Source organism: Macaca mulatta, chromosome 5 (genome assembly GCF_049350105.2).
Source record: "Macaca mulatta isolate MMU2019108-1 chromosome 5, T2T-MMU8v2.0, whole genome shotgun sequence".
NCBI classification, from domain to species: Eukaryota; Metazoa; Chordata; class Mammalia; order Primates; family Cercopithecidae; genus Macaca; species Macaca mulatta.
In genome coordinates, this window is record NC_133410.1 from 198332291 (window position 1) to 198404379 (window position 72089).

Genomic DNA, 72089 nt, shown 5'->3' on the forward strand with positions numbered 1-72089 from the left:
ATTTGAGGTGTTAGGTTTAATTCTTTAATTCATTTTAATTTGATTTTTGTATGTGGCAAGAAATAGGGTTCTAGTTTTATTCTTCTGCCTATGGCTTTCCAGTTTTCCCAGCCCCATTTATTACAAAAACTGTCTTATTTTTTGTTGTATGTTCTTGGCACTTTTGTTGAAAATAAGTTTAGTTTAGCTGTATGAGTTTGTTTCTAAGGTCTCTGTTTTGTTCCATTTGTCATTATGTCTGTTTTTATGCTAGTGTCATGCTGTTCTAATTAATATAACTTAGTAGTATAATTTAAAACCAGGTAATGGAATTCCTCCAGTTTTGTTTTATATACTCAGCATAGCTTTGACTATTAGGGTGTTTTGTTCCATATAATTTTTTTTTTCTTTTTCTGTGAGGAATGTCTTTTTTTTTTTTTTTTTTTTTTTTTTTTTTTTTTTTTTTTTTTGATGGAGTCTCACTCTGTCACCTAGAGTGCAGTGATGCAATCTTGGCTCACTGCAACATCCACCTCCTGGGTTCAAGTAATTCTCTGACTCAGCCTCCTGAGTAGCTGGGATTACAGGCACCCGCCACCAAGCCTGGCTAATTTTTTTGTATTTTTAGTAGAGATGGGGTTTCACCAAGTTGGCCAGGCTGGTCTTGAACTCCTGACCTCATGATCCACTGACCTCGGCCTCCTGAAGTGTTGGGATTACAGGTATGAGCCACCACCCCTGGCCTGTTATTTTGATAGAGATGGCATGAAATGTATAGATTGCTTTGGATTGTATGGACATTTAAAAAAATACTGATTCTTCCAATCTGTGAACATAAAAACATCTTTCCAATTTTTGGGTCCTCTTTCATTTCTTTTATCAGTGTTTTGCAGTTTTAATTGTTGAGAACTTTTATTTCTTTGGTAAATTCCCACACATTTTGTTTTATTTGTGGCTATTGCAAATAGTATTACATTTTTAAATTCTTTTTCAATTTGTAGACTGTTGGCATATAGAAATCCTACTGGTATATATATGTTGATTTAGTATTCTGCAAATTTACTCAAGTTATTACTTCTGTAAGTTTTTTGGTGGATATATTAGGCCATCCTCACATTGCTATAAAAATAATTGGTGACTGGTTAATTTATAAAGGAAATAGGTTTAACTGGCTCACGGTTCTACAGGTTGTACAGAAAGCATAGCACTGGCTTCTGCTTCCGGTGAAGCCTGTGACAACTGACAATCAAGGTGAAAAATAAATCCGGCGCTTACACATCCCATGGTAAGTGCAAGGGCAGGGGGGAAGTGCTACACACTTGTAGATAACCAGCTGTCATGAAAACTTACTATTGTGAGAATGGCGCCAAACAAAATGATGCCAAACTGTTCATGGAAATCCTGCCCCCATGATTCAATCACCTCCCCACTAGGCCCAGTTCCAACATTAAAGATTACATTTCAATATAAGATTTTGGTGGGAACACAAACCCAAACCATATCATTTTGCCCCTGGCCATTCCAAATCTCATATCCTTCTCATATTTCAAAATACAATCATGACTTCCCAATAATCCCCAAAGTCTTAACTCATTTCAGCCTTAACTCAGAAGTCAAAAGTCTCATCTAAGACAAAGCTAGTTTCTTCCTCCTATAAGCCTGTAAAATAAAAAACAAGTTAGGTACTTCCAAGATACAAATGGGGCAGAGGCATTGGGTAAATACTCCTATTCTAAAAGGAAGAAATCAGCCAAAAGAAAGGGGCCACAGGACCCATGAAAGTCTGAAACCCAGAAGGGCAGTTATTGAATTGTAAGGCTCCAAAATAATTATTTTTGACTCTGTGTCCCATTTCCAGGGCACACTAATGCCTTGGGAAGTTCAACCTTGTGACTTTGCAGGGTTCAGCCCCCATAGCTGCTCTCATGGGCTGGCATTGTGTGCCTCTGGCTGGTATTGTGTGCCTCTGGCTTTTCCAGGTGCAAGGTGCAAGCTGTAGCTAGATCTACCATTCTGGGCTCTGGAGGACAGTGATCCTCTCCTCACAGATCTGCTAGGCCATACCCCAGTGGGGAGCCTGCATAGGGACTGTCACCCCACATTTCTTTCCTCCATTGTTTTAGTAGAGGTTCTCCATGAGGGCTCCACCCCTGCAGCACACTTCTGCCTGCACACCAAGGCTTTTTCATACATCCTTTGAAATAAAGGTGGAGGCTCCCAAGTCTCAACTCTTGCATTTTGTACTCTCCCAGGCCTAACACCACATGGAAGCTACCAAGGTTTATGGCTTGCACCCTCTGAAGCAGTGACTGGAGTTGTCCTGGGTCAATTTGACCTACACCTGAAGCTGAAGCAGTGGCCAGGATGCAGGGAGCCATGTTCCAAGGCTACCCAAGACAGCAGGTCCTGGGACTGATCCCAGAAACTATTCTCTTCTTTTAGGCCTCAGGGCCTGTGATGGGGGGCCTGCCTTTTAGATTTCTAAAATGCCTTCAATTCCTCTTTCCCATTGTCTTGGCTATCAACACTTGCTTTTTTTAAGGTTATACAAATATCTCTAACAAGTGGATGCTCCACAGCCTGCTTGAGTTCCTCTTTTAAAAAAGCTTTTTATTTTTCAGCCACATGACTAGGCTACAGAGTTTTCAAGCTTCTACACTATGCTTCCCTTGTAAGTATAAGTTACAACTTTTTTTTTTTTTTTTTTTTGGTTAGAACATGTGAGCATAGGTTGTTAGAAGCAGCCAGGCCACATCTCAAATGCTTTGCTGCTTAGACATTTTTCCAACAGAAACCCTAAATCATCAATTTCAAATTCAAACTTTTATATATCCCTAGGGCATGACAGAAATTCAGCCAACCACTTTGCTAAGACAACATGCGTGACCTTTGCTTCAGTCCTAATAAGTTTCTAATTTTCATCTGAGACCTCCTCAGCTCAGCCTTCTCTGTCCAGATCACTATCAGCATTCAACCAGTCTCTAAGAAAATCTCAACTTTCCCTCATTTTTCTGTCTTCTTCTGAGTCCTACAAACTCTTCCAACCTCTGCCTCTTTACCCAATTACAAAGCTGATGCCACATTTTCAGGTATTCTTATAAAAATTTTCCACTCCTTGGTACCAATTTTCTGTATTAAGCTATTTTTGTATCACTAGAAATAACTGAGACTGGGTAATTTATTTTTTAAAAAGGAGGTTTAAGTGGCTCGTGATTCTACAGGCTGTAGAGAAGACATAGCACGGGCATGCACTTCTGGGGAGACCTCTGGAAGTTTACAGTCATGGCAGAAGTTGAAGCAGAATCTTGCACATCACAGGGCAAAAAGCAGGAGCAAAAAACAGAGGGGCAAGTTGTTACACACTTTTAAATAACCAGATCTTATAGGAACTCACTATCATGAGGATAGTACCAAATGGGATGGTGCTAAGCCATTTGTGAGTAATCCACCCCAATAGTTAAATCACCTTTCACCAGGCCCACCTCCAACATTGAGAATTACATTTAAATATGACATTTGGGAGGGGACACACATTTAAACCCTATCAGAGGAGTCTTTATGCTTTTTCAAATGTAAGATTATATATTGGCAAAAAAAGATAATTTTACTTCTTTTCCAATTGAGATGCCTTTTATTGCTTTCTCTTGTCTGATTGCTCCAGACAGGACTTTCAGAATTATTTTGAATAACAGTGGTAAGAGTGGACATTCTTGTCATCTTCCAGATTTTAGAGGAAAGGCTTTTAGTTTTTCCCCACTTAGTCTGATACTACCTGTGGGTCTGTCGTATATGACTTTTATTACATTGAGGTATGTTCCTTCCATACCCAGTTTTCAAAGGGTTTTTTATTATTAAAGATATTAAATTTTATCAAATAATTTTTTAGCATAAGTGAAATGATTATATGGATTTTATCTTTTTTTTTCTTTTTTTCTGGAGATGAAGTCTCCCTCTGTCACCCAGGCTGGAGTGCAATGGCACGATCTCAACTCACTGCAACCTCTGCCTCCCGGGTTCAAGTGATTCTCCTGCTTCAGCCTCCCGAGTAGCTGGGATTACAGGCACCCACCACCATGCTTGGTTAATTTTTGCATTTTTAGTAGAGACAGGTTTCGCCATGTTGGCCAGACTGGTTTTGAACTCCTGATCTCAGGTGATATGCCCACCTCGGCTTCCCAAAGTGCTGGGATTACAGGCATGAGCCACTGTGCCCAGCACCTTCATTCTGTTTATGTGACGTGTCACACTGATGGATTTGTATGTTGAACCATCCTTGCATCCCTGGGATAAATCCCACTTGGTCATTATGAATTACCTATTTATGTATTGTTTAATTAAGTTTGCTAGGTTTTTTGCAAATTTTTGCACCAATATTCTCAGATATGGGCCTGTAGTTTGCTTTTTTAATGTGTCTTTGTCTGGTTTTGATATCAGGGTAATACTAGCCTCAAAGAATGACTTTGGAAATGTACTTTCCTTCTCTATTTTTCAGTCTGGTCCTACAGACTTTTTTATTAAGGCTTTAATTTTGTTAATTGTTATTCGGCTGTTTAAGTTTTAGATTTTTTCCTAGTTCAATTTTGGTAAGTTGTGTGTGTCTAAGAATTAATTTCCTCTAGGTTTTCTAATTTGTTGGCATACAATTGCTGATAGTAGCCACTAATGATCCTTTGATTTTCTGAAGCGTTACTTGTAATGTCTCCTTTTTCACCTCTGATTTTACTAATTTGTATCATCTCTGTTTTTCAATTAGCCTGTTTAAATATTTGTCAGTTGTTGTACTTTTCAAAAAAATCAACTTTTTGTTTCATTAATCTTTTGCATTGTTGTCTTCATTTTAACTTTATTTACTTCCGCTCTAATCTTCATTATTCCTTTTCTTCTAATTCTGGGTTTCGTTTGGCCTTTTTATTCTAATTAATTAAGATGTATTGTTAGGTTATTTATTTGAAGCTTTTCTGTTTTTTATGTAGGCACTTACAGTTATAAATTTTCCTTTTATAATAGTACCTCTTTTACTATATTCTATAGGTTTTGCTATGCTATGTTTCCATTGTCATTTGTTTCAAGAAATTTTTCTATTTTCTTTTTAACTTTTTTATCAACCTACTAATCATTCAGGAGCATATTGTTTAATGTCCATGTGTTTGTATAGTTTCTGAAATTCCTTTTTTAATTGATTTCTAGTTTTATTCCCGGTAGTCAGAGAAAATGCTTGATATTACTTCAATTTTTTGGAATGTTTTTAAACTTGTTACTTAACATTTGGTCTATCCTTGAGAATAACCTGTGTGCTGAGGAGAAGAATGTGTATTCTGCAGCGGTTGCATGAAATTTTCTGTAAATATCTATTAGGTTCATTTGTTCTATAGTACAGATTAAGTCTGATGTTTCTTTGTTGATTTTCTGTCTGGAAGGTCTATCCAATGACTAAAGTAGGGTGTTGAAGTGTCCAGTCATTATTGTATTGAGGTCTCTTTCTTTAACTCTTATAATATTTGCTTCATTTATCTAGGTGCTTTAGTATTGGGTGCATATATATTTTTAATTATTATATCCTGTTGATGAATGGATCTCTTTATTATTATATAATGACCTTTTTAATCTCTTCCTACAGTCTTTTGTTGAAATCTATTTTTGTCTGGTATAAGTATAGCTATTTCTGCTCTTTTTTTGGTATCTATTGGCATGGAATAACTTTTTGTATCCTTTTATTTTCAGTCTAAATGTATCTTTATAGGTAAAGTATGTTTTTTGTAGGTCACAGATTATTGTCCTGCTTCTCTATCCATTCATCCACTGTTTTTCTTTTGACTGGAGTGTTTAGTTCATTTACATTCAAAGTTATTATTGATAAGCTCTTACTCCCGCCATTTTGTTGTTTTCTGATTGATTTTTGACCTCTCTTCCTTCTTTCCTTTCTTCCTATCTTCCTTTTAGTGAATGTGATTTCTCTTGTATTATAATCTAATTTCTTGCTTTTTACTTTTTGTACATCTGTGGTACACTTTTTGATTTGAAATTACCATGAGGCTTGAAAATAATTTAATATATGATTTTAGACTGTGGACAATTTAACACTGATTGCATAAACAAAGAAACAAGCAAAACAACTAATAAAAACTCTATACTTTATTGCCATTCTTTTAAACTTTTTGTCGTTTCTCTTCATTCTCTATTTTACTGTCTATGTCTTGGAAATATGTTGTAGTTATTATTTTTTATTGGTTTATTGTTTACTCTTTCTATTTGAGATTTTTGCACCCCATAATTACCATGTTATAATATTCTGTGTTTTTCCATGTGCTATTGCTAGTGAGTTCTGTACCTTCGAATGGTTTCTTATTGCTCACTTTTTTTGTTTTAGGTTAAGAAATCCCTTTAGCATTTCTTGTAGGACAGGTCTGGTGTTAATGAAATCCCTCAGTTTTTGTTTGTCAGGAAAAGTTCTTATTTCTCCGTCAAGTTTAAAGGATGTTTTTGCCAGATACATTATTCTAAAGTAAAAGTCTTTTTTTTTTTCCTTCAGCTTTTTTAGGATGTCATGCCACTCTCTCAGCCTGTAAATTTTCCCCTGAAAAGTCTGCTGTCAGATGTATTGGAATTCCATTGAATGTTATTTGTGTCTCTTCTCTCGCTGCTTTTAGGATCATTTGTTTATCCTTAACCTTTGGGAGTTCAGTTAAGTGCCTTGAGGTGGTCTTCTTTGGGTTAAATCTGCTTGATGTTCTGTAACTTTCTTTTACTTGAATGTTGATATCAAATGTTGAGGAATTGTTTAATATTATTTAATATTATTTATTTAAATAAATGTTCAACTCTTATCTCTTTATCTACCTTCTCTTTAAGGCCAATAACTCTTAGATTTGCTATTTTAAGGCTATTTTTTAGATTTCATAGGCATGCTTTATTTTTTATTCTTTTTTGTCTCCTCTGACTTTGTATTTTTAAATAGGCTGGCTTCAAGTTCACTAAATCTATCTTCTCCTTGATCAATTCTTTTAAGTAATTCTGATCCATTCTTCACTACGACAATAGCATTTTAACTTCAGAATTTCGGCTTTTTTTTTTGTTTTTTCAATCTCATTGTTAAATTCATCTGATAGAATTTTGAATTCCTTCTCTGTGTTATATTGCATTTCTTTGACTTACCTCAACCAGCTATTTTGGATTTCCTGTATGAAAGGTCACATATCTCTGTTTTTCCAGGATTGGTCCCTGGTACCTTATTCAGCTTGTTTGGTGAGGTCATGTTTTCCTGGATGGTCTTGATGCTTGTAGATGTTCATGTATATCTAGGCATAGAAGAGTTCAGTCTTTATTGTGGTCTTCACAGTCTGGGCTTGTTTGTGCCCATTATTTTTGGGACACTTTCCAGGTATTCAAAGAGACTTGGGTCCCAAGCCCAATAACACAGTACCTTATGCAAACACATAGGGGTACTGCCTTGGTGGCCTTGGATTAGCATCAAGAAAAATTCTCTTGGCCAGGTGTGGTGGCTCACGCCTGTAATCCCAACACTTTGGGAGGTCAAGGCAGACATATCACCTGAGGTTGGGAGTTCAAGACCAGCCTGACCAACATGGAGAAACCCTGTCTCTACTAAAAATGCAAAATTTGTTGGGTGTGGTGGCGCATGCCTGTAATCCCAGCTACTAGGGAGGCTGAGGCAGGAGAATTGCTTGAACCTGGGAGGCGGAGGTTGTGGTGAGCCGAGATCACGCCATTGCACTCTAGCCTGGGCAACAAGAGTGAAACTCCATCTCAAAAAAAAGAAAAGAAAAAAGAAAACAAGAAAAATTCTCTTGATTCATCAAGTAGAGACTCTTGTTGTCTTCCCTTACTTTCTCTCAAACCAGCAGAGTCTCTCTTTCTGTGCTGAGGCATGGGGAGCTGGGGTTGGGGTAACACAAGCACCCCTGTGGCCACCACCACTGAGACTGTGCTGGTTCACACCTGAAGTAGGCACAGAACTTGGTCTCACCCAAGGCCCACTGTAACCACTACTTGGCTACCATATCAGTTTACTCAAAGCCCTAGGACTCTGTGATTAATAGATGGCAAAGCCAGCCAGGTTTGTGTCTCTGCCTATAGGGCGGCAAGTTCCCCTAGCCATGAGTGGGTCCGTAGATGCTTTCTGGGAGCCAGAGATTAAAGCATAGAATCTTCACAATTTACCTGCTCTTCTATTTTACTGTAGCTAACCTGGCACTTAAGGCATAAGACAAAGTATTTTCTACTCTTCCTTCCCCTGTCTGCAGGCAGAGGAGCCTCGTCTGTGACTGCCAACACCACCGGCCCATGGTGGGGGTTCTGCCAAATCGTTACCAATTTCTCACTTAAAGCCCAAGGACGCTTTAGTTAGCTTGGGATAAATTCTGCAATGCCTGGGACTCAATCTTTGGCCCAGGGCGAGTGCAGAAGTGCTGACCAAGCCCCTAGGCCTGGACTCAGAGACTCTAAGAATCTGCTTGGTACTCTACCCCACTGTGGCTGAGCTGGTATATCAGGTGCAACACAGAGTTCCCTTTACTTTCCCCGCTGCTTTTCTCAAACAGAAGAAGTCTTTCACTGTAGCTACCACAGCTGGAAACGTGCTGGGTCACACCTGAAGTTGGTGGTTCTCAGAGTCCAGTGCCCATGTGTATTGCCTGGGTATCACTGTTTTTATTCTGGGTTCTGGGGTTCTTTAGTCGGTAGGTGAGGAATTCTGCCAGGTCTTTACTGACATGGCAGCACTGACTTTAATGTTAAGTCCCCCAGTCCCTGTGCTCTCCCTCTCCCGAATTCACAGGTTTCTCTGTGTTGTGTGGCTGCTGCTGGGTGGGGGAGTGGTATTGTGAGCACTCCCTTAGCTGCTCTGGCTGCTGTCTCAGGAGGCCCCATTCTCCCCACCCTCCACATTCCACTGGCTCCAAGCCCAGCTCGGAGTATGACTTGCCTAATAATTGAAGTTCTTGTGGCCTAGACTGCCCCTTCAGTTCTCTTAAGGTCCAATAGGACGTCAACTCATGACGGCAAGGCTTGTAAAGACTCAGGCTCCCAACACTCAGATGGAAGATTTTCCTCCTGCTAGGGCCAATCCAATTTCTCCCTCTATTGGCAGATGTCAGCTGAGTACAGTCTGGTTCTGCTTTTCTCTGTGACAGGGTAGTACTGAGTTTATTGCAAAGCCTCACAACCTGTGCTCTCCCTCTCCCAAACACACAGTCTGTGCACCATGTGGCCACTACTGGTGGTTGAAAAAGAGGTGGCATCCATGCTTCTAGACTGTCTTTTTTTTTTTTTTTTTTTTTTTTTTTTTGTCTTCTCCAATGTCTCTTTCAGTGATGTGAAGTTAATGCCAGGTACTATGATCATTCACCCAATTGGTCCCTTTGACAGTGCTTCTTGAATGTAACGAATTGTGAAAATTTGGTGTTTTTGTGGGGGGATCAGGGTGTAGGCTTCTATTCTGCCCTCTTACTCTGTCTCTATCTTAAATTTTTTAGATTCAGGGAGTACGTTTTCAGGTTTCTTATGTGGATATATTGTGCTATGCTGAGTTATGTGGGATATTGTTGATACCATCACCAAGGTAGTGAGCATATATTGTGGAATATAATTGATCGCATCACCAGGGAAGTGAGCATAGCACCCATGGTTTCTCACCCCCTGCCCTCCTCCTTCCCTCCTTCAACTAGTAGTTCTCAGTGTCTATTGTTGACATCTTTATATTCATGAGGACCCCATGTTCAGATCCCGCTTATGGGCAAGAACATGTGGTATTTGGTTTTCTGTTCCTGTATTAATTTCCTTAGGATAATGGCCTCCAGACGTATCCATGGTGCTGCACAGGACATGATTGTATTATTTTTAATGTGTGCATAGTATCTTATGGTGTATATGTGGCACATATTTCTATCCAGTTTATTGATTCTCACATAAGTTAATTCCATGCCTTCCCTATTGTGAATAGCAATATGATGAATATACAAGTGCCTGTGGGGTTTCTTTTTGTAGAATTTTTAATTTTCTTTTGGATGTATACTCAGTAATGGAATTGCTGGTTGAATGGTACTTCTGTTTTAAATTCTTTGAAAAATCTCCAAACTGCTTTTCACAGTGGGTGAACTAATTTACATTCTCACCAACAGTGTATAAGCACTTCATTTTCTCTGAAGTCTAGTCAGAATTTATTTTTTTACCTTTTAATAGTAGCCATTCTGACTAATATGAGATGGTATCTCACATTGATTTGCATTTCTCTGATGATTAGTGATGTTGAACATTAGGAAAACAACCCCATGAAAACATTGACAAGGGACATAAGCAGACACTTCTCAAAAGAAGACGGGCTGGACGCGGTGGCTCATGCCTGTAATCCCAGGACTTTGGGAAGCCGGGGCGGGCAGATCATGAGGTCAGGAGATCGAGACCATCCTGGCCAACATGGTGAAACCCCATCTCTACTAACAATACAAAGAAAAAAATTAGCCGGGCGTGGTGGCGGGCCCCTGTAGTCCCAGCTACTCGGGAGACTGAGGCAGGAGAATGGTGTGAACCTGGGAGGCGGAGCTTGTAGTGAACCAAGATCATGCCACTGCACTCCAGCCTGGGCAACAGAGCAAGACTCCGTATAAAAAAAAAAAAAAAAAGACATACAAGTGGGATTCTTATTCTATCACAATAAGCTGCCTTTCCTTTGAAAAATACAAAATCAAACCATTTTTCAGATTGGTTTGATTTGAAATTTACAATTCTTTAATTGTAGGGATTGACAGTATGTTTCCCCTCCTCTATCTCCTTTCCTCCTTTGTGTTTTTTTTCTGGTCATTATGAATCCACTCATTTGGATTCATAATCTGTTTGAATTCTTAATCTGTGTGAATAGTGCTGATGAGGTAGTCAGCTCTCTTAAAATCACCAACAAAAGAGTTTTACATTTCCTAGTTAGTAATGTAGTAATACATTTTTAGCGTGCCATAGGATACTCTTAGAGCAATGACTTCTGGTCCAGGCATTATGGATTATGATGATTAGTTCTCTGGATTTCTATAAGCTTTGAAACTAAGAGGTAAAAATCTAAAATAAATTGGACTTCATACTCCTTACATATTTATTGGGTTCGTTAATTATTTCATAGGAAAACAGACACCAGACTTTGTAGAATTCAATTCCGTTTTACCATATTTAGGGTTACAGGAAGGGAATTATATTGATGTAATTGAGAGATTGAATTAACCTGAGTCATCACATGTTATTTTTCTAGAGTTGTTTTAATGGTACTGACATTCTCTTCAATATGTCCATACCTAGCTTGGGTTTCTGGGGGAGACATGAGTAGCTAGTACTACCCATCTAAAACATAATGTCCATTAGCTGGAATAATGGTGTGATAGGATAGTCTTCAAGATGATGCCCTCAATTTCTTTCCTCCCTGCATGCACATGCTGCTCTTTACATTAACAGGTAGAGTCTAGTCTCATATTTCTTGAATCTGTGCTACTCACAATGACTTGCTTTCTCAATAGGACACAGCAAAAGTCATACTCTAGGACCTCCAAGGCTAGGTCATAAGAAGCTTTGTTTTATTTGCCTGTGTGTCTTGGGACCAACTACCCCATCGTGAGGACTCCAGGTGACATGGAGAGGCCAGACAAGCATCACACACAGCAGCCACTGTGCACTGCCAGCCAGGTGAGGAACCATCACACACAGCAGCCAGTGCGCACTGCCAGGCAGGTGAGTAACCTGTCTAGACTCTTTAGCCTAGCTGAGCTTTCAGGGGACTTTAGGTAACATGTAGAGGTCAGACAGGTATCACACACAGCAGCCACTGTGCACTGCCAGCCAGGCGAGTAGCCACCACACACAACAGCCAGTGTGCACTGCCAGCCAGGCGAGTAGCCACCACACACAACAGCCAGTGTGCACTGCCAGCCAGGCGAGTAGCCACCACACACAACAGCCAGTGTGCACTGCCAGCCAGGCGAGTAACCCGTCCAGGCTCTTTAGCCTAGCTGAGCTTTCAGGGGACTTCAGCAGCAGCCAACCAACCGCAGCTGCAAGAAAGACTCCAAAAGAGAACTTTTGTAGCACCTGTCAACCCACAAAACCATGAGAAATAATGTTATTTAAAATTATGAAACAAATAATAACAATAAACAATATTAAATAATAAGTAATTCCTTAAGTTTTGGAATGGCTTACTATTCAGCAAGAGAGAGCTAGAACAAGTACTAAATATTGCACAATACTGAATAAGTGTAAGTTTAGTTGTATAATATACTTCTATATTTTAAAGCCATTGACATTTCTGGACAGAGTGTAAAAGTGAGCAGTGATTAAATGGTTCCCAAGAGAAGTTGTCTGTTGGATCTCAACAACACCATTTACCAATGGCTGTATTTTGTTTTTGGAAAATATACATTCTAATGTTCATTTTTAAAGATATACTAACAATTATTTAGAAAGGTATATGCTATTTTGAAAAAAATTTGAGAGAACCAGAAATGTGTAAACTTTAAGCCTCTAATCACATTTATATGCTATTTAACCCATAAATCCAAAGTCTGATGGCAAATATGTTTACATAACACTGATATCTAGGTAAATAAGTTAAACAAACAGTTTCCTTTTTAAATGATAGGCCTTAACATTGGTATGATGTTGAGAAGGCTGCAGTGGATGGGCTCATCACAATAATAATATTTTCTCTTTAATACTTTTTTAGAACATTGACAACCAGAGAGTGTAAAACCGGGTTACATGGCAGGAATAAAATCAGAGTGACACTTACTTTGCAGCAGCAGGACTGGAATTCTTGCTGTTGGGCTTGGTGGTAGAAAACTCAATTATGGGTGGCTTCTGCTGCATGCTTAGATGGTGTGTTGGAACATTTCCTATTTAGCACTTTCTAACACTTCCTAACTAGAGCTGTTTACAATAGAAACAAACCCCTCCGATTTTGAATTTAGCTAATTTATTATTATAATTTGTTCAAATATTTCTACTTCTTAGAGTGTGGCTTTCATGTAGACAGAAATTGTATCTTATACCTCTTTTTCTTCAGCAGCTTTAGCAACCTAGGTCGTGGTCGTCCCTCCTCGTTTCTCCTGCTGTCTTCTTCAGCTACATCTGTTTCTCTGCATTTCCTCATTTTACAGTGTGGGGGATGCAGTTATCTCTGAACAGTTAGCTCTGAACAACTAGGTGCCTGGCACCTAGTTGAATTGTCAGGTTTGTTGAATAAGTATAGTAAAATTATGCCAGAAGTAAACTGTTAAATTTATCAGTTTTACTCAGAAAACATATAGCTAACTAAGATGTATGAATCACTTCACTCACTTATTCAACAAACATTTATTAAGTGACTACAGTATGCTATGATCTAGGAATATGGCAGTAAACAAATCTCACCTTGTCTCAACGGATCCAGGAGTCTCTAGAAGTTTAATTCTTGCTCAATGAGCAATTCCTTTTCACTGAAGACTTGACAAGAAGGTTTGAGAAGGCAAGAGTGTGTGAACCCACCAGATGTTTGTGATGCACCTACTGTGTGTCAGAAGCCGTAGTGTCACAGGGTCTGCCTGTGTCTCTTAGGAAAGGTGAAAACTAAGGACAATATTTTAAACAACAAATAACGCCAAGTATGCCACGTGATGGAGACGGAAAGTGCTGGGTCCCAAGAGTATAACAGGCACTGAGCCTAGCGTGGGGTCCAGGTGTCTCTGGCATGGTGCCCTCCTAGGTCATGGTTATCCCTCCTAGTTTCTCCTGCTGTCTTCTTCAGCTACATCTGTTTCTCTGCATTTCCTCATTTTATAGTGTGTGGGATGCAGTTGTCTCTGAACAGGACTAGGCAACCGTACTCCCGTTGCGCTGTGCTTGTGTGTGGGATGCAGTTGTCTCTGAACAGGACTAGGCAACTGTACTCCTGTTACGCTGTGCTTGACGCTATGCATTGATGTACACTGGGCCCAGGTTTCCCTGGTGGACTGCTTGGACCGTTCTTGTCATCTGGCTCTGAAGACTTTGTTCACAGAGGTGCACTTGCCCGATGGGGAAGCCAGAGATCTGGGGTCCTCTGCTGAGGCCACTCTCACCTGCGTATCTTCCCTGACATACCTAACAGATGAAGCTCAGGTGGGCGATGCACCTCAGGCCACAGTGTGGACCGTGTACAATTCTTCAAGCTCCAGCTTCAACTCTCCTTCTTATTGCTCTCTTAGGACAGTGTATTTAGACGGAAGTAAATGAAAATAATATTATTAGGGGATAAGATTAAAATCAATCCCATCTGTAAAAAAGGAAGTAGATTATTTGCAAACTGTAATACTTTATTTTTAATGAAGAATCACCTTAAAACTTGGAACCCAGATACAAGATAACTACTTCATTCCGCAAATGTTTAGTAGCAAACTCTATGCCAGGACTGTGCTAGGTACTAGGGATACATGGTTGAATACATAGTATAAGATGCCTTGGAGTGTCAGGTAGTTTCATATAAATGGCTCATGCAGTATACAGACGTTGTGGTAAAAAGAGACTTCTGAGATGCACAGAGGACAGACAATAAAGGGTCTTTGAGTGGTGGATAAATGTGTTTGGACGTTTCACTCAGGGCTGCTGAAGTTTTTGAAGGTCAGTGGCCTCAGGGTTTTGGCGTTTTCAGGCCCTGCTAAGTAGTTTGTTTCTAGCTGGTTATCGGTCACCATTACTACTCATCTATTGGCTTTGTCTGATTCAGCAATCCCACCACTGGGTATTTACGCAAAGGAAAAGAAATCGATGTATCAGAAAGATACCTGTACTTGTATGTTTGTTGCAACACTATTCACAGTAGCACAGATATAAACCAAACTAAATCTCCATCAACAGGTGATTGGAGAAAGAAAATGTAGAAAATATACACAATGAAATACTATTCAGGCATAAAAAACAATAAAATCATAACTTTTGCAGACACATGGATGGAACTGGAGGCCATTATTGTAAGTGAAGCAAGCCAGACACAGAGTAAATATCATATTTTATCCCTCATAAGTGGGTGCTAAAAGATGAGTAGGTATTGACGTAGAGAGTGGAATGATAACAGAGACTCAGCAGGGTGAGGGGATGGACGGGGTGAATAGTGAGAGGTTACTTAATGGGTACAATGTGCATTATTCTGGTGATGGATACCGTAAAAGCCCTGACTTCACTATACAATCCATGCTGACAGCAAAATGGCACTTGTAACCCATAAATTTATACACAAAAATCTTAGACCTCTCTCCTCTCTCATAAGCCTCAGAGCTCAGTGAACCCCTTGGATCTCCTCAGCCTGCTGAGTTTTGACTTTCCTACCTAAGGTGATTTGGGGCAGAGACAAGGGGGTGTTTCAGGAAGATGCTCTCAGGCATGCTGCTTCTGAAGAAACATCGGAGGCTCTTCTAGTGGCCTTTATCTAGTCACTGCTTTAAGCAAGGAATAAAACATCTGTGGCTAACATTTTAAAAGCTGTGTTTCCCACCCACCCTTCAGACCTGACAGAAGAGATTTTTAGAGTTTTAAGGGAACAACTTTTTCTGGACCCAAAAGGGCACAGTCGTGCAAAGGCCAGTGTCACGTAAGTACCTCTTCCCCATCTGTAACATAACTCTCAGATACTCTTCCCACAGCTGGAATCTCTACAGGGTTTTGACTGAGGTATTGGAAAAGCCTATGAACTCGTTATCATTTGAACATATGAGTAATGTAAAATTTAGACAGAATTTTGTTTGAAAGGATTATTTATGCAATTTTTAGTTAACTGATTTATACTGTAGTTATTTCAAACAATAAAAATCAGGTTGTTGTGTTATAAGCTAGAAATATTTACAATAACACATGGTCTTGATTATCTCACATGATGAATTGAGGATTAAAGCAAAATAATTAATCTTAGGGAACTTTGTGACAGTTTCTGTTTCACTTTGTCTAATAATGACTTCAAACTGTTGTGCATATACAGAGAACTCCTGACTAAAGAGACTTGTTTCGACTATTGCACTATGTTGTTTATTGTAACTTTTTAAGATCTAGAGGAACATACATTTAGTCTCAGTTGACCAACTAAATGTTATGGAGTCAGCTTCTGTGTTATGTGCTGAGCGCTGAAGGAACAGTGGAGACAAGGCTGCTGCCCTCGCAGAGTCTGGGGGAGAAAACCTGATGGAGTGTGTCAGGGAACATGCTGGGAGCATCCCAGGACGCCAGAAGCACACACAGATGAAACACCTGCCTCAGACCAGGGGAGGGTCAGACAAGGAGAGGATGGAACACCTGCCTCAGAACGGGGGAGGACCAGACAAGGAGAGGTGTCAGGAAAAACTAGGAAAGTGGGAGAAAACCTGATGGAGTGTGGCACGGAGCATGCTGGGAGCATCCCAGGATACCAAAAGCGCACACAGATAGAACACCTACCTTAGACCGGGGCAGGGTCAGACAGGGAGAGGTGTCAGGAAAAACAAGGAAAGTTTGATCTGCAGGAATAGAAACACACTTGAGAAATCCATGGGGAATGAAAAGAGAATGACTGAGCAGCAGCAGATTGTCAAGAAGGAAACCAAGAAGGAGCAGCCAAAGAGGTTGATGGAGAACCAGGAGAAAGAAGGTGTCACTGAAACCAATGGAAGGAAAGTGTTTCAACATTTCTGGAAAAAAAAATGACATGCTCTGTCTTAACCTTGCTGTTTTATGAATCAGATAGCCACATTCCAGGTTCTGAGAAGTCCAGCACTAAAGATGTTTCTTTTAGTTTGCTTAACCCAGCATTTGCCAGAATAATCTGGGCTCAGTGTGAGTGTGTGTGAGTGTGTGTGTGTGTGTCCGCCTGTGTGTTCCACTAATATCTCACTGGGGCTACTGCTCTGTACAACATAATTTTTAAAACACTGGTTTTATCCATCCTATGTTCAGCTGCAGCAATGCTTATGAAGATCAACTTTGATCATGTGTCTAAGTTACTAAAGAAAACAAAACAAACAAATTAATAAAGCTCACCATGCAGTGACTCCTCATACCTGTACGACGGCGCCCACCTGGCTTGGCCTGGGTGCCTGTGCTGACCTGGCCGTGCTGTCTTCTGCCTGCTGCTTTGCCTCCCGTTTCCTCCTGGAGAATGTAGAGGTTCTCTGAGCTTTGGCGTATCTGGAACATGTGTCGTTCTCATAAAGGGGACCATGTTTTCTGAGTCCACTTTAATCTCTTTTAAGGGTATGGAACTTTCCTTAAAGCTTTTGGTCAGGTCTCAGTCTCTATGCAGTCTTCCTGCCACTTCTACAATGTACATACTTTTACCGATACATTAATTATGCTTTACCAGCCCAGGTTTTTTACTTATATGTCATTTTAGATCATCATCTTTTTTTCTTAGAGCTTGGTTCACTTATTTATTCAGTCTTTCCACAATATAATTGTATGTCATATAATTTTATACTTATTTTCATTGGGGTTTATATTATCTTTTCTGTAAACATGGAGGCTTTCTAAATAGATCTTCATTAATGTTGAAAGAACAAGGTTTTACATCTTGGTCTCAGCCAAAAGTAGTTCCTCGTATGCCCAGGAGGGATAAAACAGTTGCATTGTTGCATTAGATATTCTTAGAGAGAAAGAGAACCATGTGAAATGGAAAACTGCTAACTTTGCCTCAGGGATACCAGGTTGATTCACTGAGAAAGTTTGAATTGGTTTAGAAAGCATGGTTCTGAGTTTTCTAGGAGAAGGAAAAAAGTTGGGGTAGGTAGGGCATAAGAAGTAATGCCCACATCAAAAAGTTAGAAAGATCTGAAACTAACAACCTAACATCACAACTGAAAGAATTAGAGAAGCAAGAAGAACTCAACCACAAAGCTTCTAGAAGACAAGAAATAAGTAAAATCAGAGCTTAACTGAAAGAAATTGAGACATGAAAAACTGTTCAAGAAATCACTTAATCAAGATTTTTTGAAAAAAATAAGATAGGGCACTAGCTAGACTCATAAAGAAGAAAAGAGAAAAGATTCAAATAAACAAAATTAGAAATGAAGGGAATGTTACCACTGACCCCAGAGAAACAAAAGTAACCAGCAACTACTATGAACACATCTACACACACAAACTAGAAACCCCAGAAGAGATGGATAAATTTCTGGCCACATACACCCTCTCAAGACTGAACCAGGAAGAAATTGAGTCCCTGAACAGACCAATAACGAGCTCCAAAAAGTGAATCAGTAGTAAATAGCCCACCAAAAAAAAAAAAAAAAAAAAAAAAAAAAGCCAAGGACCTGATAGATTAACAGTCAAATTTTAACAGATGTACAAAGAAGAGCCAGTACCATTCCTACTAAAACTACTTCAAGAAATAGAGAAGGAGAGACTCCTCCCCAACTTATTCTATGAGGCCAGCATCATCCTGATACCAAAGCCTGGCAGTGACACAACAAAAAAAGAAAGCTTCAGGCCAGTGTCCTTGATGACCATCCATTCAATAATCCACAACAAAATCCTGGCAAACTGAATCCAGCAACACAACGAAAGGCTAATTCACCACAGTGAAGTAGGCTTCTTCCCTGGAATGGAAGATTGGTCCCTCATGGGCAAATCAATAAAATGTGATTCATAACATAAATAAAACTAAAGACAAGAACCACGTAATTGTCTCAATAGATGCAGAAAAGGCTTCCAGTAAAATTCAACAACGCTTCATGTTAAAAACTCTCAATAAATGAGGTATTGAAGGAACATACCTCAAAATAATAAAGGACACCTATGACAAACTCACAGCCAACATTATACTAAATGGGCAAAATCTGGAAGCATTCTCCTTGAAACCCACCCAAGACAAGGATGCCCTCTCTCACCACTCCTATTCAAGATAGTATTAGAAGTCCTTTCTGGAACAATCAGATAAGATAAAGAAATAACGAGTATTTAGATAGAAAGAGAAGTCCAACTACCTCTGTTTGCAGACAACATAATTCTCTATCTAAACCCTGTAGTTGTGACCCAAAAGCTCCTTAAGCTGATAAACAACTTCCACAAAGTTTCAGGATACAAAATCAATGTACAAAATTTGCTAGCATTCCTATACACCAAGAAGAGCCAAACTAAGAGCCAAATAAGAGAGGCAATTTCATTCACAATTTCCACACAAAGAATAAAATACGTAGGAATACAGCTAACCAGGGAGGTGAAAAATCTCTACAATGAAAATTACAAAACACTGCTCAAAGAAGTCAGAGAAGACACAAATGAAAAAATCATTCCATGTTAATGGAGAGAAAGAATTAATATCATTTAAATGGTCATACTTTCCAGAGCTATTCCTATTAAACTACCAATGACATACTTCACGGAAGTAGAAAAAGGTATTTGAAAATTCATATAGAACCAAGAAAGAACCTAAGTAGCCAAGGCAATCCTAAGCAAGAAGAACAAAGCTTGAGGCATCACATTACCTGACTTCAAACTATACTACAGCACTACAGTAACCAAAACAGCATGGTGCTGATGATATTTAAACAGACACATACACCAATGGAACAGAACAGAGAGCCCAGAAATAAGTCTACATACCTACAACTATCTAATCTTTGACAAAGCTGGCAAAAACAAGCAATGGGGAAAATATTCTGTATTCAATAAATAGTGCTGGGATAACTGGCTAGCCATATGCAGAAGATTGAAGTTGGACTTCTTCCTTATACCATACACAGAAATCAACTCAAGATGGATTAAATACTTAAATGTAAAACCCAAAACTATAAAAGCCCTGGAAGACAACGTAGGCAATACCATCCTGGATGTAGAAATAGGCAAAGATTTCATGATAAAGACACCAAAAACAATCACAACAAATGGAACTATTGACAAGTAGGATCTAACTAAACTCAAAAGCTTCTGCTCAGCAAAAGAAATTATGGATACAGTGAACAGACAACCTACAGAAGGAGAAAAATTATTTACAAACTACATATCTGACAAAGATCTAATATTCAATATGAGGAACTTAAATTTACAAGAGAAAAACAAACAGTCCTATCAAAAAGTGGCTAAAGAATTGTCTATTCATGTCCTTAGTCTACTTTTTGATAGGATTGTTTTTGTCTTGCTAATTTGTTTGAGCTCATTGTATATTCTGAATATTAGGTCTTTGTGAGATATACAGATTGTGAAGATTTTCTCCCATTCTGTGGATTGTCTGTTTACTCTGTTGACTGTTCCTTTTGCTGTGAAAAAGCTCTTTAGTTTAATTAAATCCCACCTATTTATCTTTGTTTTTCTTGCTGTTGGGTTCTTGATCATGAAATCCTTGCCTAAGCCAATGTCTAGAAGGGTTTCTTTGATGTCGTCATCTAGAATTTTTATAGTTTCAGGTCTTAGATTTAAGTCTTTGATCCATCTTGAGTTGATTTTTGTATAAGGTGAGAGATGAAGATCCAGTTTCATTCTCCTACATGTGACTTGCCAATTAATCCCAGCACCATTTGTTGGGTAGGGTGTTCTTTCCCCACTTCGTTTTTGTTTTCTTTGTCAAAGATGAGTTGGCTGTAAATATTTGGGTTAATTTCTGGGTTCTCCATTATGTTCCATTTGGCTGTGTGCCTGTTTTTATACCAGAACCATGCTGTTTTGGTGACTATGGTCTTATGATATAGTTTGAAATCAGGTAATGTGATGCCTTCTGATTTGTTCTTTTTGTTTAGTGTTGCTTTGGCTATGCGGGCTCTTTTTTGGTTCCATATGAAGTTTAGTATTGTTTTTTTTTTTGTTCTATGAAGAATGATGATGGTATTTTGATGGCAATTGCATTGAATTTGTAGATTGCTTTTGGTAGTATGGTCATAGACAATTCTCAGAAGATACACAAATGGCCAACAAACATATGAAAAAATGCTCAACATCACTAATGATCAGGGGAATGCAAATTACAACCACAATGCAATACCACCTTACTCCTGCAAGAATGGTCATAAAAAAGAATAATAATAGATGTTGGTGTGAATGTGGTGAAAAGGGAGCATTTCTCCAGTGCTGGTGGGAATGTAAACTAGTACAATCACTGTAGACAACAGTGTGGAGATTCCTTAAAGAACTAAAAGTAGAAGTACCATTTGATCCACCAATCCCACTACTGGCTATGTACCCAGAGGAAAAAAAAAAAGTCATTATACAAAAAACATACTTGCACACACATATTTATAGCAGCACAATTTGCAATTGCAAAAATGTAGAACCAATCCAAATGCCCATCAATCAACGAGTGGATGAAGAAACTGTGGTATATATGTACGATGGAATACTACTCAGCCATAAAAAGGAATGAATTAGTGGCAGTTGCAGCAACCTGGATGGGACTGAAGACTATTATTCTAAGTGAAGTAACTCAGAATGGAAAACCAAAGATCATATATTCTTACTTACAATTTGGAGCTAAGCTATAAGGATGCAAAAGCATAATAAGGACACAATGGACTTTGAGGACTCAGGGAGAAAGGGGAGAAGGTGGTGAGGGATAAAAGGCTATAAATTGGGTTCGGTGTATACTGATGAGGTGATGGATGCACCAAAATCTTACAAATCACTAATAAAGAACTTACTAATGTAACCAAATACCACCTGTTGCCCCAAAACCTATGGAAATAAACAAAAAAATTTTAAGTGGGCAAAGGACAGGAATGCTTTTCAAAAGAATACATATGTGTGACCAACAACCATAGAATACAAAGCTCAGTATCACTGACCATTAGAGAAATGCAAATCCAAGGCACAGTGAGACACCATCTCACACCAGTCAGAATGGCTACTATTCAAAAGTCAAAACACAACAGATGCTGGCAAGGTTGTGGAGAAACAGAACATACACTGTTGGTGGGAATGTACATTGGTCCCACTGCTGTGGAAAGCACAACAGTGCTTTCCTCGAAAGAGCTAAAAGCAGAACTATCACTGAACCCAGCAATCTCATTACTGGGTATACACCCAGAGGTATATAAATTGTTCTATTGTAAAGACACAAGCACGTAAGTGTTTATTGCAACACTATTCTCAATAGTAAAGGCATGGAATCAACCTAAATGCCCAGTGATGACAGATTGGATACAGATAATATGGCACATTGTGGAGGAAAAGTTAAATATTAAATTTGACCTCAACTGAACAGGGACACAAACAATGGTCACTAAGTCCTGGAACGAGTTGTGTGAGCCCCTTGAGGCATCCATCCAGTGCTGTTTCGGAGAAATAGTTATTGAAAAACAACAGACAATTGCAAAAACTAGTTGACCTTTTTGTGTTCCTTGAGCCCAGATGCAAAGGGCCCTCATGACTGGGTCTCATGACAAACAATTTGTTACAAAAAGAGCTAGTTTCCCAGACCACACCAAAGCTTCATGGGACCTCTCCTCATCTATGCACGGACTAATGGCCAACTCTGGAGCCCAGGCTCTTGCTTCCCAGCCTGGTGATGAATCCTCCATAGTCTGGTGAGTGTAAATTTATATATATATATACACACACACACACACACACACACACACACACACACACCCCTTTTCCCTTCTCCCCTTCCCATTACAATTTATTATTTATATCATTGGTTTATTAGGTGATTTGCTTATTATATCTATATTGTCATATACTTGGGATAAAGTCTGTTTACCCTTAAAAGTATTGTGTGTTTCTTTTCTTCTTTCCTCACACATTTCCCATACAGAACACACATATGCACCATGGAATACTACACAGCTACATGTTCTCACTTATAAGTGGGAGCTAAATAACGAGAACTTATGAACACAAAGAAGGAAACAACAGACAGCAGACACTGGGGTCTACCTGAGGGGAAGGTGGGAGGCGGGAGAGGAAGAGAAAAGATAACTATGGGGTACTGGGCTTAATACCTGGGTTATGAAATAATCTGTATAATAAGCCCCTGTGATATGAGTTTATGTAACAAACCTTCACATGTACCCCCGAGCCTAAAATAAAAAAATTAAATCCTTTATGAAAGCTATAAGATCTGCTCCTATGTGTTTGTATGTCTATATGTGTTACATGTATGTGATAATATTTTGTAAATAAAGCTCGTTCTTAAGTCAGTAAAATAGAAATGGCTTTACAATTATCATATATAATTAGATACTTGCTTGATTTAACTATGATCTTATGTCTTTTGTTGAGAATTTCTGGATTCAGGGGGTCTTGAAATGTGACCATGATGAAGTATGGAGACATGTTCTCAGTGCCTAGACCAGCAGCTACAAGCCAGAATCAAGGCCAGTCGGCCCCTTCTTTCTGTGCTTTTCCTGTTCTGCCTTCTGGCTATTTTAGGAGGGGTTGGATCCTCCAGTTACAGCCTTCACAGCTCTGTCTTTAGTCCTGATGGACTCAGGCAGGCCCTGATCTTCATAGTTTTCCGGGGTGCCATGTGGCTACTTGGGACCTAGAATTACTGAGGGAAGGCATTAGGGATGCTGCCTGTGTCACATTTCCAAAATTCAGTTCAGTAATTTAAACTCTTACAGTCATGTTAAATTAAGTAATAAATAACCATAAAATATCTGGAGTCAGTTGTAAGCTAAAATAGTGAAATATTAACCTTTAAAAATGAGTTTAGGTCTAGCTACCATGACATGTTACTTGTATATGGCATAGAAAACCTAAATATCTTTAGTTCTGTTAATAAACAGCGATTTGAAGAACTATATTTCTTAAAAGCGATAAAAAGGTTTTTATCTAAAAATACTGATGTTTAAGATAGTTAAAAATCACTTTTTAGGGTTTTCACTGAGAATTGGGGCTCCTAAGACTTGATTACTAGATATGAGAGAAACAATTCTGCATACACAGTATATAAAAAGCAAGATATGCTTTTTTTTTTTTTTCTTTTTTGAGAACGAGTCTTGTTCTGTTGCCCAGGCTGGCATGCAGTGGCATGATCTCAGCTCAGTGCAACCTCTGCCTCCCCAGTTCAAGCGATTCACCTGCCTCAGCCTCCCAAGTAGCTGGGATTACAGGTGCTCACCACCACACCCGGCTAATTTTTGTATTTTTAGTAAAGACGGAGTTTCACCATGTTGGCCAGGATGGTCTTGAACCTCTGACCTCAAATGATGCACCCGCCTTGGCTTCCCAAAATGCTGGGATTACAGGCTTGTGAACATATGCTTTTGATGATAAAACTTATAAAGACATAAAAGTGTGTTTTAATTTTTTTTTTTGGTTTGAAGTTACTTAAAGGTTTCAAATTGAAGAAGTGAAAAAAAAAAAAAACTAGATAAAACCAGATAAATATGGAAAGTTGGGGGAAAATGCAAAGCATAGGTTCACAAAAATCTGGGATTAAAAGATGACAACATTTGATAAATTTATTTTATTTTTTAAATATCTTTTTTTTTTTTTTTTGAGACAGAGTCTAGCTCTGTCGCCCAGGCTGGAGTGCAGTGACCGGATCTCAGCTCACTGCAAGCTCCGCCTCCCAGGTTCACGCCATTCTCCTGCCTCAGCCTCCTGAGTAGCTGGGACTACAGGCGCCCGCCATCTCGCCCAGCTAGTTTTTTTGTATTTTTTTAGTAGAGACGGGGTTTCACAGTGGTAGCCAGGATGGTCTCGATCACCTGACCTCGTGATCCACCCGTCTCGGCCTCCCAAAGTGCTGGGATTACAGGCTTGAGCCACAGCGCCCGGCCTTTTAAAATATCTTAAAATATCTTTTAAATATCTTAAATATCTTTTAAATCTATTTTATTTTAACTTTAGAGGCTGGGCACTATGGCTCATGCCTGAAAATAATCAAATGTTCTTGTCAATTGTGTCTAACTAGAACAACTTAAAGTCATTTCCACTGTAAATTGCTTAATTCTGAGGCAGTTTCTGAAAACTTCACAAGCTTGCAAAATCCTAGAGTATTGTGTCTTTAATGAGGTTCATGAAAGTATGGAGAAGGCCCTGAGAAGCACTCTTGAATACAAGTTTTTGAGAACTTTAGAATTATTTTATTTGAACTGGGTAAGAATTCCCAGAACTTTAATGAAGAGACTGACTGGTTTACAAAACTGTTAACCCAAGCAGAATAAAAATCAATTGAATACCAAGAAAATACTTTGCCAGATTTTCATGCCAAATCAGCCAGTATTCAAATTGTCTGGATAAAGAATTTGAATGAGCTGCAGAGTCCAGGTCAAATGATCTATGATAATCCCTGGTTAGTCCGTGCCATGCACTGAAGTTGAAGAAACAGTCCAATGTTAAGCATGGAGAACCAGGATGTCTTCCTTGTCCTTCCCGAGTTCTGAAAGCTTTTCTTATTAAAAGTTCTGCATTCTGCTTCCTGGGTGTGAGGGGAAAGCAAGCCGGCAGAAAGAAGGCTACACTGCTCGTCCCTCCTGCAAGGACACCAGATGAACAACTATTAATATCCACATAGAAAAGACATTTATAAGAACCAAAAATCAGGTGAGTACTCAAAGTACCTGGTTTTAACCTCATATCACTGAAAGAGACACTGAAGAGAGAGAAAAAACAGTCCTGAATCACGGGTGCCACCATTTCCTCACCCCCAGCAATGATGGCGTGGTGCAGAGATCACTCTGGGTTCTGCCGGAGGGAGACCACAGCAACTGTGAGGCACTGAACTCTGTGCTGTCCTATTAGAGCAGAAAGGAAAACCAGACCAAATGCAGTTAATGTCCATCCACAGAGGGATCATTTAAACCAGTCCTAGCCAGAGGGGAATCAGATTCCAGTGGTTGGAACTTGAGTGTTTGGAAACCTGGCAACTGAGGGCTCCAGGACTCTGTGTATCTAACAAAACTTGAAAGGCAGCCCAGGCCATCAGGACTGCAACTCTTAGGTGAGGCCTAGGGCTGAACTGGGCCCAGGGACAGTGGACTTGGGGTGGGGGGGAGGGCATGCAACATACTGAGACACCAGCTGGGGCAGCCAAAGGAGTTCTGGCATTATTACTCCCCTAACACTAGGCTGCACAGCTCCTGGCTCCAACAGGGACCCCATCCTTCTGCTTGAGAAGAGGAGGCAAAAGAGTAGAGAGGAATTTTTCTTTCATCCTGGAGACCAGTTCAGCCACAGCAAGATAGTGCACTGGTCAGAATCCTGGCTCTGGCTCTGGCTCCTAGACATTCCTAGACACACCCTGGGCCAGAAGGAAACCTGCTGCCTTGAAGAAAGAAACAAGTGCTGGCAGCATTTATCACCTGCAAACTTGAAAACCTTTGGGCTCTGAATAACCAGCAGCCATACCCAGGTACTATGTCAAGGGCCTTGGATGACCCTCATCGACTTGCTAGATTTAGGGGACACTCAGCACATTACCAGCTGTGGTCACTAAAAGGCAAAATTCCTTCTTAGGAAAAGTAGAGGGAAAATTAAAGGGGACTTTGTCTTCTCCCTTAGGTACCAGCAAGGCCAGAGGTGGGTAGAGCACCAAGCGAGCTTTCGGAACCCCTGATTCTAGGACTTGATTCTTGGTTGACATGTATGAAGCTGCCCAGGGCCAGTAGGGAGCCCACTGCCCTGAAAACGGCAAGTCCCAAGCCAGGCAGCATTCATTACAAGCTGACAAGAGGCTTTGGGCCTTAACGGAACATTGGTGGTAGCCTGGCAGTACTCACTGTGGCCTGGGGTGGTGGTGGCTACCTGCCACCTAAAGGTGGTGGCTACTCTGCCTTTAGAAAAGGAAGGGAGGAATAGGAAGGACTATGTCTTGTGGTTTGAGTGCCAGATCAGTTGCAATGCAATAGAATGTCAAGTGGACTTCTAACATTTTTTACTCTATTCCGTGACCTGAATGGCACTTCTGGACCCAGCCAAGGACTGAGGAACCTCACTGCCCTAAAGGAAAGGACACAGGCCTGGCTGGCTTTGCCATCTGCTAATCGTAGAGACCAAAGGTCTTGAGTGAACATAGGCAGTCTTCAGAAAGTGCATGCAGCAGGACTTAAGCAAGACCCAGTGCTGTGCTAGCTTCAGGTCTGATCCAGGGCAGTCATAGTGGTGGTGGCCAGGGGTGCTTGTGTCTTTCTTCTCCCAGCTTTAGGTGGCTTAGAACAGAAAGAAAGACTCTGTATCTTTGAGAGAAAATAAAGGTAGGGAACAAGAGCCTTTAACTAGTAATCCAGAAAATTCTCCTGGATCTTGTTGAAGGCTGTCAAGGTGGTACTTCTATGAGTCTGGAAGAATTACAGCATTATTGGGTATAAGGTGCCCCATAAAGCAGATATGGCTTAGATCACAACACCCAAGTCTTTTCAAATATGTGAAAAGCCTTCCCAAGAAAGACAGTTACAAATAAGCCCAGACAGTGAAGACTACAGTAAATACTCACCTTTTCTCTTTTTTAATTTTATTTTTTAAACCTCTCATATAGTGCTGCATGCCTAAGATTTTAATGTCCAGACAATGAGGAACATTTACTAGCATCAACACCATCCAGGAAAACATGACTTCATCAAGTGAACTAAATAAGGCACCGGGGACAAATCCTGGAGAAAAAGAAATATGTGACCTTTCAGACAGAGAATTCAAAATATCTGTATTAAAAAAAAAAAAAAAACTGAGAGAAATTTAAGATAACAGAGTAAAGAAATTCCTAATTTTAACAGCTAAACTCAACAAAGAGATTAAAATACTTACAATAAATTAAGCAGAAATTCTGGAGCTGAAAAATGCAATTGGCATGCTGAAGAATGCAGTACAGCCATTTAATAGCAGAATGGATCAAGCAGAAGAAATAGTGAGCTTGAAGACAGGCTATTCGAAAATACGTAGAAGAAACAAACAAACAAAAAGAATAAAAACAACGCATCATGCCTACAGGATCTAGAAAATAGCCTGACAAAGACAGATCTAAGAGTTACTGGTTTTAAAGAAGATGTAGAGAAAGAGGGAGGGGTAGAAAAATTTATTCAAAGGGATGATAACAGAGAACTTTCCAAACCTAGAGAAAGATATCCATATCTAACTACAAAAATGTTATAGAACATGAAGCAGATTTAACCCAAAAAAGACTACTTCAAAGCATTCAATAATCGATCTTCCAAAAGTCAAAGATAGAAAAGTTCTAAAGGAAGAAAGAGAAAAGAAACAAATAACATACAGGGGAGCTCCAACACGTCTGGCAGCAGACTTTGCAGTGGAAACCCCACTGGCCAGGGGAGAGAAGCAATAAATATTTAAAGTACTAAAGGAAACAAACTTTTACCTTAGAATAGCACATACAGCGAAAATGTTCTTCAAATACAAAGAAATACTGACTTTTCCAGACAAACAAAAGCTGAAGTATTTCATGAATACCACACCTGTCCTACAAGGAACGCTAAAGGGAGTACTTCAATCAGGAAGAAAAGGACATTAACGAGCAATCAATGATCATCCAAAGGTAAAAAAAAATCCTCACTGCTAATAGTATACAAAACAAAGCAGAATATTATAACACTATAGCTGTGTGGGGTGCACTCTTATTCAAAGTAGGAATGCTAAATAATATCCAACCAAAAGGAATAACTACAACATTTCAAGACATAGCACAATAAATATAAATAGAAACAACAAAAAGTTAAAAAGGGAAGGGATGAGCCCACCCGTCCTGAGCCGGCCGGATGTGGTGGAAGCTCCGGAGCTCGGGAGCCAGGGGAAGGCCTGGAGCGTGGGCGGAAGGGAGGCCGCCCCGAGAGCCGAGAGCCGGAAGCCTGAGCGGGGGACTGAGGCCGCAGGCGCCCCCCAGCAACAGCAGGGCGGCGCCACATTGGTCCTGCCCTTGGCCTGGGCGCCTGCGACGGCGGGACGCTCCGGGAGGCCGGCGGAAGACGCCGCGCGGCTGCCGGGCGTGGAGAGAGACAGCTGCCCGGGGCACGGGCGAGCGGCTCAGGCGTCCCGGATCCGAGCCCTGCGGCCCCAGGGTGGCGGTGACGCCTGGAGTCGTGCGGGCGTGGCTGGGCCGGGCGCTTGGGGCAGCCAGGCGCCGCTGCTGGCGTCTATGCCGCACCACCCTGCAGGCGCCGGGTCTCCTCTGATCTCGTGAAGCTCAGCAGGGTCGGGCCTGGTTAGTACTTGGATGGGATTCCGCCTGGGAATAGCGGGTACCCTAGGCTTTTGGCTTTCGGCTCCCTCCCTCTTTCCCCCTTTTGTCTCCGTGCTTCCAAACCACCCCCTGACTCTGCTCCCCCTTGTCCGCCCCTGCGCCCCAGCCGCAGCCCAGGACCTCCTCCTGAAGGTCGCCACTGCAGCACCGCCAGGCAGCAGCATCCCACCTCTTCCACCCGGCTGCAGCCCCACCGGGAGCCCAGCTCCAACCCGGGCGGGAGGGGACCGACCCTGAAGGGCGCAGGCGTGGGTTCCCTGAGGTCCCGGGTGTCCTCCCGCTCCCCGGACGCCCGGGCAATTCAAACATTCATCCAGCGCCGCCGCCACTGTCCAAGCCGGGGGAAGGGGCAGCGGGTCCCACAGACGCCAGCCAAGACCTGCGCTCCAGAACCCGCGGGCTGCTTTCCAGGGGGAAGAACATTGTCTTCGCCCGCCACGAGGAAATCCGTCCCTGTGCACCTGGTTTCCCATTGCCACCGACTTCGTGTGAACTGCAGTCCCGAGAGACCCAGGCCTCCGGCCATTGACACGCTCGGCGCAACGTTTCCCGCCAGACGGACGGGCGCACTCTACAAATTTCGGGGTCCACCGCAGCAAGAGGACAGGGAGAAGCAAAGGAAGGACCCTGTGACACGCACCCCCAAGGCAACCAATGAATCCAAGAAAAAACACGTCTCAGGGCTCCGTTGATTTTCCCGCATGGGGGGCCCTGCCCCCCTGTTCTAGCCCGGCCCAAGCACCCTCCACCCTACCCTGGCCGGTTCAAAGGGACGGTGTCTACCCGAGCAGAGCCTCCCTCTCCAAGGCTCTGTCGCTCTCGCTCTCCAGCTCCCTCACCCTCTCCCTTTCTCTCCTTCCCTCTCCCCCTTTCTCTCTCTCTCTCCCCCCATCCCTCTCTCTATCGCTGTTTCTCTCTCTCCTTCCACTTATATCTCTACATCCCTCTGTCCCTTGCTGTCCTTCAAGCTGTCTGTATCTGTGTGTCTGTGTGTGTACTTGTGTTACCGCGCTTGCGCCCCTGTGTGTGTGTGTGTGTGTTTGGGATTGTGGTGGGGTGTGTCTGGATGTCCGTCAGTACCTTTGTCCCGGGTTCAGGCTGCCGACTCTACTGCCAGCTCGTGGGTGTCACATTTGCCCTGATAGTCTCACACTCGCAGGTGTGTGGATCTCGTTCATTTTCATGTAGAAAACCAGAGCGAAACCACAGAGAAAAGAAACGACCCGTGCATCACGGCCTGACGAGGGATTCCTGTTTCCTGCAACGTGGGGAGTCTACACTGTGGCCGGTTTGAAAACTGGAAAGGAGAGCACCGACACGGTGCTGCTTTTCCACGCTTCCCTGGAGGTTTCTGTGTCCCCACAGAGCTCGGAAAACAGTCAACACGATCTCGCTTTTGGGGACCCGGAGACACGTGAGCAACAGGCCCCCTTGCGGAGGGCAAAGGAACGTGGAACCCGAAACCACACTTCAGTCGGCCTGAGTGCGTCTCCTGTGTGGATAGGACTGTCCGCCTCGCGCTCTGTTGCAAGCTCAACGTGGGGCTCTGTCATCTGTGAACCATGTGGATGAAAAACGGGCAACCACCAGAGCCTCATTGCCCTCTGGGAAGTTCGCTTATTCCTTCGGAAACGGAATTCGTCTGAATTGCTCCAGCATGAAATAACCCAGGCTGGCGATTCGGTGAGCGCCCCGCCGGTCAATGGGGCTGTGGGCCGAGCACTTAGCCCGCACTGCGCACCCAACATTTTCCCGGAGTGCTGGGTCCTGTTGGTCCTGGAGGCAGAAGACCGTTTTTCTCTCTACCTTCCTTTCTCTGTTTCTTGCTCCTTTTGTCCCTCGGTCCATCCTTCCCTCTGTTCTTCCCTCCCTCCCTTGGTTTTTTCCTCCCTCCCTCCCTCCTTCCCTGTTTCTCTCCCGTCCAGGGTCCCTCCGTCCATCCATCCTTTCCTAGCTCCATCCTTCCGTCCCACTCTGTCTTCGTTCCTGTCCTTATCTCTGCCTGCCTTCCCTCTTGCCTGGAAAGGGCAGCAGGCCGGTTTGCGCCGGATCTCGGATCTACATTTAGTTGCAAGGAGCTCCGTGGTGATGGTGAAGAGGCTGGCAGGAGGAGGGTTGGCAAAGTGATGGTGGAGCTAAGAGGCACAGGAGTCAAGCCTCGAAAAGGAGAACTGGCCTGGCTTCTGCCCGGGCCCAGTGTTTCGCGGACTGAGATCTCCGCCAACTCCACTGAAGAACGCGGGGGAAAAAGGGATGAGAACTCCGCCTGGGCTGATTGGAAAACCTAGGCGGCTATGGACCCGCGCATGCACAGTAGACAGTCCTCCTCCCGGTACCTGGCGGGCTCTGGGATCCCCGGGATGCTCAGGGAAGAATGACAGCCCTCCACTGTGTGGAGTCTCTCACCGGACCTGGAACTCAAGGATCCTAGACAGGTCAGCTGGAAGGGAAGAGACGCCTCTCCATACCCAGCCAGAGGTTCACCACGAAGGAGAGGCCGCCGCCCTGCCCCCACCCCCTCCCAACCCCGCGTCCTAAAGCTCCTCCAGCAGAGCCCGGTGTGCCTCCTGGTTGAGGAGTGATTCCAGCGGAGCGGGCTCTTCCACGTCCTTCAGCTCCCCCAGTGGCGCCGGATCTAGGAAAGGTTGTGCATTTTGCTGAAACTCTGCGACAGGAGCTCATCTAACAGGCTGGAGGGGAGTGCAGACTAGCGCTGAAGCTTTTGGAGCGGTTGGGAGGGCGCCTGGATGGCTTGCATCTGTGCCTGACACGCGGAGGCGTCCGGGGTCTGGGGCTCAGGAGGTGGAGCTGCCCTGCAGCGACCTGGGGCTCCAGCCCCACCAGCGACTCCCCTGGGACGTGGGTGGCTCAAGCACACCTTGGTCCTGTGACTCAGCTCGAGCGGGCCCAGGCTGTCCCACCGAGCACGCACCCAGCAGGCCACCGCGCTGCGGGTCCTGGTCTTTCTGGCATTTGTTGCGGTGCAGAGGCCACCGAGGAGCCGGAGGCTGGGACGGTCCCACTTCCAGAGGAGCCAGGGCACCCAACACAAAGCCCCGAGTGCAGGGGCAGGTGCAGAGATTCCTGCTGCCTGCGCAGCCTGGCTGGGCTGGAGCAGGGGCCCCTGTCCCCTGAGCCCCAGGCGCGCAGGGCATGTGGAGTGCGGGAAGCCCCGTTCCCCACGCCCCGAGGTGGGTGAAGGCTACTGACGAGGGAACGGGGGGACACCCCCCGGGGGCCGCCTTGCACAGGCCGCCTGCGTGCGCCGGTGCCCTGCTACCCTGGCCCAGATGCCTGGCCCTCCGGTTCTGAAACCAAATCTGAATGCGGGACTCCGGGAGGCCCGTCTCTCTGGCCAGTTCTTCCCTGGTGGCGATGCCTGGAAAGCGACGCTGCCGGAAGGCTCTGAGGAGCAGGGTAGTCTGGGACCGGGTGACGGCGGTCCGCTTTCGCCTGCCTTCTTGCTGGCCGCGTTTCCCGGGCCAGGGCCGAGATTCCCGCAGGTGCTGCCTCAGCTGGCGTGATCTCTCATTCTGAAACCAGATCTGGACCCTGGGCTCTGGAATGCCGATGGCCTGGGCCAGCTGTTCTCTGGTGGCGATGCCCGGGTACTGGTTCCGCTCAAAGCAGGCTCGCAGGGCCTCCCTTTGGCTCGGGGTCCAAACGAGTCTCCTTCGCCGTCCTCGTCCTCGGGCTTCCGCGGGAAGGGTGCTGTCGGAAGGTGTCGGGAGAGCCATGGAGGGGAGACCTGGCCGGAATTTCGCGGACAGTTGTCAGTGCTGGTCATGTGGAAGAATCTGAGAAGTAGCAGATCCTTGTTGTCATTCCCAGAGCTGCATCCTCTGCTGAACAGGATCAGGGTATTCAGCTCAGCCTCATCTGATCCACTGAGAGGCTCAGTTATCTCCTGCCCAGGGAAGGGATGGGCTTCTCTGTCCAGGGCTGAATCCCCAGGACCAGGCAATGTGGCTGGGACAAGCCAGCCCTCAGCAGGGAAGACATAAGCTGCCTGGGTGGCCGTGGAATACAAGGTCTGCACCTGGGCACACAGAGGCCCCGGATGAGCAGTGTCAGCTGCTCCCAGGTTAGTGGAGAACTGATCTGCTGGGCCTGCACCTGGGCTAGGTCTTGATAAATAGCCTCAGACATAGCTGGCACAGAGGTCATCAAGCTTTTTCGATGTGATGGTGTTTGGACTCCTAGGGCCCGAGACCTGTGCCGCTTGCTGTGCAAGCCCTGGAATGTCCCCTATGGTGGGCATCGCAGGTCTCCTGGATTTCACTGTTGTGCACAGCAGTGGGAGGATCTTGATTTTTTTTTTTTTCCCAACATCAAGCTGCACTCCTCTTCTGGACAGTTCCCTACAGAGAAAGCTTGTGAGAGGCTCGCCAGAGCAGTCCCCACAGACCCTCATTTCCAGAACCTCCTGTGCACCCAGGTGAACCCCACTTGTCTCTCCCACTCCTTCCTGACCATCTCAGCACTGGAATGAAGTGAGGCTGAACCCCTTGTGAGTCCCCAAATATTCTCAGAGTGCTAAGATCTCAAAAATTTACTTGTCAGTAACTGCCTTTCTGCTCAAGTCTCATATGAAAGTTTCCTGATAATTTGCCTTTTGGGGCAAATAAAAAACAAAAAAACCACCACTACCACCAACAAGAAAAAACACCAAGATTCTACCTGCTCTGTCTTGGCAGCTGTCCTTGGAACTGATTTTTCTTTTCCTGCGGTTTTCCCGATATGAGTTGGACTCTGGTTCTGTGAATACAATGAGAGTTTGAGAAAGTGCCTCCAGCTGAACACCCTGAAATTCCTAGTCCATCCTGGACACACAGGAGCTCAGGTTGCCACCAAACCCCAGCTCTTTTCTGTTCTCCAGTGTCCAGGATCTATACGGCCCTGGCTGCCAAGGAGCTCCGGGTTTCCTTGCCAGGGGAGCCTGTGTTGCTGCCCTGTCCCTTCTCGCCTGGAAAGAGTCAAATCTTACTGGATCCAGCAGTGCTGTTCCCAGCCTTGAGGTTGGTTTCCTCAGAATTCTCCTCCTTGTTTGGATTGGGCTCCAATCCTGCTGTAAAAGGAAGTTTAGGTGACTCAATTCTCCCTAGGCAGAGTCCCATAGTCTATCCCTGATGCGTTTTTGCAGATCAGTCTTTCATGTGAAGCTCTTCTGCCAGCGTCACGAGTGAACACATTTCTCAAAGTCCCCTGAGGGCGCTAAGCCCTTTCCCATCCCCAAATCTCAAAATAAAACCCTACTAAAGACACATGGCTCAGTATCCCTGATTCCAACCCTCCTTCCAGCCTCCATGGGAGCAGCCCGAGGCCTTACCTTTGTATGTGCTTCTCACTGGAATGGGAAGAAGCCATCTTGCCTTTTCCTTTGAATGGTTTCTTCTCATCTGAGCCCTTTTCTGTAAAGACCTGTGGGGAAGGGGGCTGGTCAGTGGGGCGTTGGATGGAGGAGGAGTGGAGATCAGGGTGTTCATTTCCCATGTTGAGGCTCAAGTAAAAGGAGGCTGTTCTTACACGCCCAAAGGCGGACTGTGGGTTGTTCTGCTGGACCTGCCTTTATATGTCCCTTGGCTGGGCGTGGCTGACTCTTATTGACTGAGCAGTTTTCTCCTTCCTGCCGCTTCTTAGCGCCTCAATAAAAAGTTTTTTGCTGTAGTCTACTGAGGACCTAGACACAGTTAAGGGGAGACAGTTTCAGGATTCTGTCATAGTGTCAAGAAAACAAAGAACCAGGAGCACAGGGATCAGAAGATCGGGGAATCATTTCTTCCCATTTCTGTCCCAGTTCCTGAAAGTATTTATGATCCTGTTCACCTTTCAAGATGCACAATTAAACATACCTACATTGACATATGTTATATATTTTGCACAGAAAGAGAATTTATTATACATAGTGTTAACAGTGTATGCATAGATATTATAATTTCTTAAATGCTTAGAAACAACAAATGTCAAATTACGGTTGATTGTATTAGATCCACATATATATGATGAAATAAAAATGCAGAGAAAAAAATACCAAATGAAATGGCCCTTCCTATCTTAAAAATGGGGAAGATAATTAGACCAAATGCAATAAAATTGAATTGATTAGGTTGAGCCAGTGCTAACCTAATCAGCCCCTGATTACTGAGGTAGCAAAAAGTCTAGGTAGAAAACCTTTCCCCCTTTCTCACCCTTCCTCAGTCATCCTGGAAGCGCCATTGTGTTCTGTGGAATTTGTGTTCTGTGGAATTTATTCTGAGCATTCAGCTCCTGTCGTTACACAGCATACACCACCTGAATCCCATCAAACCCACGTTGTTTCTCAACATCCATCATCAAGACATATTCCAGGGCGGCCTCTCAAAATTGCCTCAGTGAGATGGGACAAGGTGTGGGGGAGCTCCAGGTTCAGAACAGCAGCCTCTTCCCTTCCTACTGCGGTGGAGTCTGTCTCTGCTGGTCAGAACCCTCAGACTACAGAAGGGTTAGTTCATGTGCCAGCAAGTGTTTCCTGAAAGGACCTTCTTGTCTCCCCATCTGCTGAGGAAAGCATGCAGGAATGAGACCTTCTGTGTTAGGGAGTACTCAGCCTCCAGTCCCAGATGACTTGATTGACTGATGAGCTGATTCCCTGAGGAGGAGAAAGAACCAGGGAAGAGACTGTGTTGGGTGAGTCTGTGTTTTCCCAGCTGTGCTGTCTGTACAAATAGTGGAACCAAAAAAAAATTAGTGGTCGATAGACACTGCCTAGTGAAATCATCTGAATCTAAATGGAACTTATCATAATATCGTTATGTATTATAATATTATGATATATAAAATTTATTTGACATCTAAAAAAATTTTGATATATTGTGATATCATAATATCATATAAAATTTGGTCAGGTAATTTTATAAGAAAATTGAGTTAAATTCTGTAACAACATTAACATATAACCTCAATAGAAAGCTAGGAAAATTGTCTGCTCTTGTGTAAATTACTGCTTTTTGGATGACTCTGTAAAGGTGTGAAGAGGGGTCTGCTACTTACTTGATAAGACATCGACATGCAAATCTTTGCTGTTTTTAACCAGTGCCCTCTCAAGATATGAGAATATTTTACTCTAAGAAAGTATTTTCATAGATATCATAATAGGAATTTTGTTCGTTTTAGTTAATAAATTATTATAACATTTATTGGCTATTAATAATTTATGTCATTGTTAAAATATACTTCTACAGACAACACATTACATACATGTTTTGATTTGTCCTTTAATCTCAATTAAAATTTTTAAATTTTTATTTATTAAATTCTATTTATTTTAGATAAAAGAGACCTTGTAACTGCCATATGCTGTACTTTCTTAGAAAGAGACATGCTCAGGCAAAACTCAGGCCTGGCCAGGCATGGCGGCTCACAACTGTAATCCCAGCACTTTGCGAGGCCAAGGCGGGTGGATCACCTTAGGTCAGGAGTTCGAGGACAGCCTACCCAACATAAGGAAACCTTCTAGAGACATCCCACCTAGCAACTTGTTTTCCATTCCTGCAAATCCAGTGGCTGCTCCACAAGGCACAAGAAAGTAAATATAAATATAAAACATCTCTCTGAACAGTTCACTCTTTTTTCTCTATCCCTCTCATCTGTCGATATAGCTTTTATTCTGCACATTTTATTTTTCAGGTAAATAATTTTTAAAATGGAAGAAAAAATAGAAATGCTAGGCCCTTCATTTAAATCCTGAAAATTACAGAAAACTTAGCACCCAACTCCCAGGGTGCTGAGGATTAACTCACATCATGCAGTGTTTCCTGAACAGTGCTCAGTGACAGACTTCTGAACACATGGTATGTGCTCAATAAACATTGTATTAACTCAGGTGTATGTGTTTTCCAAATGCAGACTTACTCAAACATTGACGCCTTCTCTAGGCTTTCTAAACTGTAAAGAGCCAGCAGAAAATGACATGTTTGGAAATGGTGATTGGTGGTTTCCACTTTGGGCCAAAAGTATTTGTGTTGTGGTAAGAGTGTTGGGTGTCAGGAGCTCTGTGCTGTGCCTACTTTCTCTAGCTGAGTGCTACTATATTGGATGTAGTGGAAGAAACATCAGCATTAAGAGGAGACTTTTTAAAGAAGCCAATTCATGGACCCCTTCCAAACCTGAAGAATCACGTTAGTAAAAGAGAGGCCTGGAATGGGAAATGATTCATATGCACATTGAAACTTGAGAGGCAGCTGGGCAGAATCACATCACTAAGAGAGAGGCCTGGAATCGGAAATAATTCATAGACACATTGAAACTTGAGAGGCAGCCGAGCGTGGTGGCTCACTCCTGTAATCCTAACACTTTGGGAGGCTGAAGTGGGCAGATCACCTGATGTCAGGAGTTCAAGACTAGCCTAGGCAACATGGCCAAACCATGTCTCCACTAAAACATACAAAAATTAGCCAGGTGTGGTGACTGGTGCCTGTAATCCTAGCTACTCAGGTGGCTGAGACTGGAGAATCACTCAAACCTGGGAGACGGAGGTTGCAGTGAGCCAAGATGGCGCCATGGCACTCCTGCCTGGACAATGAGTGAAAACTGTCAAAAGAAAGAAAGAGAAAAGAAAGAAAGGAAGGAAGGAAGGAACTTAAAAACTTGAGAGGCAATGCTTAGCTAAGTGGCTGTCAGCCCAGGCTTCCAGCCATAATGACATGGCCAGCTTAAAGAAATACCATCACCTGTGCCCTCCCCAGAGACTCTGTCTGTTGGTCTTGGTGGGAGCATCTACATGGTTGTAATGAGAAAGTCAAATTGTCCCTCTTTGATGCTTACATAATACCATAATATACAAAAAACCTAAAAACCACCAAAAAACCTCTTACTTTGATAAATAAATGTAATGTTTCAGGATGCAAAAATCAATGCACAAAAATTAGTAGCATTTTTATACACTAATGATGATCAAGCTGAGAACTGAATTAAAAAGTCTCTTCCTTTTACAATAGCTACAAAAAAGGTAAAAAGGTAAAATGCTTAGAAATACAAGTAGTCAAAGAGATGAAAGGTCCCTACAAGGAAAACTACAAAACACTGATGAAAGAAATTGTACCTGACACAAATGAGAAAAACATCCCATGCTCATGGATTGGAAGAATTGTGATCATTAAAATGACTCTACTGCCCAAAGCAATCTACATATTAAATGCAATTCCTACCAAAATGCCAATGTTATTTTTTATAAAATTAGAGAAAAAATTCTAAAATTCACATGGAACCACAAAAAGAGCCTGAATAGCCAAAGCAAATCTAAGCAAAGAGAATAAAGCTGGAGATATTACGTTATCTGACTTAAAATTATACTAGAAGGCTTTAGTAACCAGAGCAGCACGGTACTGATATAAAATGACACATACATCAATGTTACAGAATAGAGAACCTAGAAATAAAGCCACATACCTACAAACAACTGATCTTTTACAAAGTCAACAAAAACATTCACTGGAGAAGTGACGTCCTATTCAACAAAGTGTGCTGGAAAAATTATATTGCCATATGCAGAAGTATGGAATGGCATCCCTATGTCCCACCATATATAAAAATCAACTCAATATGGATTAAAAGACTAAAATGTAAGACCTAAAACCATTAAAATGCTAGAAGAAACTCTCGAATAAACTCTTCTGAATATTGACTTGGACAAAGAAGTTATGACTAAGATCTCAAAGCAGATGTAACCATAACAAAAATAGACAAAAGGAACTCAATGAAACTAAAAAGCTCCTGAAAATGAGCTTTCTAATTAACACAGTGAACAGAAAACCTATGGGATGAGATAAATGTTTACAAGTTTTGCACGTAACAAAGATCTAATCTCCAGAATATACGAGGAACTCAAACAGCTCAACAAAAATAAAACAAGTAACCATTAAAGAGCAAGTAAAGAGTATGAACATTTTTTTTAAAAAAAAGACAATGATGGTCAACAAGCATGTAAAAGATGCTCAGCATTGCCAATGATCAGAGAAATGCCAATTAAAAACCACAATGAGATACCAACTTACACCATGCAGAATGGCTATTACTAAAAAGCAGAAAAATGAGCTATCAGCAAGGATACTGAGAAAAGAAAACACTTATACATTGTTTGTGGAAATGTAACTTTCTACAACCTCTATGGAAAACAGTATGGAGATTTCAAAAAAGACCAAAATAGAGCTTCCATTTGATTCAGCACTCCCACTACTTGGTATCTACCCAAAGGAAAATAATTTATTGCATAAAGAAAATACTCACGCTCACATGTTTATTGCAGCACTATTCACAATTGCCAATATATGAAATCAATTTAAATTTATCAATCAATAATCAAATAAGGAAAATGTGCTATACATTTATACCATGGAATGCTACTCAGCCATGAAGAATAAAATCATGTATTTTGCAACAACATGCATAAAACTGGAGGTCATTATTGTAAGTGAAAAAACTCAGAAACAGAAAATCAAATTCTGCATTTTCTCACTTGTAAGTGGGAACTCAGTTACCCATACACTTGGATATAGAGACTGGAAAAATAGATACTGGAGACTCAGAAAGATGGGAGGTTGGCACAGGGTTTAGGAATGAGAAAATAATAGGGACAATAAACAGCATTCAGATGATTGTCACACCAGAAGCCCATACTTCATCACTATGCAACATGCTTCTGTGAGGGAACTGCATTAATACTCTCTAACGTATTAATAAAGAGATAAAAAAGGCCTGGCTCTGTGACTCAAGGCTATAATCCCAGCACTTTGGGAGGCTGAGGCGGGCGGATCACGTGGTCAGGACTTCAAGACCAGCCTGGCCAATATAGTGAAACCCTGTCTCTACTGAAAATACAAAAATTAGCTGGGCATGGTGGAGCAGGCCTGTAGTTCCGCCTGTAGTCCCAGCTACTCGGGAGGCTGAGGCAGGAGAATCACTTGAACCCTGGAAGCGGAGATCGTGGTGAGCCGAGATTGTGTCACTGCACTGTAGCCTGGGGAACAGAAGGAGACTCCGTCTCAAAAAAAATAAATAAATAAACGTTGCCGGCTTTTATCAAGAGGGCAAACTGAATAGACCTCATAATGTTCATAGATAATTAGATTAGGCAAAAAAAATTTTTAATAAAAATAAAAAATAGTATTTTAAGAATGGTATAGAAAGATAATTTGGTGAATTAGTACTTAGCACATACAATATGTTAGGCTAGATTCTAAGCCACTTAGACATTTACGGACACAATATCTAACAGAGTAAAATAAATAACACAAAGATTCATTGGCAACGACAAATTGACATATTTTCAATCATATTAGATGATATTAAAACCATTAACAAATTTACTGTTTTGTTTCATAATAAAAAAGAATGTTAAATAACTTCATGAAAAAGTTTAATTACCCATATAGATAAATGGGCAGCATTTTGACCAGTAGACAGAGGATACACATTTTCAAAGACCAGACAAAATTATTATTTTTGTCGGGGAGTGAACAGTTTTATTATCCAGGGATATACTGGGGTCCTCCCCCTGGGAGGTGCGCTCTTCCACTGGTAACCCCGCCAGTGCTCCAGGGGGCGCCATGCGATTCCGTGCTGCGCTCCGCTGGGGGCCGGGCCTTGGAGGAGGCGAACTGCGCCGGAAGCAGCAGTCGTGGGGTGCTCAGCGCCCGCTCCGACCTGCTGCACCTGGCCTCGTGCTGCTCCTCAGGCTCCCGCCGAGTCTGCGTCTCTGCAGGGCAGTGAACCATCCTGCCCAGAACCTTATCCTCACAGCGCAGTTTGACGCAGGTCAGGCATTTCTGCTTCCTGCCCTTGGGCTGGACTTTGCACTTGGGTTTCTTCCAGTCCTGCCTCCGGCCACTTCTCTGTCTGCCGGAGCTTAAATTCCAGCCTCACACATGTCCCAGCTGGGAAGGGCGTGTCCAGGGCGTGTCCACACTAGTCTCCCGGAAGGCCCGCTGCACGGGCGGGTGCTTGCAGGTTCCTCCAGGGCCCCCTGCAGGCCCTGCCGGCGCCCCCGCGCCCACCCACTGGGCCAGGGAGGTCCGCAGCCGTCTCAGGCTCCCCCTGTCACCCCGGCCCTGCGAAGCGCGTGTGCGCCCCTTAGTTCTCCCAGCCGCCGGGAGCCACCTCCTCCCCTGCCCTGCCCCTGGGGGCGCCATGCCCGAGGAACGCTGGGCAGAGGCGAAGGAACCGGGAAACGTCCCTTTCTCCACACTGTCCTTGGGGTCTGCCGGGTCCTCTCCACTCCCTCTGCCCTTCCCGCACTGTTCCCTGGGGCCCGCAGTTTCAGCAAAGTTCCTGCAGTGCCGGGAAACCTTCCTGTTGCCCACTCTCACCCTTCCTTCTTTACTGGCCCATCTATCTCCCCACTGGGTCTCCAACACGACCCCCTCTCCTCCCTGCTGTCCCCGGAGCCCCTCTCTGCTTCCCCAGCTCAGCCCCCTCTCTGACCGCTTCTCCCTCCCACCCCCCCCAAATCTCCCAGCTCTCACGGGGTGTCCCCAATCCCCGGGTCAGCCACACAAGATTATTTTAAATGGGAAGATTTGAATTCCATTGAATTCAGGAAAGCAGGAATCCATCTGGTCATATTTTAAATAATTTTGAAACGATAATAGCAACTGTCAGTTTAAAGTTTAACCAGAGTTCGGAATACCCACCATTTTACCAGGAAAATATATATATATATTATAACTAACCTACGAATTCAGTAAATTTCCAGGATACAATATTAACATATGAACATCAGTTGCATTTTTTTTACAGTAACAGCAAAATATCTGAAAAAAGAATAAAGATAATTCCATTTACAATATTATCAAATAGAATGGAATACTTAGGAATGAGTTTAATGAAGAATATGAAAGATCTGCATACTGAAAACTATAAAATGTTGAGGAAAGAAAGTGAAGAATACAAAATGGAAAATATATCCCATGTTCATGGATTCTAAAAATTAATATTGTTAAAATATCCATACTACACAAAATGATCCAGTTAAATTTCTATCCAAATGTTAATGCCATTTTACTAAAAATGCAGAACAACAATTTTAAAATTAGTATGGAACCACAAAAGACCTCAAATAGCCAACTACTGAGAACAAAACGGCTGGAAGCCTCACACTTCCTGATTTCAAACTATATAACAAAGCTATAGTCATCAAAGTAGTATAGTACCTACATAAAAACCACTAGAACAGAATAGAGGGTGCAGAAATAAACTAAAAAATATACAGTCAACCAATCCCACAGAATGGAGAAAGGATAAACACACCAAGGAGTGGTGTAGGAAAAACTAGATATGCACAGACAAAAAGTAAAACTTTCTCTCATACCATCACAAAATGAATTTGAAATGAAATAAAGACTCAAACATAAGAATTGAAATCATGAATCCTCTAAAAAAACATGGGGAAAAACCTCCTTGACACTGGTCATGGCAATAATGCTTTGGATTTGACACCCCAAGAACACAGTCAACAAATGCAAACATGAACAAGTGGAACTATGTCAAAGTAAAAAGTTGCTGCACAATAAAGGAAACAATCAACAAAATATAAAGGCATTATATGGAATGGAAGAAAATATTTGTAAACCATATGTAGGATAATATGTTACTATCCAAAATATATATCATACTAATTAATTAAAAAGAAGAACCCACAGCAGAATTAAAAACAATTTCCTGATTAATAATTGGGCAAAATATATACATAGCAATTTTTCCAAAGATATACAAATGGCCAACAGGTATATAAAAAAATGCTCAACATCACTAATGATCAGAGTAATTAAAATCAAAATCACAATGAGGTATCACCTTACCGTGGTGTTTGGATACCTATTATCAAAAAGTCAAAAGATAAAAGGAGTTAGGGTGCAGAAAAAAGAGGATACTTGTGTACACTGTTGCTGAGGATGTCAAATGGTGCAGCTATTACGAAAAACAGTATGGAGGTTCCTTACGTTTTTAAGCTAGAACTACCATAATCCCAATTGGGAGTATGTAGCCAAAGGACATAAAATCAGTATCGTCAAGGGTATCTGCACTCCTCTGATACAGATAAATAGATTAACTGAGAGATATATAATTTCAGCTTTAATAAAAAATGAAATTCTTTCATTTACAATACTGATAAATCTTGAAGACATTATGCTAAGTGAAATAAGCTGAATTCAGAAGGACTACTGCATGATCTCGTTTGTATGTAAAATCTAAAAAAGTAAAAAAAGAAAAGCCATGGAAACAGAGTAGAATGGTGGTTCCCATGAGCTAGGAAGTGGGGAAAGTGGGGAGATAACCATGGAAGGGAGCACACCGTCAGTTATAAGGTAACTGCTGGGGACCTCATGTACGGATTGGTGACTATAGTTAATAATACTGTGTACTTGAAATTTGTTACAAAAGTAGATCTCAGGTGCTCTCACCACACGCACAGAAATGTATTAACTATGTGAGGGGATAGATATGTTAACTAGCTTAACTGAGATAATTTAAAGACGCATACACATCTCAAAACACTGTTGTACACCGTAAAAAATTCACTTTTCAATTTGTCAATAATAGCTCAACAAATGGAAAAAAAAATACGAGTAACCAGCAGGTCATAGCTAGCCACATGGAAACTCGATATAAAACACTCTTGGCCATAGTTTCCAGCTCCACTCGGGAACGGCCGGAGCGCTTCTGGTCCCTGGACTTCGAGGCTCCTCCCGCGGTCCCCGTGGCTGGGGAAGGAACCATCGTTCCCGGGATTCCAGGTCGCGCAGATCGGGCAGGGCCATCACCGTCCCCTTGCTCGTTGCCGCAGCCCCGTTAGGCTCCGCGCTTCGGGGCCTCCTGGCCCCGGGAGGCTGCCTGTGGCTGCCCGCGCGCCCTTGTGGCTCTGGCTCCGCCGGCCTCCGCTTCTGCCCCGCGCAGCCCCTCCGCGGCCGCAGCCGCCTCGCGACCGACCTCACGGTCTCGGGCCGTCCTCGCCGCCGTCGCCTTCGCTGTGGTCGCCCCTCCTCTTCCCCGAGCCCGAGCGGGCCCAACAGAGGCGGCAGGCGGAGAAGCTGGAACGCGAACGCGGAGCTGCCGGCCGCAGGTGCGGGAACGGGAGAAGCTGGCCTCGCACAGGACGGCTGCTCAGAGCTGCACGAGCCACCGCCAGGAGCTACGCACGCAGCTGGAAGAACTCAGAAACACACTCCGCTGTGGGAGAAATGGAGGTAATGAAAGTCTGATGTAGAAGTACTCACAGAGAACCCTGCTCCTTGGTCAATCTCAGATTATTATTGTCAGACCTACTCTAATGATGTTAGTCTTCCAAATAAAGTGAGTGACTGAACTGTCAAATCAGCAAGATCAGGATATCAAAACTCCTTATCTTATGACATGCACCCTGGCAGTGATAGCTGTGTCAGATGTGAACCAGGGCAGGTTAGAGCTCACCTTTTCCTTGATGAGAAAGATGAATCATTTGTTGGTCCAACATTAACTAAGAAGGAATTGAGTTGTAAAGAAGAAAAGGATTTTTAAAATATATGAGTAAAATATGGGTTACAGAATACAGACTATAAAAATAAGATATTGGAGAATCTAAAATATAAAGATAGAGCTGGAAAACATAGGAGCAGATTGGAAGTGAAGGAAATTTCCAAAGAGATGATGCTCCTGCATCTGTTCATTCTGAAATTACTGGTAGCGACAAAAATCAGAAGACGTTGAAAAAGATGTGTTGAAAACAGGAGAAGGCCTAGGGAACGATGGTGGGAGAATAAAAACTCCGATACAGCTTCAGCTTCGGCAAACACATGCAGATTGGAGACAGACAAACCACCCTGAATTAAAGAGACTCACCTTCTCCAAAACAAGAACAGGAACAACAAATGGGAAAAGCACAGGAGAGGTTTGCTGAAAACTTTCCAGAAACTAAACTTCCAAAAGATGACCTAGGAACCACTCCTTGGGTAAAAGGGACTGAAAGTGAAGGTTAATCATAGAAAAAAACTCAAGTTTTTTTAAAAATGGAGTTTGGAAACTTATTTTATTGCAGAACGTTTCTCCCCAAAAAAGTCAGTGGCACAAGAAAACTGTGTCACAGTTTACCCCTTCCTGATTCAGAAATGTGTAATAAAGAGTGGTTTGCAGCTTTTAAAAAACACTTTTTAAACTTATTAGTGACTGAATTAAGTTATACAGTAAGTGAACTAAATAGGGCACAGATAAGTTTATCAAACTTTACTATTTTATCTTGTCATTTACAACATCCATATAAGCAATTAGCCATATAAGCAAAATTCATATAGCCACTTAAATGTACATTTGTCCTTGTCTCCATATATTCATACCAAGATGCACAGAAAATACAGCAAAAGAAACGTTGAAAGTCTATAAAAGCCGGGTGCGGTGGCTCACGCCTGTAATCCCAGCACTTTGGGAGGCCAAGGCGGGCGGATCACGAGGTCAGGAGATCGAGACCATCCTGGCTAACACGGTGAAATCCCGTCTCTACTAAAAATACAAAAAATTAGCCGGGCATAGTGGCAGGCGCCTGTAGTCCCAGCTACTCAGGAGGCTGAGGAAGGAGAATAGCGTGATCCCGGCAGGTGGAGCTTGCAGTGAGCAGAGATCATGCCACTGCACTCCAGCCTGGGCGACAGAGCGAGACTCCGCCTCAAAAAAAAAAAAAAAAAAAAAGTCTATAAAAATAAATTTGATAGTACACATTATTTTTATGCCCTTCAGGACCTAGATTTAAAAAAGTTGAGAAAACATGGATAGTGATGCATACATTTTCCTGTAATAGCCTAAATCATATTAAAGAACTAATGAACAGGTGACATGTCATAGAAAATTAGTCTTTTATTGTTTTCTACTGTGATGAATCTGACTTTGTTGATATGTCCTATACATTCAGCATTTGTACTTGGTTTCATAGCTAATTAAATGTTTATGCATGAACAACTGAGTACAGTATCGAAATACAATGTGTGCTGGCATTCATACTTTTTATAAATGCCATTGCAAGCAATGAAGTTGTGCCAGGAAAATCTGATTTCTAATACAAAAGGAATACTTAGCCAGGGCCTCAAGATCACTATATTTATTGAAAATGTCCTAAATTGCCATAAAAACATTATAACGTAAAATAATCCATTTCAATAAATAATGAATTAAAAAATACAACTGATATCTTTTATGGATTGGGGAAGTGCTAATGAGACAGAATGGCAATTGAAGCCAAAAGATCTGAATTCAGGTAAATAATTTTACTCATATTAGGTTTATGTTAGAGAAAACAATACTTCTGATCATATTTATTGCATTGCAGTATTTCAAAAATATGTACATAATATATAATTAATTTTCTAATGGTATACAAGTAATCATGTACAACAAATTATTACAATATGGTCTATTGATGGGAAGGGTGTTTCAAATGAAAAAACTTGGAATTTCGCATGAGGTGGTGATAGATGCCATAGAAAATCTGTGTAAAATATTTCAATCATATATGCAACTATGGATATTTCTGCTTTTCAGAAAAATAATTTACTTTAAACATTTAATGCAGACAATTAAAATCACCAAGAAGTTACAGGAATTCACAGAATGCCTAATATATTTGAAAGGAAATTAAGAAAATGTCCAGGAACTGGAAGCAAATAAACGTGACAATGTCGACTGTTTGATTCCCGAGCTCTGCGGGGACCCAGAAACTTCCAGGGAAGCAAGGAAGGCCAGCTCGGTGTCGTCGCTCTCCTTGCCACTTTCCAGAGCAGCCACAGTGGAGACTCCCCCCATGTTGCAGGATGCAGGAATCCATCCTCAGGCCATGAGGCCCGGGATGCGGCTTTGCTCTTGGGTTTCGCTCTGGTGTTCTGCGTGGAAGTGAACGCGATCCACACACCTGCGTGTGTGAGACTATCACGGCAACCGCGACACCCACGGGCACGGCCTCCTTCACGGAGAGAGGGCCCGGAAAGCTCAAGACTCTCATGGAGGTTCAGTCCCACACTCCACTCCACCCTTCCGGGCTGGCTTCTCCTTGCTGAAGAGGCGTGCGAGGCCCAAGAGCGGCTTCCAGTCCCCGCAGAATTCCTGGAGAGGCCGAGAGAGCCAGCCCCCGAAGCCCGCCCCCCTCCCCTCTCCCCCCTCCCCCCTCACCGTCCGCCCACCCCCTCCCCCCTCCCGGGCTTCTCCGGCCCCACCCATACCCAGGCCACAGAGCCCTGGGCCCTGTGGTTCCCGGCTTCCGAGGGCGGGCTGACCCAGGGGTCCTCCCGCATTCCTGAAGGGGTGGAGCTTGGGGGCCTTTATAAGGGCCGCTGGCCGGCTGGGCCGGCCTCCTGGCTAGACCTGCGCGCCGTGCACAGGCCGACTGAGGGGCACGGGAGCCCGCCGGCCTCTCTCTGCCCGTGTCTGTCCGCGAAGTTCTGGCCAGGTCTCCCCGCGATGGCTCTCCCGACACCTGCCGACGGCGCCCTCCCGGAGGAAGCCCGAGGACGAGGACGGCGAAGGAGACTCGTTTGGACCCCGAGCCAGAGGGAGGCCCTGCGAGCCTGCTTTGAGCGGAACCCGTACCCGGGCGTCGCCACCAGGGAAGAGCTGGCCCAGGCCATCGGCATTCCGGAGCCCAGGGTCCAGATTTGGTTTCAGAACGAGAGATCGCGCCAGCTGAGGCAGCACCGGCGGGAATCTCGGCCCTGGCCCGGGAAACACGGCCCGCAAGAAGGCAGGCGAAAGCGGACCGCCGTCACCCGGTCCCAGACCGCCCTGCTCCTGCGAGCCTTCCAGCAGGATCGCTTTCCAGGCATCGCCACCAGGGAAGAACTGGCCAAAGAGACGGGCCTCCCGGAGTCCCGGATTCAGATTTGGTTTCAGAACCGGAGGGCCAGGCACCCGGGCCAGGGTGGCAGGGCATCGGCGCACGCAGGCGGCCTGTGCAACGCGGCCCCCGGGGGGTGTCCCCCCTTCCCTCGCCGGTGGCCTTCACCCACCTCGGGGCGTGGGGAACGGGGCTTCGCGCACCCCACATGCCCTGCGCGCCCGGGGCTCTCCCACAGGGGGCTTTCGTGAGCCAGGGAGCAGGGGCTGTCGCCCCGCTCCAGCCCAGCCAGGCTGCGCAGGCAGCAGGGATCTCCCAACCCTGGCCCCAGCCCCACCACGGACTCCCCTGGGACGTGGGAGGCGTAAGCACACCCTGGCCCGGCGGCTCAGCTCGAGCGGGCCCAGGCTGTCCCACCGAGCAAGGGCCCGGCAGGCTGTGGCGCTGCGGGCCCTGGTTCCCCGGGCTTTGGCTCGGGCGCGGAGGCCACCCCCGGGGAGTCTGAGGGTGGGAGAGCGCCCCTTCCGGAGGAGCCAGCGCGGCGTAGGCAAAATCCCAATCCCCGCGTGCCGGGGCAGGTTGGGGGATCCCTGCTGCCTGCGCAGCCTGGCTGGGCTGGAGCGGGGCGACAGCCCCTGCTCCCTGGCTCACGAAAGCCCCCTGTGGGAGAGCCCCGGGCGCGCAGGGCATGTGGGGTGCGCGAAGCCCCGTTCCCCACGCCCCGGTGTGGGTGAAGGCCACCGGCGAGGGAAGGGGGGACACCCCCCGGGGGCCGCGTTGCACAGGCCGCCTGCGTGCGCCGATGCCCCGCCACCCTGGCCCGGGTGCCTGGCCCTCCGGTTCTGAAACCAAATCTGAATCCGGGACTCCGGGAGGCCCGTCTCTTTGGCCAGTTCTTCCCTGGTGGCGATGCCTGGAAAGCGATCCTGCTGGAAGGCTCGCAGGAGCAGGGCGGTCTGGGACCGGGTGACGGCGGTCCGCTTTCGCCTGCCTTCTTGCGGGCCGTGTTTCCCGGGCCAGGGCCGAGATTCCCGCCGGTGCTGCCTCAGCGGGCGCGATCTCTCGTTCTGAAACCAAATCTGGACCCTGGGCTCCGGAATGCCGATGGCCTGGGCCAGCTCTTCCCTGGTGGCGATGCCCGGGTACGGGTTCCGCTCAAAGCAGGCTCGCAGGGCCTCCCTCTGGCTCGGGGTCCAAACGAGTCTCCTTCGCCGTCCTCGTTCTCGGGCTTCCTCTGGGAGGGCGCCGTCGGCAGGTGTCGGGAGAGCCATCGCGGGGAGACCTGGCCAGAACTTCGCGGACAGACACGGGCAGAGAGAGGCCGGCGGGCTCCCGTGCCCCTCAGTCGGCCTGTGCACGGCGCGCAGGTCTAGCCAGGAGGCCGGCCCAGCCGGCCAGCGGCCCTTATAAAGGCCCCCAAGCTCCACCCCTTCAGGAATGCGGGAGGACCCCTGGGTCAGCCCGCCCTCGGAAGCCGGGAACCACAGGGCCCAGGGCTCTGTGGCCTGGGTATGGGTGGGGCCGGAGAAGCCCGGGAGGGGGGAGGGGGTGGGCGGACGGTGAGGGGGGAGGGGGGAGAGGGGAGGGGGGCGGGCTTCGGGGGCTGGCTCTCTCGGCCTCTCCAGGAATTCTGCGGGGACTGGAAGCCGCTCTTGGGCCTCGCACGCCTCTTCAGCAAGGAGAAGCCAGCCCGGAAGGGTGGAGTGGAGTGTGGGACTGAACCTCCATGAGAGTCTTGAGCTTTCCGGGCCCTCTCTCCGTGAAGGAGGCCGTGCCCGTGGGTGTCGCGGTTGCCGTGATAGTCTCACACACGCAGGTGTGTGGATCGCGTTCACTTCCACGCAGAAGGGTTAGGGTTAGGGTTAGGGTTAGGTTAGGGTTCGGGTTTGGGTTCGGGTTAGGGCTAGGGTTAGGGTTGAGGTTGGGGTTAGGCTGAAGTTAGGGTTAGGGGTAAGGATTAGGGTTACGGTTGGAGTTGGGGTTAGAATTGGGGTTAGGGTTTAGGGTTTGGGTTGGGGTTGAGGTTAGGGTTAGGGTTAGGGGTAGGGTATAGGGTTAAAGTTAACAATGGGGAATGGTTTTGGTTAGGGGTTAGGTTTAAGAGTTAGTGATTATTGTTAGAGGTTAAGGTTATGGCTGACTCTAGGCTTGGAGTTGGGGTTGGGGTTGTGATTTGGCCAGTGTGGGATTAAGGGTTAGATTTATGGATTACGGATTTGGGTTAAGCTTGACGTTAGGGGTAACACCACATGCCCTGGGTGACTCAGGCAGTGAGTCATTGTCAGCCCTCCTGTTTGACCCCTGGCACAGCGTGGAGTGAAATGGCCCACTGACCTTTCCATACACTCCGACAATTCGTGATATAGTTTATGCAGTCATGCCCAGTGATTTCTATTGTTCAGTTTAATAGAATACCTAATTCTGTGTTTATTATGAATAAAGAGAGATTTCTTGTGGTTTTTTAGAATATGAACCATATCTATTTTGCCTGCAAGTTGGAAGTTCCAATACTATAGGAAGCATAAGTGCATGGGTCTTTTATTTATAATGATGGGTCTTTTATTATAAGACTGAATTCACATCAAACTGAATCAGTATTTCCAGCTGTATGAACAGGGTGAGATATTAAACATTTAATGAAAAGAATTCCTTTCTTAGGTCACAGCAAGGACTAAATATGTCTAATTATCATGCCAACTAAGAAGATGTATTGTGATATTTGCAGTTAATCACTCATTCAGTTCCAAGGGTATTTATTAATTGCCTGCTCTGGGCATAACAACAATTGGAAGCAGCATGTTCACATGAAAAAAACTTACCTGAGGCTCTAACTCACAACTTTCCATGACCAGCACACATTTCTGACTTGAAATACATATCTAAAGCTTCAAATGCATGAATAGATATCCCAGTCTAGATCTCAGTTAATAGTTGCTTTGAATTAATTGTTTAAATTATCCTGGGAATCAGAAAGATATGTCTACATGAAACAATAAAGGTTATATTAGATTAATAAACTTTAGAAGATGATTTTAATCTTAATATATAAACATACTACCTAAGCACACTGTTTAAATACATCTGCAACCTACTATTTTTAGATTTAGGTAAATCATTAATCCTTAAATTTGGAAAAGATTCCAGTGTTAGAGCTCTAGACTATGAAACTTGGATGTTCTTCTAAAATTTTTGAGTTTTTATCCAGAAATACATATTTTCCTGGCACCGAGAACTGCAAGAGATTTCACTTGGAGTCTCCACATAGTCAACCATGTGTGATGTCAACATCAGTGTAATAGACCTATCACAAACATCCTGTGACTTTTATTTTTTTTATATACTTTAAATTCTGGGATACATGAGCAGAACGTGCAGGTTTGTTACACAGGTATACACGTGCCATGGTGGTTTGCTGCACCTGTCAACCCGTCATCTATGTTAGGTATTTCTCCTAATGCCATCCCTCCCCTAGGCCCCGACCCTGCAACAGGCCCCCGGGTGTGATGTTCCCCTCCCTGTGTCCATGTGCTCTCATTGTTCAACTCCCACTCATGAGTGAGAACATGTGGTGTTTGCTTTTCTGTTCCTGTGTTAGTTTGCCAAGAATGATGGTTTCCAGCTTATCCATGTCCCTGCAAAAGACATGAACTCATCCTTTTTTATGGCTGCATAGTATTCCATGGTGTATATGTGCCACATTTTCTTTATTCAGTCTATCATTGATGGGCATTTGGGTCGGTTCCCAGTCTTTACTATTGTGAATAGTGCTGCAGTAAACATACGTGTGCATGTATCTTTATAGTAGAATGATTTATAATCCTTTGGGTATATACCCAGTAATGGGATTGCTGGGTCAAATGGTATTTCTGGTTCCAGATCCTTGAGGAATTGCCACACTGTCTTCCACAATAGTTGAACTAATTTACACTCTCACCAACAGTGTAAAAGCATTCCTATTTCTCCACATCCTCTCCAGCATCTGTTGTTTCCTGACTTTTTAATGATCACCATTCTAACTGGCATGAGTTGGTATCTCACTGTGGTTTTGATTTGCATTTCTCTAATGACCAGTAATGATGAGCTTTTGTTCATATGTTTGCTGGCCACATAAATGCCTTCTTTTGAGAAGTGTCTGTTCATATCCTTCACCTCCTTCTTGATGGTTTTTTTTTTTTCCTTGTAAATTTGTTTAAGTTCGTTGTAGGTTCTGGATATTAGCCCTTTGTCAGATGGATAGATTGCAAACATTTTCTCCCATTCTGTAGGTTGCCTGTTCACTCTGATGAGAGTTTCTTTTGCTGTGCAGAAGCTCTTTAGTTTAGTTAGATCCTATTTGTAAATTTTGGCTTTTGTTGCAGCAGCCCTATTGCCTCAAGGCCACCACAGACTTGGTGTGGAGGGTGGGGCAAGGAGGGTGAAGAAGGGCTCAGGGTCTTCTGAAGATGAAGCAGAAGAATAGATGGCACTGACTTAGCAGAGTGGAAAATGTTTAACCCCAAGAGATGCCTACAGAGGCAGCTGAGCCACACCACAGACTCCTAGAAGGGCTTGTGTTAGGGTTCCCAAGTGTCTAGGTAAGCAGAGGAGATGGTGAGGCAGACACAGAGGGTCGGTTCAAAGCACATTGGGAAGACTGTGATCCCAAGATCCCTCAGTCCACGCTGGCAGTCAAATGCTCCTCCCTGACATCGGAAAAAGAAACAATTTATTTTCTTCAGACATTGAAACATAACTTTTCTAAGGCTCCAGGACACTGGATAATGCTGCTTATGCAAAGACAGTATTTAGTGAAAGCCAATTTACTGAGCAGGGAGATCTGCAGACTCTTTCTCCCTCTTGGCTCCCAGAATGCTGGGGTCAGGCTTGCAGTCTTAGGAGACTGGCGACCTCTTTTTGGAGAGGATCTGCAGATACCAACATTTTCAGGGTTTCCTCAGGGCCAGCAGTGCCAGGCTCCTGTGGACTCTTCCTTTGGGGAAGCAAAGGAAGACTCCATCTGTGCACACAGAATGCATTAATTGTATTTTCTCGTTTTCTGTTTTCTTGATGCTATAGCATCTGGTGTTTACTGGGAAAAGATTGCCTTTCCCAGGGCCAGACAATTAAACTACCAATTGAGAACCCATACTCCTAACCACCTACTTTATCTGGCTCTAATACTGTAGGAGACAATACCGCCCTTCCTTAATCACCCCAGGGTGAGGTACTAGGCAACTAGAAATGGCACCTATGCCCCAGAGCCTGCTGAAGCTATTAACGCTGGACAGCCTAAGCCTGCCTGCCCTGCCTGCCCTTGCTGTCCCACAGAGACCACAGCAGAGTCTCCTGCTCATGCCTTCCCCTCTCTCCTTCTGCCTCTGCCTGGGGCATCCCTGTGCCTCCTATTTCTAGGGATCTGTGAGTATGAACATATTTCCATGGGACAGTCACTTTCATGTCTGCAGATCTTAACATCCCTGATTAAAACAAATTCTGAGTACATTTTAAAACATAAGGCTTCCAATGGAATTTTTAAAACCCTTATATGGAGAATTTTAAACATATATGTAAATAAACAATGAATATAACAAACCCCTGTATATCTATAACCCTTCAGAACAACCAGAAACACATGGGTGATTCTGTTCCGTCTACATTCCCAAATAAAATTCATACATTGTGATTAGCTGATGTGTTTTTAAGTCTATATAATTTATACATTTCCCCTGTATCTCTTGTATATCATTTTCTTGTAATTTATTTGTTGAAGAAGCTGCGTTGATTTTCCTGATTCATCTTCGGAGTTTAAAATAGAATTTCACAAAAAGAAAAAAATAAAAGCAGATGGAAAGAATAAAAATGTCAGAAAAGAAATCAATGGGATTTAAATGGTACAGTTGCTTTGGAAAACAGTCTGGCAGTTCCTCAAAAAGTGAGACATAGAATTACTCTTTGATCCATCAATTCTATTCAAGTCTTCATACTGAACAGAATTAAAAACATATGTCCACACAAAAACTTGTACAGCAGCATTATCCATAATAGCCAAAAGTAGAAACAACCCAAACGTCCACCAACTGATGAGCGGATAAATAACATGAAGTATTTCTACACAATGGAATATTACTCAGCCTCAAAAAGGAATGATTGCCAGAGGTTGGAGGAGGAAAAAATGGAAAATGCAGTGTTTCTTTCTTGGGTGCTGAAAATATGTGAGAATTAAATAGTGGTGAAGTCTGTGCTACTTCCAGAAAGTGCTAAATTGAACACTTTACATGAGTAAAATGTAGTATGTGAATTATAACTCAAAAATCAAGAACATTTTCCAGAAATAAAGTTTATGAATTTTCAGATTTATAAGATCTATTGAGTTCCCCTCAAAATGAATTTCAAAGTTCTTCTACACTAAAGCACATTATTGTGAAATTTGATAACATCAGAGATAAAGATCTGAAAAGCTTCCAGAGAGGTGAAAGAAAAAGATCACCTGCAAAGAATCAAGAACGAAAATGGCACTGAAATTTTTCGCTGAAATTCTAGATATAATAAGAAAATGAAATTTGGCCTTCACATTCTGAGAGAAATAAATGTATTTTAAACCCAACTAAACCGTCAACCCAGTGTGAGAATAGTGCACAGGCATTTTGGGACATGCACAGCATCAAAGCTTTACCTTAGATCAGGAAGCTACAGTAAAATGGCAACCTAAGAAATGGGAGAAAGGAATTCCAGGAACAGGTGATCCATGCAGGAGAGAGAAGCAGCATTGCCGAGAGCCAGGGGTGAAGCAATTCAAGCTGGAGACACTGAGACAAACACAGGAGCGCCTGGCATTCTCTGAGAGGCAGTGCAGTGGTTCTGCACTGTGTGCAGAAGTAAATGTGGCATTTACCTCTTATTGGTTATAATGTGCCTTCCCAGGCCTGCCAGCAGAGATTCTAAATCCTGATGCAAATGATATGGCAACACTTGTGATTATAGACATGAGTGTTTGAATCACAGATCCAGGTCCAAACCCAAATCTTCTCAGTAATTAACTGTATGCTGCCATTTAATTACTTAATCTCTCCAGCATGCCACTTCCTCAGACCAATTCATATGGGAATATAAATTCATAGGAGTGTTATAAAGGGTAGTTTGTACAATGAATTCGTGACTATGAAATGCTTAGCATGGCATCCAAAAAGTCCTCAATAAGTGGTGCAACAATATCTTTTTATTACAGGAAACACCCAGCTTAGAAAACAGCGTTCATGGGGGATTAAGAGAAGTAACTACAGTCAGGTGAGCAGAGGGAGCCAGCGTGGGGAGGGCTTTTCCTAGGTGAGACACCCACCACATTTGAAAGTGGGATGCAGAGCCAGAGCTGAACATCAACCAGGACGGGCAGGAGTGAAGTAAATAGCTCATACCTGTTTCTTCATGGGTCAGTTCCTTTCATTTTCACTTTTGACTCTGATGCAAAATTAGAACTCTTCTCTGCTCAAATGTCAATATTCTTAATAAAGTAAAGTAAATAAGTAGGATCCAAAAAATTCAATTGCATAAAATACATGCTCTTGTTATTGCAAGGCAAATGGGAAATATTTTGCAGTTGGTCATCGCCATCACAATAACACAAATTCTAAAACTTACACTGTTTACAACTGAACCACACCCTCAAATAATCAAAAAATGGTCCCTCCCTAACCTCTCTCCCCAGCAAGAGAAGGTCTTTGGCCACCCCAACCTGAGCAGGAGAGCAGGAGGAAAGTGGGAGCCCACAGCTGCAGTGGCAAGAAGCCTGAGGGCTGATGGCTTTGACCAAATAATAGGGAATTGGGTTGACGTATTTGAATCATTTTCCAGTAACTGATTTAGAAAACAGATCAGACTCATTGAAGGAGTTGGGGAATGGGAGCCCACCCCTCAGTCTCCAGCCTCCTCAAACTGCGTGTTTCTCCAGAGTGACCTTGAGCCTCTCCCAGCACAGATTAAAACCCATGGCTCTTCCAGATCTAAAATCTGAGGCTCTACAATTTAAGTCATAGTTAGGCACTTCCATACCTGTGATGGTAACATGCTTATATACTCAGTCTATCATTGTTTGATATTGAATGAAAGATACACATTTTGTTTACTTATTATGCGGTAGGTTGGCTGTATTCACCTGCGTTGTCTCAGAGTCAGCTCTTTTTTTTTTTTTAGATGAAGTCTCGCCTGTGGCCCAGGCTGGAGTGCAGTGGTGCAATCTCGGCTCACTGCAAGCTCTGCCTCCCAGGTTCATGCCATTCTACCGCCTCAGCCTCCTGAGTAGCTGGGACTACAGGTGCCCGCCACCATGCCCGGCTAATTTTTTGTATTTTTAGTAGAGATGGGGTTTCACCATTCACAGGATGGTCTCAGTCTCCTGACCTCGTGATCCACCCGCCTCAGCCTCCCGAAGTGCTGGGATTACAGGCATGAGCCACCACTCCTGGCTGGGTCAGCTCTTTATTTCCAAGAATCCTGTCCCATTTCCTGGAGCCTATTGACTGGGGAAAAGATGTGTCAAAAGTTAAAAGTGTGTTGGGCAAAGCCTTAGAAACACAGCTTTTCTGACAAAAACAAGCAAGGGGGATAAGACTCCCTATTCAATTAATGGTGCTGGGATAACTGGCTAGCCATGTGCTGAAGATTGAGGCTGGACCCCTTTCTTACACCATACACAAAAATCAACTCAGGATGGATTAAAGACTTAAGTAGAAAACCCAAAAATATAAAAACCCTGGAAGACAACCTAGGCAATACCATCCTGGACATAAGAACAGGCAAAGATTTCATGACAAAGACACCAAAAGCAATCGCAAGGAAAGCAAAAATTGACAAGTGGGATCTAATTAAACTAAAGAACTTCTGTACAGCAAAAGTAACTACCAACAAAGTAAACAGGCAACTTACAGAATAGGAGAAAATATTTACAAACTATGCATCTGACAAAGGTCTAATACAGCATCTATAAGGAACTTAAACAAATTTATAAGAGAAAAACAACCCCATTAAAAAGTGGGCCAAGGACATGAAGAGGCACTTCTCAAAAGAAGACAAACATGTGGGCCAGGCATGGTGGATCAAGAGGCTGGGCCCCCACCAGCTCTAAGGTACGCAATCTCAAAGTAATCCTAGCACTTTGGGAGGCCAAGGTGGGCGGATCAAGAGGACAGGAGATCGAGACCATCCTGGCTAACACGGTGAAGCCCCGTCTCTACTAAAAATACAAAAATTAGCTGGACGTGGTGGCAGGCACCTGTAGTCCCAGGTACTTGGGAGGCTGAGGTAGAAGAATGGCATGAACCCAGGAGATAGAGCTTGTAGGGAGCCAACATCCTGCCTCAGCTTTCCGAGTAACTGGGACTGCAGGTGCCCGCCACCACGCCAGGCTAATTTTTTATCTTTTTAGTAGAGACAGGGTTTCACCATGTTAGCCAGGATGGTCTCGATCTCCTGACCTCATGATCCACCCACCTCGGCCTCCCAAAGTGCTGGGATTCCAGGCGTGAGCCACCGCACCTGGCTGGAAAATCTTTTCTTCTAAGGTGAGATGCAGCCCCCACTGAAGAGGAAAACACCAGAGAGTTTTAAAAAGGAAAAACCAAGGTAAACTGAGGAGCTTCTTGACAGGAGACACAGCAGAGTCCACCCAGCTGGGGTGAATCTCTGCAGTTCCCCAACAGGATAGTGAGCAGGACCCCCAAGTCACTGGCCCCTGCAGCATGGGAGCAGCATGAGCCATCTGTTGTCACATTGTCTCCTCTGGCAGCACACAGGTATTTTGTGGAACTGAGCATTTTCCAGGTCTTGCTGGAGGTCATTCTGTGTGAACTTGATGGAGCTCTTTCTCATGGGCTTTTTTTCTAAGTGTGGGAGAGCATGGCCTGCATGACTGCTGGCTTTCAGCACGTAGTGTGCAAACCCAAGCCAGGGTGTGTAATTCACTGTAGCCCTTGACAAAATAGCAGGGGATAAAAGTCATTTCTTAATCTTTTGTTTATTACTCTCAGCCAATTAACTTCTGTCTATAGTAGAAGATATTTTACCATTATTTTTCAAAATGGAGAAATACCATGCTCTTTAAAAATTCTTTTACAGGCGCAGACTTCTCAATTTTATTACTTTAAAATCACTAAAAGATAGAAAAAAAGTGAAATTTACGTATCAAAGAAATTTTCTTTTTGCAAAATATTCTATTTTTGTGTTTGTGAATTTTCCATGCATGTGTCCAGATGCATAAGGAGTTTATTCATTCAATTAAGTTAAAACATTAGATAACATGGTACATTCAAAAAGTAGTGAGGACACATTTTGTTTCTGTCTCTTTAACTGAGAAAACTGGCTGATGCCTCCTGTGTGCGAACACTGTGTAGCTGATGCAGATACGGAAACCAAGGTTTTCTTACTTGCTGCCACTGGCCTGGGCACTGGAAGTTGACTCCAGGAGAGCAGGGTGTCTGTTTTTATTACCACTCAGCAAGTGTCACACAAATACACAGGAGTGTGTCTGCCCTATAGTGGATCCTGGCAGGCACTGTTCTTATTACCACTCAGCAAGTGCCGCACAAATACACACGCGTGTGCCTGCCCTCTAGTGGATGCTGGAAGGCACTGTTCTTATTACCACTCAGAAAGTGCTGCACAAATAGACAGGGTTGTCTCTGCCCCCTCGTGGTTCCTGGCAGGCACTGTTCTTATTACCACTCAGCAAGCGACGCACAAATACACGCGGGTGTGTCTGCCCTCTAGTGGATGCTGGCAGGCACTGTTCTTATTACCACTCAGCAAGCGCTGCACAAATACACGTGAGTGTGTCTCCCTTCCAGTGAATGCTGGCAGGCACTCTTCTTATTACCACTTGGCAAGCGCCGCACAAATACACGTGGGTGTCTCTGCCTCTGCCCTCTAGTGGATGCTGGCAGGCACTGTTCTTATTACCACTCAGCAAGCGCTGCACAAATACACGCGAGTGTCTCTGCCCTCTAGTGGATGCTGGCAGGCACTGTTCTTATTATCACTCAGCATGTGCCGCACAAGTACACAGGGGTGTGTCTGCCCTCTAGTGGGTGCTGGCAGGCACTGTTATTACCACTCAGCAAGTGCCACACAAATACAAACGGGTGTGTCTGCCCTCTAGTGGGTGCTGGCAGGCACTGTTATTACCACTCGGCAAGTGCCACACAAATACACGCGGGTGTGTCTGCCCTCTAGTGGATGCTGGCAGGCACTGTTCTTATTACCACTCAGCAAGCACCACACAAATACACCCGGGTGTGTCTGCCCTCTAGTGGATGCTGGCAGGCACTGTTCTTACCACTCAGCAAGCACCACATAAATACACACAGGGGTGTCTGCCCTGTGGTGGATGCTGCCAGGCACTGGGAGCAAATGTGACTATAAAAATAATGAAAGATTTTACAAGTACCTATTATCTCCAGAGGGGATTTAATTCTAACGGGGGGGCTTTTTTTTTCTTTGTTTCTTTTTCAAATGGGGTGATGGGTAAAAATAATGTATGACTGGAGATGTTTGAAAAAAGCACACTGCCTTTGCCTTTCAGCATCTGTGATGACTGAATCCTTCCTCAGTGCTGCCACAGGGAGCACATTCACACGTGTGTCACACAAATACCAGGGTTAGGTCAAAAAGCCAAGTCTTACCTGGAGGAAGCCACAAAGGCTATGAGACCAAGCCTTCACCTAGAAGACCCTTGACAGTTCAGAAGCTGAGATCCTGCAAGGTGTCTCGGAGAGCTCAGCTGTGACTCTGCACTGTATGGAAGGGTGGGCAGTGGGGCCCAGGCAGGTGAAGAGAATTGTCCACTCTTGAGCATCATCAGCCTAAAACCCACATGCAATGCTGTTGCTGCAAAACCACCGACTGTTGAAGACACAAACCTCAGAAACAGACTCCCTTTATGATCCTCACTGTGCAACTGGTGACTTTTCAGAAGATGAAGATTAAACATATTAATCATAAATTCAAACTATCAGAAGAAATACTAGGAGATTTTCTAACCTCTGCTACCATGAATTTTTTTTTCAAGATTTGTGAATTATTGTAAATAAGCTCACAGAGGCCAAAGTGCTCCCCTGAAGTCACCCAGAAAGAGGCAGGCTGCTAATCCCCACGTCTGAGACATCTGTGTCTTCTTATGGTAATATAAAAATTAAAGGAGAGAGGCTGGGCGCGGAGGCTCACACGTGTAATCCCAGCACTTTGGGAGGCCGAGGCGGGTGGATCACGAGGTCAGGAGATCGAGACCGTCCTGGCTAACACGGTGAAACCCCGTCCCTACTAAAAATACAAAACAATTAGCTGGGCGTGGTGGCAGGCACCTGTAGTCCTAGCTATTGGGGCGGCTGAGGTGGGAGAATGGCATGAACCCTGGAGGCAGAGCTTGCAGTGAGCTGGAATCATGTCACTGCACTCCAACCTGGGCGACAGAGCGAGACTCCTGTAAAAAAGAAGGGGGGGGGGGGAAGAGGGACAGAAAGAATTGGAGCTAAGGGGAAACACTTTCATGTTTTGTCCCCCCAAATTCCCAGTGAACATTCCCATTGCCAGCAGGTGAAATCCAAGGCTCTGGCTCCAGGATCCTGCTCTTTTCTTTGGTGATTCTGGTTCACATTTGGCATAGAAACAATATTGAACTTGTCATACTTCTCTGAACAAGTCATTATGCTAGTGCTTTTGGCTCACAGACTCCACTTCCCCAGACACCCCTTCGCCCTAAGCTTCAAGTAATTTAGCTTCACCCTTCAGAGAAGAGCTCAGCTGTCACTTCTTCTAAGGACCCTCCCTAGCTGCCTCTCCAGCAGAAGGCCCCCACCTTGCTCTTTGCACCTCTGTCCCTTGAGGTGCTGCTGTCCTCTGTGGAGGGTGGGACCCCAGGAACTAGAGCCCCTCTCATGCTGGGCACTCAGTAAGTGTGTGCTGAGTGGATACAAGTGCAGTGAGCTCTCACAGCCTTACAATGTGTACTCTCATGTCTGGAATAGATCCCCATTTTCATTCTTTGTAAAATGAGTAAATGGGCTGGGCAACCTATACTCTCTTTTTAACTCAGAAGTCCACTATGAGCCTGACAGCAAATAGCTTCTCAGCCAGCACCAGGCCAGGACCTAGGTTGTTCAATGTGCCTGTGTCCCCCACAGAATGGGGAAAACATGGAGAAATGGGACCAGCTCTGCTGCCTGCTGCCCAGTGCCAGCCAGCAACTCCAGGCTCACAGAGCCAAGGCAAAGGTACCTGCAGGAGATCTTGGTTATTCATTACTGTGATTGGGCTGGGAGGGGAGTATGTTCACTTTTAATTTTCCAGGGACTAGCATGAAACAGTAAAGTTTGAAATGTGGTGGTTTTTTGTCTTGGCCAAAAAAAAAAAAAAAAGGCCTTTTTACCTTCTCATCCTTGGAGCCACTGGCATTAGCTATGGGCCTGATAGTTTAAGATAACTTGAAAATGAACTGTGTGAACCAGTATTCTCCCAAGTAATATTTTGATAAATAGTGTAATTCTTTATTACAGCAAAACCATTCCTTAAGTGGGCAAAACTGTAGAAGATAGGAAAACACACTCTTGAAAAAAGGTGGTAATGCCCTGAAATTCAGCAAACTGCAGGGGCACGTGTTGTTCTACCCCAGGTCAGAGTGTGTCAGTCATCACTCAATGCCACTCACAGACCACCAACTTCAGAATACCTGGGTGTAAAGGTCTGTACAAAAGTCGTAACATAATAATGTAAATAATTTTGCATTACTGTTAATAATAAATTATATTACACTATTACATAATGTAAAGGCTATTAAAACATGTTTGTCTCCAAAGAATGACCTTGGTTTCTGTGGGCAGTGTCTCCTGATGGAAAGGTAGTGCATTCCTGCTAAATCATGAACAAAACGGGCCCCCTAGGAGTTCCAGGCTGCAGTAACAGCTCCTCATCTATGTCCATCACTGCATGATACTGTTGTTGACTTTGAAAGCTTCTTTCAGTCTAGTTTTATCAACAGAGCTAGTATTTCAGGAGGATCTACTACATACCAGGTTCCAGAAAGCTAAATGTCTTCTGTTCATTGTTATTCACTAAATACAAATCACAACTCTCTTCTCATTACTCACACAACAAAATTTAGCTGAGGGAGATTGAGTGACTTTCCCAGGGTCACACAGCTACTAAGAGTAGAGTGGTGTTTAGATTCATGTGGGAATGCTTAACACAGAAATGAACCAGTGAAAATATCATACATTCCAAAAGCCTACTCAAGCCATTTGTTCTTATTTTAAGGAAAATATTTATGCTAATTTTAAACTCCAAATACGTATGAATGGCAGAGATCTATAGATTTGATTCTGATGTAAGAAATGATGCTCACCAGCTGGTTACTGCTACCACCCCACAACCCTGAGCATACTGGACAAATGTCTAAGCCTCGTGGTTAGTGGGGACAATGCTGGTGGAGTCTGAAGTTGTCATGCAGTGACTCATGCAAGCTTAGGCTGATTTGGTGATATATGACACAGAGATGCAAAAAAATGTCGTAGCTGACACACGTAGGATGGCTCTGGGAGATGCAGAAGGAACATGTCACCCAAAATAGAGCCAGACAGGCATCCTTAAAGAAGGAGCCAAGGGGCTGCATCTTAAAGAACGAAGAGATCTGTCATGAGAGTTGGGACAGGAAGTTCTTGAGAGGCAGAGGGAGAGCATGATAATGTTGGAAGGAAGGAGAGATTCTCACACATCTGGGAAGCTGACAATCCATCAGCATGGCCAGAAAGAAAATAAGGGGGAGGAGCGGAAATAATAGATGAGGCTGGATGTAGAAGCAGAGCTGAAGCTGTGTCGATTGTGGTAAAGAGTTGTGATTCTACCCAGAAGGCAATAGGTAGCATTCTAAACAGAGATCTTTTAAAACAAGAGTCAGCAAATATTTTCTGCAAAGGGCTAAATGTTAAATATTTTAAGTTTTCCAAGCCTTATGGTCTCTCTCAATGACTCAGCTCTTCCATTGTACCATGAAAGTAGCCAGAGACGTCATATAACACACGTATGTGGCAGTGTCCCATTACAACTTTACTTACAAATGCAGACTGTGTCAGACATGGTCCATGCTTGGTAGTTTGCCACACCCTGTTTTAGAAAGCTCAGGTTTGTGATATGATGGAGAATGCCTACAAGAGCTCTTGTTTTAAATGGTAGAGTGAACATACACTGAAATTCTATCCTGCTTGACTCAAGCTCTTGATACCAAAAAGTAGAAAAGATAGATAGTAAATAGATAAATAGATGATTGGCAGGTAGATAGATGATAGATAAAGAAAATACATAGCTGTTCCAGAAAACAGAAAGGGTAACTGCATGAACCAAAAGTAAAGTAATATACTTCAGAAAGGAAGCAGGCTGGAAAACCCACAGTTGCAAAGCAAATAGAATTTCCAACTGCCTCCTGTAGCCCCTTCCTGGAAGTAGTCACAGCCGACTTCCTCCTCTGTTTTTTGTTTGTTGTTTGTTTTTTTGTGGGGATTTTGTTGTTGTTGTTTGCTTTTTTTTAAAAAAAAATCCCTTTCCCTGCTTTTTTGTCACAGCAGCCTTTGTCACTTCAAACACCGCAAGTGTTCTTTTAAAAAACTTATGTCAACCTTTCAATTACAATGCAACATGTCTGAAAGTTGGTATCTAGAGAAGTGAGATGGACAAAGAAGCCCTTGTTACTGCACGTTTTCTTGCCCCAGCCTTCACCTTGCACACAGCAACAGACAATGCACAAAGCCACTTCCTTATGGACTGAAATTCTGATCCTTTTATGACTGGCCTTTCCATCCTTCAACTTCCCCTCTCCCACGCTGTGAATGATTTTTATTGTACATTTTTGTTTTACTCTCAGTGACAGGGGAGCACAGGTAGCTCTAATATAACTGACCCAGATGTTTCTGTTTCTAGCATGTATTTTGTAGCAAACATTTACATCCATCATTTTTCACTGTCTTTTGAAAATAATTAGGCAATATTTCATCTGAGGTAGGATGTTTCTAGTGGTTGTGTTCTGAGGGAGAAAAACTAATCTGTTCTCTTTCCACTGCATTCCAGGAACAGTAAGAGGACCTTGTGCATGAATAATTTGTTTCCACACTATAGATTGGATAATAAGCAGATTATGTAAAAACAGTTCTGCTTCACTTCAGTAACAGCCTCCTCCAACTCATTTTTTCTCAACAAACTTATTTTTCCAGCACAAGAATCCCAGACTTCTTAGAGAACCCAGTGACTTTTTGCACCTTAAATCTGTGAAATCGTCATGTTTTCTTCTGCCATATCCATAGTTCAAAGATGAGGCAAAGCTAGACGCATTCCTGAAGGAACCCAAGAAATTCCTCTCTTTCTGTCTCTGGAATGAAATGAATTCTCTAGACCATCAGTTCTAACCTTCCAAAACCAAACCTGTTTGTGAGAGCTCCTTCAAATACTGCTGTAGACCCCAGTGTTTATTCTTATTCATTAAATTTTTAAAATGTTTGTTTTATTTGGAATCAATGTATTTGTAATTTTAGTATTTGTATTAATATAAGGGAGAAATGTTTAAATCTGTCTATGCCATATGTGCCTCTGGCTTATTGCCCAATTAATTTTAGCTTCAGGCTAAACTTTGGTTTCTGTCTTTAATTTTTGTCAGAACAAATATAAGTGATCTCAAAACATCTGCTTTTATTGTAGGGACTCATGCTGCCATCTCCATTCCTCTCTCTTTTCTTGCAGTCTGGGTGGAAGTTCTTTAATATGAACATTTCAACCATCTTCACTCTACCATGTCCACTATCAGCACATTCAAACTTATCCAGCCAAAGCTGTCATCTTAGGCCAGGGATTTTTTAGGAATCTATTTTGCTATGATGCAGCTGGCACCTCTTTGACTCACTTTATCACCCCAGGGTTCTTTTCATTTTAGGAACCCAAGAGGGCAGAAAAAGAAGTAGGTGAGCAATTAAACCCCAAGTCAGGAGCGTCTCCATTTGTGTTAAGCAATGTTGTAGAATGTCGTATTTAGTAAGCTCCTAGCAGATGAACCACATGGCTACTGAGCACACATGCCTGCTTGCTGCTGTGAGCTCAGACACCATCATCATTAGTCCTTTCCACCTCTGGAGGGAATTATAAGGGCCACTTAATAACCTGTGAATCATAGAGAGTTAAAGGTGTTTCACCAAAACGCTGATGACAGAATGAAAGGTGAGGAGTGTTAGCTACAGGTCAAAAGTGCAGGAAAGTCTCTCAATGTGGGTTGTTGAAGAAATGTAGGTCTTTTTTCTTTGGGAAGTCTCCCTAGAATGGGGTCAAGGACTCTGTCCATTCTAGGATGAAAAATTGGGATATTAGACACTCTCAGATATTTATCCCAAGTCTTCATTTAGGGCTCTTAATTAGTTTATTCAACCATCACAATCTCAAATGCTAAATGGGGCATTTGAATCTCTCCACAGTCCAAATCAGCACCGTCTTTTAAAGTTGAGTTTCTCATTATTCTTGCCTGATATACCTTATTTATCCCACGCCCACCCAATAACATATCGTGCTTACTGTTATCTTTGAGACAACACTTGAATTTTACTCAGCCCGGAGTGCTCTTCACATGTCTTGTCCAGATCCAGTTCGGACTCATTCTTCAGCCCTACATCAGTCAATGGGGGCTAGGTTAAACTGTGGCGACAACCTCCAAATTTCAGTGGCTCAAAAATCTTCCTCATTTATATACATCTCATCATGGGTCAGGTGAGAGGTAGCTCTATGCTGTGTCATCCTAACACAGAAATCCAGACAGAAGGAGGGACCATCAATAAGATCCCCATTGCTATAGAAAAGAGAAAAAAGCATGCAGAGTAGAACTCGGTTTCTTGGAAATTTCTTCTGAAAAAGTGACACGTTATTTTCTTCTCACCTCCATTGGCAAAGAAAAAAACAAAACAAAACAAAACAGTCATGTGGCCATGTGAAAACTTAAGTAGGTGGGATGGAACAGTCAGAATGCATTCATAAAAAGTGAACTGAAAATATCTGGAGAATAGCACCAATGACTATCATGAATGCCAACATGCACCCCAAACAACCCAGTGCTGTCACCTTCCAAACCTTTTATGTCTTGCAAAGTATTAGAACTTATCTGAAGCCATACCACTCATAGGGACTCCAAATACATAATGACATCTCCTTTCGGATGTCCTTAGAGAATTCAAGGAAAAGAAGTTAAATAATTTAAAAGTGCTTTTGGGTACAGCTATTTACCACTAGAGGGTAAGACTAGAGGTAGATCATAAACATAATAACAGGGATTATGCTCAGAGTTAGGGCCAGAAGTATGGTTTGAGGTGGGGTCATGGTCAGGGTCAAGATCAAAGTCAGGGTCAAAGTAAGGGTCATAATTAGGGACCAGGGTAGGGATCAGGGTTTAGGTTCAGGGTCAAAGTCCTGGGACAGGGTTAGGGTTAGGATTAGAACCAGAGCTTTGTTCTCCTCGGGACCCACCTGAGAGTGGGTCACCATGGCTTTGGAGCACCTAGTAGCATGTCCACCTTGAAGACCAGAGTTTCGTTGTCCTTAAGACTGACCTGGGGAGATGTGGCTGCAGGCCATTGAGGAAGGTGAGGCAAAAGGTTCCTGTCTGCTCCCCGCGTGCTGAAGAGGGAGCTCTGCTATGGGCTTTACTTTCACATGTGACATTCTACAAGTCTTGTTTTACAGAAGCCTCCCTGCCTTGAGGCTTTTGCTGCTCTTCGCTGCTCATCATCACAGCGTGCCAGAACATATGGTAAGATTTGGGTTTGTTTCTGGGGAGAGATCTTGGTACAGAGAAAGGAGCAATGCTTAGAGCCACCATCAGGACAGTTGAAATGAAAGCTGGGGATGGACAGAGGCTGGAGGAAACATGTTCACCCCCTGTAAACACTTTTATTCATGTTTTAATTACTCATTTTTCTTACAATGTTAAAGTAATAAAAATAGTATTGAAAAATTGAAAAGCAGGCATATTAAAACTTGCAACATTAAGTTTAAATATATTATTTGTACCTCATCAACATATTTTGTTTTGTTGAGAAAGTCTAAGGTTAATTGGCAGTATATTTGTAACAGTAGATAGAATAATGTCTGTTTTATAAACGTTGACATTCTACATTACATGTGTGAATCCTGAAAATCTGAGACAGCTCTCAGATTTTTTAGAAAGTTTATTTTGCCAAGCTTGGGGATGCGCACCTGTGATGCATCCTCAGGAGGTCCTGACAACACGGGCCCAAGGTGGTCGGGGCTCAGTTTGGTTGTGTACATTTTAGGGAGACATGAGACATCAATCAATATGTGTAAGATGTACATTGGTTCAGTCCAGAAAATTGAGAAGGCCAGACAGGGGGCTTCCAGGTCATAGGTAGGTAAGAGACAAATGGTTTCATCCTTTTGCATTGCTGATTACTCTCTCCAAATGAGGCAATCAGATATGCATTTATCTCGGTGAGCAGGCGGGTGACTTTGGATAGAATGGGAGGCAGGTTTCCCCTCAGCAGTTCCCAGCTTTACTTTTCCCTTTAGTTTAGTGATTTTGGGTCCCCAATATTTATTTTCCCTTCACAAGGTCTATGTTTTCCTATGAGCATTAATTATTCACTGTGCATTTTATTACACAAATAAGGTAAAGATTTTTAAAAAATCATCAACTTCGTGGCTAGCTATATAGACATAATTACATAGAAGCTCAACTACATTTGCAAACATTCCAGAGTTTGGGTTTCCAATAATTCTTTGTGATTCTTTAAAGGTAAAGTATTTTTTTCCCATAAAACATAGCAACATCTAAAATCACCTGTAGAATATCCTGCCATTTTTGTTTCTCTAGTTTCCTCATTTTCTGCAAAGCCTCACTGAGGAAACTGACTTTGAATTGCTTTTACACTCTTCTGTTTTAGAAAGCATTGTGGTAAAACATTGAATCATCATGGTCATAAGTTCTCTCCACATTCTTTCTTTCTTTGAATATTTTTTTCCCAGTGGCCAATATTTGATTCTGTTGTATTATGGCTAAATGGTAGGCATGGGCACAAAATAAAGACAAGAAGTCTTTGGAATAAGTGATTCCATCACAATGAATCAATTTTCCATTGGAACATATTTTTACAAAGTCACTGTTTTGAAAATATTTAGCCATGAATTGAAAGAGAGTCTGTAAGGTTATTTTTTTTCCTGGTCTAAGGTGAACAGCATTTTAGAGAATGAACCCAGGACACAACCACAGCACAAGAAAAAAATATGATAATTAAGTTTACACATATGTGTGACTACTCTAACAGAAAACATGTAAGGAGCATTTGTTTTGATTTATATATTAGTCTGCACTGTTTAATTTTTTGTGTCATAAATGCTCTTATTTAAAAAAACAGGACTAGTTGACAGTGTCAATTACTAGTAATTCATGGTATAAATAATTAAACAAGGAAGTGTTCAAAAAACATAACAGTGTTTTAAATAAAGTTTTATTTTACATCATTTTTTTAACTTACACAGAAATTGCCAAAAAAAAAAAAAAAAAAGCAGAGATTCCCCATGTAGCCACAACCTAGTTTCCTCTCTTATTAACATCTTCTATCAGTGTGTCTCACATGGCTTATTAATATCTTACATAATTTGTCATAGTTAATGAACCAATACTGATAGACTATCATTAACTAGAGTTCATATTTCATTTGGATTCCCTTAATTCTGTCTTACTCTGACCCAGGATCCCATCCAGGATCCCGCATGACATGTAGTTATCACGTCCCTGTGGGCTCTTCCTGGCTCTGACAGCATGTCCAGCTTTCCATGTCATGATGACCTTGATAGTATTGAGGAGGATTGGTCAGGAATTTTGTAGAATGTCCCCCATTGTCACTGCATGTTCTCAAGGTGAACTGTCACCTTTGATGTTCACTTGGATCATTTGGCAGAGCTACTGTTTGTCAGGTTTCTCCACTGTGAAGATATTTTTCCTCCTTGCCCATACTGCATGTGTTCTTTTGGAGCAAGTCACTATGTGGAGCTCACACTTATGGAGTGAGGAGTTGGCTCCACCTTCTTGATGGCTGAGTGTCTACATCAATTATTTGGAATTCTTTTGCAAAGGAGATTTCTATGCAACTCCATGTGCTTATTCACCTGTGTATACAAAAACAGACACCTAGATAATTACTTTAAGCTTTAGTTATTATTCAACACTACAATTCATTCCTGTGTTGGCCATCAGTAGCTGTTTTTATTGGCTCTTATTTTTCTTTGATATATTTTAATTTTTTTTAGTACTTACTTACTTTCTGATACTTCAAGATTATCCTGACTCCTATATTTACTGTCCCAGTTCTAGTTTCAGACATTTCTTCAAAGAGCCTGATTCCTTTCAGAATGGTAGGAAAACCTACATGTGACTGCTGAATGAGCACATTGTATCTTGTCCCTCCTTAGCAATGCTAGGAAGTATATGTGTGTGTCTAACAGACCTATACACACCTAATTATAAAGGTTTATATGTGGAACTGTGTGTATCTATATTAAACTAAACATAAGTTTACATTGATGTCTCCACCTCTGATCTACTATCACATGAATCATTCTAGCCTTCTCCCCTCGCTAATTTGTAACCTCCCACTTCAACAGTGAGAGACCTGGTTCCTACCATCTGGGACTTTTGTAAGTCATTGTTTTGTTCCAGATACAGATACTGTGGTTTTATAATTGTTCACAATTGCTTCGGTTGGAAAGAACTTTATAAAATGGAATACAGTGATGAAGTATAGTTCATTTGCCTTCAGCATACAGATTCTATTCATTTTCAAAGTGACTTAGGTCAACACCATTTTCTCTACACCTTCAGTGAGTTTTTTCCTACATGTGTGTCTTAGTCTGTTTTGTGCTTCTGTAACAGAATACCTGAGACTGGGTAATTTATAAGTAAATTTGGCTCACAATACTGGTGGCTGGAATGTCTGAGATTGCGCAGTTGCATCTGGTGGAGTCTCAGTCTTTTTCACCTCAAGGTGGAAAGTGGAAGGGGAGCAAGGGGTGCACCAGAGATCACATAGCAAGAGCAAAAGCAGGAGGGAGGCCAAGGAAGCCAGACTCTTTTTAACTACCTACTCCTGCAAGAATTAATCCATTCCTGTGAGAGCAGAACTCACTCACCTCCATGGAGGACATTAATCTATTCATGAGGGATCCGTCCCCATGACCCAAACACCTTCCACTAGGCCCCACCACCCCACACTGCCACACTGGGGGTCAAATTTCAACACGAGTTTTTGCGGGGACAAACCATACCCAAACCATAGTAATTTGTAGCATAGTTAAATTATTTTTCACATGATGTATTCTGTCCTGGGATACTCCACATCCTGAGTAATTTTATTTAATGTGAATAGAGTTTGATTTACCCATTTGGTTGTAAAATTCTGCGTATTTTGACCAATGCATTGTGGTAGGTACCCACTATTAAAGTATCATATGGAATGCTTCAAACTCCCACCCCATGGAGCCAATGGCTTCCCATCTGTGTAGTTTGCCTTCTGCAATGTCTCATTAAATGAGGTCACACTGTGTGTGTTCTCCTCAGACTGTCTTCTTCCAGTTAGCAATGTGCATGCAAGATTCACTCATGTCTTTGTGTGAGTTGATAGCTTGTTCCTTTCTATGACTAAATAGTATTCCATTGCATGAATGTACCACAGTTTGGTTATGCATTTTGGGGAGCAAAACCTTCCTCTTCTAACTTTGTTCCAGGGTTGGAGACCTTCAAATTAACTGACAATAGATACATTAGTAGGAGAGATAATACTTGGCTTCTTATTCCACAAGTATCATTGTGGGACAAAATTCATCAGATGGCAGGATCCAGTTTACAAAGAGGTAAAAATAGCCCCAAAACAAGAAACAAGACTAGAATCTGATAACCCACAGTAGCTATAGTTTTCCTTTAAAAAATTTTTTGTTTGAGACAGGGTCTGGCTCTGTCACCCAGGCTGGAGTGCAAAGGTGCAACAATCTCAGCTCACTGTAACCTCTACCTCCTTGATGCAAGCGATCCTCCCTCCTCAGCCTCCTGATTAGCTAGTACTACAGGCACATATCATCGTGCCCATCTAATTTTTATATTTTTGGTAGAGACGGGGTTTCCAACATGTTGCCCAGGCTGATCTTGAACTCCTGGCCTCCCAAAGTGCTTGAATTATAGGCATGTGCCACCATGCTCGGCCAAGTTATAGTTTTCCATTGAAACATAAAATTTCCCTCTGTAGTAACCATCATTTTTTATCATAATCAAGGTAAGACTATTCTTGTTTTAAAAATAAGTCTAGTTTTGTTAGATTTTGCTTGATTATTTACATAAGTGCAGCAAGAACAGGAGATGACCACATAGGTGCTTTCAAGTTTCTTTGCTGGAAGTTTTCATACAGAATCTCAGATTTGACCTTTAAAGGCCTTATTCAGGCTAAAAGCCAAGCTAAGAACATACTATCAAATTTCAGCTGCAGTCCTTTAGCTTCGTGTGAATTCCTCTCTTCTTGAGGCCCCAAAATATCCCTAAATTCCTGGGCCTACCAGGAAATGACCTTCTTTACTAACCTGTAAGGCTGTGAACCCTGTAATGTAAGTATCAGGCTGGCTTTTCTCAGAGTGCTGTTGGGAATGAAGTTTCTGGTGTTCCAAAAAAAAAAAAAAAAAAAAAAAAGAATTAACGTGGAAACAAATGATCTCTTAGCAAGGCGAGCTTTACTTTCTGCAGAAAGGGTGCTACTCAATAGCTGTCCAGCCACAAGAGCACACCGAACAAAGGAGACAGAGTTACTTATAACCTGATGCGTCTACCCTACTGCTGTGTCCAGTTTCCATTGGCTGGAATAGGACCTCACATTTTACACTTTACCCAATTGGCTATTAGTTTAAAACTTTCTTAATTAGGTAAGGGGAATAGAACAAAGAAAGAAAAGGAAGTGCCAGGGATAGTTAAGGAAGCATCTCCAAATAAGGAATGGCATACACTATGGGCTGGGGCTTGTCTAGTTCTGTCCAGGCATGCCGGAGCAAGCTAGGACAACTGATTTGGAACACACACACACACACACACACACACAAATAGTGGATAGCAATCTTACAGTAAGAAATTGTGACTTTTTACAATCTTTGAAGAAGAACTTTCCCATTTCT

General features: G+C 43.2%; 3 protein-coding genes, 1 long non-coding RNA gene and 1 pseudogene across 5 annotated transcripts; 2 read left to right on the forward strand and 3 right to left on the reverse strand.

The window, feature by feature from the left end:
- Nucleotides 1–24942: 24942 nt before the first annotated feature.
- On the reverse strand, nucleotides 24943–28559 carry LOC106996026 (uncharacterized). 2 transcript variants are annotated; one of them, XR_013417599.1, is made up of 5 exons: nucleotides 28190–28559; nucleotides 27622–27738; nucleotides 27314–27470; nucleotides 25443–25616; nucleotides 24943–25355 (listed from the first exon to the last, which is right to left on the reverse strand). It is a non-coding gene; the product is annotated as an uncharacterized LOC106996026 (long non-coding RNA). The 2 variants fall into 2 exon arrangements; XR_013417600.1 differs by lacking the exon at nucleotides 27622–27738 and having other exon boundaries at nucleotides 28190–28553.
- Nucleotides 28560–30238: 1679 nt separating this feature from the next.
- LOC100429788 (double homeobox protein 4-like protein 4) lies at nucleotides 30239–36266 on the reverse strand. Its single transcript, XM_078002746.1, is given in 5 exon segments — nucleotides 30239–31736; nucleotides 31739–31890; nucleotides 31892–32123; nucleotides 32126–32193; nucleotides 32195–36266. Coding segments are annotated over 5 exon segments (1197 nt in total). The 5' UTR covers nucleotides 32806–36266; the 3' UTR covers nucleotides 30239–31602.
- Nucleotides 36267–43694: 7428 nt separating this feature from the next.
- Nucleotides 43695–45219, forward strand: LOC106996025 (angiogenic factor with G patch and FHA domains 1 pseudogene; annotated as a pseudogene).
- Nucleotides 45220–47251: 2032 nt separating this feature from the next.
- LOC106996024 (double homeobox protein 1) lies at nucleotides 47252–48484 on the forward strand. Its single transcript, XM_015129167.3, is given in 2 exon segments — nucleotides 47252–48023; nucleotides 48026–48484. Coding segments are annotated over 2 exon segments (876 nt in total). The 5' UTR covers nucleotides 47252–47515; the 3' UTR covers nucleotides 48394–48484.
- Nucleotides 48392–49291, reverse strand: LOC144341020 (double homeobox protein 1-like). Its single transcript, XM_078002747.1, has one exon. The coding sequence runs from the start codon at nucleotides 49157–49159 to the stop codon at nucleotides 48536–48538; it is 624 nt and encodes a 207-aa protein (XP_077858873.1). The 5' UTR covers nucleotides 49160–49291; the 3' UTR covers nucleotides 48392–48535.
- Between the last annotated feature and the right edge of the window lie 22798 nt (nucleotides 49292–72089).

What these genes read in the sequence shown, in the direction of transcription:
- LOC144341020 (XM_078002747.1), bottom strand. Translation starts at nt 49,159, where the DNA reads ATGGCTCTCCCGACACCTGCCGACGGCGCCCTCCCAGAGGAAGCCCGA.